Raw genomic sequence first — 71,604 nt, forward strand, 5'->3', positions numbered from 1 at the left:
CCGCTCTCATTCCAGGATTCCATAGGCATTCCAAGAGGATTAATATAATCCAGGGGACTGTCTTTTACTGGAATTATGGAGGCCTTGCATCTGTGTCCCGCTGCCGCCACAGACAGCACTGATGGAGTGTTCTGGGAAATATCAACATGGAGTGATGCTATTGGACAGGTGGAAAACATACATAATTACACTAGCGTATGTACACATTCTTATTGATTGTGTACACTGTACTTTGACCAGGTGTTGGTTCCCAGGTCACAAACCTGAATACACTACAGTTCCAGCACTCAAATAAACCCCTCAAAATCATGAGTACAGAATCCCCTTCTGCCTGCTGTGTGTGTGTGTGTGTGTGTGTGTGTGTGTGTGTGTGTGTGTGTGTGTGTGTGTGTGTGTGTGTGTGTGTGTGTGTGTGTGTGTGTGTGTGTGTTGGTTCGTCTATCCTTGTGGGGACCTCAAATCCCCAAAAGTTCCCACAAGGATAGTAAAAAATAAAATCAAAAATCTCACTATTGGGGACATTTCCAACATCCCCACTAGGACAAAGGCTATTTTAAGCTAAGGGTTTTAGGGTTAGGGTTAAAACTAGGTTTAGGGTAAGGGATTCGTGGTTAGGGTTACAGGTTAAGGTTAAATATAATTTATGGAAATACATTTTAGGTCCCCACGTGTGTGTGTGTGTGTGTGTGTGTGTGTGTGTGTGTGTGTGTGTGTGTGTGTGTGTGTGTGTGTGTGTGTGTGTGTGTTATAACAAAGCCCTTACCTGTCCTCACCCATCTCGCTAATTAGACAGACATGTCTGTGTCGGCCAGGGGGAGCCCTCTGTTATGGAAACAGTCTGGCCAACCAAACAACAGCTGGGTTATGTAACACTGTTTGTGTCCTACCAAATCAATCCAATTTAGTTCAGAGCTTTTACAAGTGTATCACAAATAACAGCATCCCAGACCTAATCCCTCAGAGAGCAAGTTGGGGCAACAGTAGCAATATAAAACCACACACACACTAAACTGGAGTTGTGACCTAATATTGTTTATACTTATGCACACTACACACCCATGACCCCTTCAGAATGCCTGGAATAGTGGTCGGGGCCTGCTGACATCCCCATGTCTCAACATGGAGTGGTGGTCGGGGCCTGTTGACATCCCATGTCTCAACATGGAGTGGTGGTCGGGGCCTGTTGACATCCCCATGTCTCAACATGGAATGGTGGTCGGGGCCTGCTGACATCCCCATGTCTCATCATGGAATGGTGGTTGGGGCCTGTTGACATCCCCATGTCTCAACATGGAGTGGTGGTCGGGGCCTGTTGACATCCCCATGTCTCAACATGGAGTGGTGGTCGGGGCCTGTCCATATCCTGCTCCCCATATTAACGGAACATTCCAGCTGGCACATAACATTTTGAGAACAATATGTTTATTACAATGATTTGTATAAACCCTAGATGACTGACGGGAGTGCTGTATTGAAGCACCGCGCAGCCATATTGGTACTCCTCAAGTGTAACATTTTGGGGGGGAGCTATAGAAATGCATGTATTAATGGCTATAGTTATTCTGCATGCAACCTTCCCACAACATTCTGGTGCAGGATAGTCGCTTGGCTTTGGAACATTCTCAGAACATTTAAGAAAAAAAAATGTATGTATATATTTGATTACTTTAACGGAAGGCATCCTAAAAGTTCAAACATGGTTACATTTAATTACATTTTGTTCTAGGAGCGTTTTCCAACTGGTTTGACATTGGGAATGTTCTCAAATAGTTCAGAGAATGTTAAGAAACAACGTCCTACTGTGGGAATTTCAGTACTTCAGTATAACGTTTCCTACAAGTTTCCAGACGGTTCTATTTAAAGTCATGTTCTCTAATTGTTCCGAGAACATTAAGAAAACATTCTATAAAAAGCCACAAGAAAACCTTAGTAAAGTTCAGAGAATGTTCCAAGAATATTATTTATATATTCTGTTCTCAGGATAAAGCAAACTCTCTCTAGCCGCTGTCTTGTTAAGTGAGTCCATGTGTGTTGGCCAGTGCCTACTAATTGGCCACACCTGATATTAATGAGTGATTGTTTTCTTTGAAATGGGGTCTGTTTGAATAGACTAAAATGAACATGCATAACAATTAGAGCAGGCTCTCTCTATCCTGGTGACAAAGTTGACTAGTTCCATAGATAGAGAACCAAAGGTCATAAATTCAAATCTCACTGATGCCATGTCACAGTAAAAAATAAATGTGTTTACATGATTAATGCCTAAGGAAATTAATTTCCATGTGTCCTATTGGTGTTCAAAAAAGAAAGCAGTGTTAAAGGTCTTGACATTCAGTGAAAGTTTTAATTAAAGAAGTTATACAAAAAAAATCTAAGTAACTTATAATTTCCATTCTCAGAACATTAATAAAATCTCCCGGGAAACTTTCAGGGACCATAGTAAAACGTTATCAGAACCTCCCTGCAACCTAAAGTTACGGCTAAATGTCCACTTCCTTTCTCAGGTCTTAGCGCTAGGCGTCCTTTCAGCGGGACACATGTCGACAACATCCAGTGAAATTGGAGGGTGCGCAATTCAAATAAATAATCGTAATATTAAACATTTATGAACATACAAGTATCTTATATCGGTTAAAAGCTTAAACTCCTGTTAATCTAACTGCATTGTCCGATTTACAATAGGCTTTACAGCGAAAGCATACCATGCGATTGTTTGAGGATGGCGCCCAACATCAACATATTTTTCAAGCAGCACAGGCTTCATAAAATCACAAATAGCCATTAAATAATCACTTTTTGAAAATCTTCCTCTGTTTGCAATGCCAAGGGTCCCAGCTACAATATGCATGGTCGTTTTGTTAGAAAAAAAACGTCTTTATTTCCCAAAAAGTCAGTTTAGTTGGCGCCAGCGATTTCAGTAATCCACTCGTTCGACATGCAGACAAATTCATCCAAAAAATTACCGCTAAACTTTGTTAACCTCTTGCTCCTACCTGACACGCAGGCGTCCCATCTAGACATCTGGAAATGCAAATGCGCTACGCTAAATGCTAATAGTACTAGTTAAAACTCAAACGTTCATTAAAATACACATGCAGGGTAGTGAATTAAAGCTACACTCGTTGTGAATCCAGGCAACAAGTCAGATTTTTAAAATGCTTTTCGGCGAAAGCATGAGAAGCTATTATCTGATAGCATGTAACACCCCAAAAGACCGGCAGGGGACGTAAACAAAATAATTAGCATAGTCGCTACACTAAACGCACCAATAAAATATAAAACATTCATTACCTTTGACCATCTTCTTTGTTGGCACTCCTAGATGTCCCATAAACATCACTATTGGGTCTTTTTTTCGTTTAAATCGGTCCATATATAGCCTAGATATCAATCTATGAAGACTGTAATCAAGGAAAAAAACATTGTTTTATAACGCGACGTCATTTTTTTTAATTAAAAAAGTTGACGATAAACTTTCCCAAAACACTTCGAAATACTTTTGTAATGCAACTTTAGGTATTAGTAAACGTTAATAAGTGATCAAATTAATCACGAGACGAAGTATATCCTATAGGGGTACGTCTGGAAATAATGTCCGGGTAAATCTCAACCAAAATATCCGGTCGGAGACCTGAAGTAAAAGGCTGTCTCTTGTTCGTTTGACCAAGAAACAAAGACTAGGCAAATGACAAGACTGTTCACATCGTGTGGAAGCTGTAGGTATTGCAACCTTGGCCGCATTTATTGTGGTTCACCTTTATCAATATATTTTTCCATTTTCAGTGATCAGATTTTCCTGCACTTTTCGATGAAACGCACGTTCTGTTATAGTCACAGCCGTGATTTAACCAGTTTTATAAACGTCTGAGTGTTTTCTATCCACACATACTAATCATATGCATATACTATATTCCTGGCATGAGTAGCAGGGCGCTGAAATGTTGCGCGATTTTTAACAGAATGTTCGAAAAAGTAAGCCCTAAGCTTAAGTGGTTTTAAAACAAGTCAAACTACATTTCTATTTAATCCTCAGGTACCCTAAAATGTAAATAAACTATAATATTTAATACAGAAAGAAGTATGTTATAGAAAAGTAGAAGAAAAATAAAATTAGCAAGTGCGCGTCCTCTTCGTCGCACCCCCACAGACTGATTTCAAACTGTGACTCCCTGTACCAAAACTCTAAATTCTTACTTGTTTTGGAAGAAACAAGCCTGAAACCTTGAACAAAGACTGTTGACATCTAGTGGAAGCCATAGGAATTGCAATCTGGGAGCTGGAATTGCATAGGTCCCATAGCTTTCCATTGAACAAGTATGGGATCTCAAAAAATAAAAATTCTGGTTGGTTTTTCTTTGGATTTTTTCTGACCATATCAATTGTGTTATAGTCTCATTCATTATTTTAAGTGTTGAAGAAATTAACCAACAAAAGGATCTCAAAACCATAATGTATCATGGGGAAATTGAGACAGAATGACTGATCTACAAATAATAACGAGTAAGTTATTTAATTAAGACGCAAGGATCGTTGAAGATCAGTCAATCGGCAGTCGCCTGCAAACCCAACATTAAGGCTTAGGTAAGACGGATTCACCATGCCCAGTTCACTATCCTTCACAAATCAAACACATGCAAGTAGCTGGAGTCCAATCTGAGTCAGTAGACCTGGTACCAATAATAACTTTAATGTAAGTGCATCAATTTAAATCAAACAAATAAATCATTGAAATAATGTGAAGGGAACACTGGCGTTATCATGCTCTTCCAGGTGAATGAATTGAGGAGCAAACTGAAGTGAAAATTCATCAACTCTTTGAGGACAGTGGAAGATGATAAAAGTAACACCAAAGCGTTTCAGCCCTTTTGCGTTCTTACAGATTAGAAAATGGAAGGTCTTTACATTTCAAAATCATCTCCTATGGGCTCAGGGACCAATCACGCTGGGAATAGAAAACAAAACCAATGGTTCCGTGTGACGTCATCCACTGGGCAGTTAGGCGTCATATTCCTATGATTGGTTCCCTTGCTCAGGCGTTGCATGCATCAACCAATGATTGTGTGCAATGTCATCAACTGTGCAGTCTAGCAACAGATTATACCCTGGTTGACAGGCTACCCACATGACTATACACAAATCAAGAATTTAGAGTGAGACTGGTGTTAGCAAGACTAGCACCAGCTCGCTGTAGCATGTGACGTGTTTACCTGATCCGCAAAATACCTATCCAGGGGTTGTATGATCTAGCATGCATTCGCAAAGTCTGATTAGGGGAACACGACTGTATGAGGCGCATTCCTCTTGCCTAGGTTTTGCTGACGCATTCCAGATATTACAACAACGCCTGGATATGTATTTTACGTAATTCCGGAAGCATTTCTCAGGTCTGTGTAGCAGTGGGGACTTATTTAGTAGTTACACCATGGAGTCCTGCTGTGAAAACGTGAAAGCTGTCAGGAGAAGTAAAGAGGAGAAGAAACTTCTCCGAAAACAAATCAAAGCCAGTCATACTTTACTGAAACATGAGGGTTTAAGCACAGTATCACAGCCCACCAAGGTAATACCGGCAGTCTTTGTTTTGCGGGGAGAGTAAGCTAGTTTACGTGTTAGCTACTGAAGCTAGCACCTGTAGCTAGCTGCTTGACAGCAAGAACACATCTGTACGTTTATAAAGTAGACTGAACACGAATACAATAGCTATATACTGTGCAATGTGACTAGGTAGCTATTTGAGAAAATAACAGACACGGTCTAGGACTTTAATGCAGCTACATTGATGTTTCTCTGCAGAGCCTGGTGGTGGCTAATGGTGGGCTAGGTAACGGTGTGAGCCGTGAGCAGCTCCAGGACGTGCTGGGAGAGGTCGGCGAGGTGGAAATCCTGGTTATGCCCCCACACAAACCCTACGCCCTAGTGACCTACAGGTCAGAGGTCAGCGCCCAGAGAGGACACGCCCTCAACGGACGACAGCTGCAGCGTGGGGACCAGATTGTCACACTGTACCTGAGCTATGTCAACACAGGTAAATAGGTGTGTGTGGGGGTCACCATAGTTGACTCAGTCAGATCTGAAGAAGAAAAAAAAATGGTGTGTGTGTGTTATGCTCCCTGTAGTAACTTGTGTTTGTGTCTGTCTCCTTGCAGTGGACAGTGAGTTGTGGGGGTGTGTGGACCTCCCCCCAGGGTTGGTGCTGGTTGAGGAGTTTGTGTCTCCAGAGGAAGAGGCTCTCCTGCTGGATGCTATAGACTGGACGTCCCACGATGAGGATGTCACTGGTGGGCAGTCGGATTTAAACCACTCCTTCACAGACACAACACATGGGCCCTGTTCAGATATTTTAAATATGTGTTATTCCTTCTGATCAATCAGTCAACCAATCGACTAGTGACAGAATGTGGCGACGACTACAAGTTATGTGGACAACGCACACACATTTATATAGAACGATCCTAAACGTCCCTTATCTGTCACTAATGTTGAAAAATATCATATTTAAACTTACTCTGCCATTTGTCTGTGGTGTTGGTCCCTCAGCTGGTTGAAATTTGAGACAAAATATCCACAGGAAAGTATTATTCAACCAACTTCAAAACACGGGTCTATGTGTGTGGCAATTAAAACAGATGTTTGCTCATGACTGGAGGCACGTGACACAGATGCAAACCATGCATACTAACCAAAGTCTTCCGGGTGTTTACATGGTTTTGCGCCTGTGCCAGGGAATAGAAACGTCAACTTCAGTACCGGTGCTCTAAAAAGGCAAACAATACTTTCCTGTAGATATTTTGTCTCAAATTTAGAGCAGCTGAAGGACTAATACCATGGCCAATTGGCATAGTAAGTTCAAATATACATTTTATTCAACATTCTGGCTTGTATAGGACTTGAGGACCATTTCCAGAATGAAGCACTGTCACACAGCAGGTAGCCTAGCAGTTAAGAGTGTTGGGCCTGTAACCAAAAGGTCGCTGGTTTGAGTCGACTAGGTGAAAAATCTGTCTGTGCCCTTGAGCAAGGCACTTAACCCTAATTGATCATATAAGTCTCTTTGGATAAGCTCATCTGCTAAATGACAACAAAAACATCCAGACTGGATGTTACATATTCACCATGTAGGTCCCCAAACAACCAATCAACCAACTGTCAGTGCCTGTGCAGGTTTCAGTCACTGGCTGATAATTGTTGTTTGTCTTCCAGTGCAGAAAGTCCTGAAGCACAGGAGAGTGAAGCATTTTGGTTACGAGTTTCGCTATGACAACAACAACGTGGACAAAGACAAACCGTTACCTGGAGGTATGTGTGTCTTGTCAGTCCCTATGACCATCATCATATTGTATGGTGTTTGTGTATGGAATATATTCAGTGGTTCCCTTGCTATAAATTGATGTTTGTGGTCTTGTTCCCAGGTCTTCCCCAGGTGTGTGTCCCTGTGCTGGAGAGGTGTGTGAGGGACAGACACACAGAAGTCATGCCAGACCAGCTGACTGTGAACCAGTACCAGTCTGGACAAGGTGAGTCTAATCTCATCCAGCAGCTGTAGTACCCTCCTTGACCACACAGGGGCAGCGTGCTCTGCAGTCAGAAGGCAGAGGACAATGAAGGTAGAATCAATGCTGCTGTAGAATCAGACTGTGAAGTGTGTGGAACTGGAAATGAACACAATCCTTGTGTCAGTTATTCAGAGGGAATTTATAGACCTTTGTACTGGTTGATGTTTGGATAACTCATGTTAATAGTGCTGGTGTTTAAAGGCATACCATTGAGCTTATGGTTTATTTGTGTTGCTGTTAGGTATTCCTCCTCATGTGGACACTCACTCTGCCTTTGAAGACCTCATCCTCTCCCTAAGCCTGGGGGCTAAGGTATATCTTCAATCTGTTTTAATGTCGTCACAGAACATTAAGTCTATACTCTGTCCCCCACCCTTTCTCTCCGTCTCTCTCTCAAGGCAGTGGAGAAAGCTTTTCAGAGTTTTTGTGAGCGTGTTACTGTGGCATCCTAATTAAAGGATGGAGGGTGGGGAAGTGTGAGTTTGCACGTGTGTGTGTGTGTGTGTTAAGGTTTTGCAGTCTAATGGAGGGTTAGTTATGTTTAAGACCTTTCTTCGCTGGAGAGGCCCTCACAATGCTACTTAGGATCCCGCAAGACACACACACACACACAAACTAGAGTGGAGAGTTCCGTCTCATAGACTGAGTTAATGATGCGTGTCTTTGAAGACTGCTTCTTTTTGGTGAATTAATGAAAGAAATGCAAAGACAGATGTTGGAAGGAGGAAGAGATTCCATATCTGTGTGAAGTTGTTCCCTGTCACAGCTACAAGGCAGACACTGTCAGTAAATGACTGGTTGACAGGAGGGGGCAGATGTTCCTGTGACAGGCTGACAGGGAGGCTGCTTTAGATACGACAGGGTTAGAGGATGCGACACTTCATCTTTTTGGGGAGGCATGTAGCCTAGTGGTTAGAGGGTTGGGCCAGTAACCGAAAGGTTGCTAGATCGAATCCCCGAGCTGAGAAGGTAAACATCTGTCATTCTGCCCATGAACAAGGCAGTTAACCCACTGTTCCTAGGCCTTAAATGAGAATTAGTTCTTAACTGACTTGCCTGGTTAAATAAATCAAAACCTCTGTTCCTCTGCTCCTTAGCAACGGCCTCTCTTACAACACAAGATCAATTACAGACAGAGTACCGTGCTGCGTGTCTGACAGAATGATAAGGAACTTCTCCATGTGAAGGGAAGTTTTATGCCCAGACTGATAGGAGAGAAGTTGACAGCCTTGACGGATAGTTAATTTGGTATATTATAAAACATATCCTTGTCTCTGAAGCTGTGGTAGGCAGTGTTGAGTGAGCGTTTGATACTGTAATATGTCTGTGATGGAGGGACGTCTCTGTTTTGTAAGTTGTAATGTACTAGTTGACAGTTTTGAGTGGTTGGCAACGTCTTTGTTCAGTAGAAATGAATAGGCCGCTGTAAGCGATAGTTAGGCTTCTACTCAAATCACATTTTATTAGTCATATTGGTGAAATGCTTACATACGAGCCCCTAACCAACAGTGCAGTTTCAAAAAATCTGGATAAAAGTAACAAGTAATTAAAGAGGAGCAGTGACAAAGAACAGTATAAACAGGGGGGTGCCGGTACAGAGGTAGTATGTACATGTAGGTATGTGTTAATATTTCTGACGTTGTAGTGCAGTAGGTTATCTGGATTGACAGGTTAGACCTACTGGATGATATCTTTGTTTCCTCTGCAGTAATCATTTAACAGGAAGTTGTCAGGAAAAGGTACTGAATCACTAAACATTGTGTGTGTTTGTGTGTGTGAATAATTGCTGGGGGTTGTAGCATAGAGAAGCTGTCTGGTTCTGGATTGATTTGGTCACAGCTGAGTGGTTTTGTTGATGGGGTGATACTCCCCAGATGATCTGAGAGGAGGAAGAGAGCCCAGATCGTGTGTGTATGAGCATGTAGATATCACTAAGGCCTGTGATTTCATGGAGGTGAATGTTGTGATCTGTTCCTGGTTTGTAACACACCGGTTCTGAAATTCCATTATATCCTGTCACTCTCTCTCCATCTCTCTGTCTCCCTCTCGTTCCATTTATCTCTCATTGCAGACGGTGATGGATTTTCGTCATCCTGAAGGCCGCTCGGTTGCCGTAGTGTTGCCACGGCGCAGTCTCCTGGTGATGAAGGGAGAGAGCAGATACCTATGGACACACGGGTAAGAGAGAGAGATGGGGAGGGAGAGAGAGCTGATACCTATGGACCCATGGGTAACAGAGAGATGGAGAGAGAGCAGATACCTATGGGCACACAGGTAAGAGAGAGATGGGGAGGGAGAGAGAGCTGATACCTGTGGACACACGGGTAAGAGAGAGAGATGGGGAGAGAGCTGATACCTATGGACACACGGGTAAGAGAGAGAGATGGGGAGGGAGAGAGAGCTGATACCTATGGACCCATGGGTAAGAGAGAGAGATGGGGAGGGAGAGAGAGCTGATACCTATGGACCCATGGGTAAGAGAGAGAGATGGGGAGGGAGAGAGAGCTGATACCTATGGACCCACGGGTAAGAGAGAGAGATGGGGAGGGAGAGAGAGCTGATACCTATGGACCCATGGGTAAGAGAGAGAGATGGGGAGGGAGAGAGAGCTGATACCTATGGACCCACGGGTAAGAGAGAGAGATGGGGAGGGAGAGAGAGCTGATACCTATGGACACACGGGTAAGAGAGAGAGATGGGGAGGGAGAGAGAGCTGATACCTATGGACACATGGGTAAGAGAGAGAGATGGGGAGGGAGAGAGAGCTGATACCTATGGACACACGGGTAAGAGAGAGAGATGGGGAGGGAGAGAGAGCTGATACCTATGGACCCATGGGTAAGAGAGAGAGATGGGGAGGGAGAGAGAGCTGATACCTATGGACCCATGGGTAACAGAGAGAGATGGAGAGAGAGCAGATACCTATGGACACACGGGTAAGAGAGAGAGATGGGGAGGGAGAGAGAGCTGATACCTATGGACCCATGGGTAACAGAGAGAGATGGAGAGAGAGCAGATACCTATGGACACACGGGTAAGAGAGAGAGATGGGGAGGGAGAGAGAGCTGATACCTATGGACCCATGGGTAACAGAGAGATGGAGAGAGAGCTGATACCTATGGACACACAGGTAAGAGAGAGATGGGGAGGGAGAGAGAGCTGATACCTATGGACACACGGGTAAGAGAGAGAGATGGGGAGGGAGAGAGAGCTGATACCTATGGACACACAGGTAAGAGAGAGATGGGGAGGGAGAGAGAGCTGATACCTATGGACCCATGGGTAAGAGAGAGAGATGGGGAGGGAGAGAGAGCTGATACCTATGGACCCATGGGTAACAGAGAGATGGAGAGAGAGCAGATACCTATGGGCACACAGGTAAGAGAGAGATGGGGAGGGAGAGAGAGCTGATACCTGTGGACACACAGGTAAGAGAGATGGGGAGAGAGCTGATACCTGTGGACACACAGGTAAGAGAGATGGGGAGGGAGAGAGAGCTGATACCTATGGACACACGGGTAAGAGAGAGATGGGGAGGGAGAGAGAGCTGATTCCTATGGACACACAGGTAAGAGAGAGATGGGGAGGGAGAGAGAGCTGATACCTGTGGACACACAGGTAAGAGAGAGATGGGGAGGGAGAGAGAGCTGATACCTATGGACACACGGGTAAGAGAGAGATGGGGAGGGAGAGAGAGCTGATACCTATGGACACACGGGTAAGAGAGAGATGGGGAGGGAGAGAGAGCTGATACCTATGGACACACGGGTAAGAGAGAGATGGGGAGGGAGAGAGAGCTGATACCTATGGACACACAGGTAAGAGAGAGATGGGGAGGGAGAGAGAGCTGATACCTATGGACACACAGGTAAGAGAGAGATGGGGAGGGAGAGAGAGCTGATACCTATGGACCCACTGGTAAGAGAGAGATGGGGAGGGAGAGAGAGCTGATACCTATGGACACACGGGTAAGAGAGAGATGGGGAGGGAGAGAGAGCTGATACCTATGGACACACAGGTAAGAGAGAGATGGGGAGGGAGAGAGAGCTGATACCTGTGGACACACAGGTAAGAGAGATGGGGAGGGAGAGAGAGCTGATACCTATGGACACACAGGTAAGAGAGAGATGGAGAGGGAGAGAGAGCTGATACCTATGGACACACGGGTAAGAGAGAGATGGGGAGGGAGAGAGAGCTGATACCTATGGACACACGGGTAAGAGAGAGATTGGGAGGGAGAGAGAGCTGATACCTATGGACCCACTGGTAAGAGAGAGATGGAGAGGGAGAGAGTGGGGGTAAAGGAAGAGGGTGAGACTAGTGGGTGTAGGGACAGTTCAACCAAATTACAAAATGACATTGGTTTCCTTACCTGTCCCTAGACTGTTAATGGTGTATGACAGCAATCCAGGCTTCGGGTTCAAAACATCCAGAGTATCTCAAATCTATTATGAAGCTCAACAGTCACTTATGGAGGATGTGAACATTATGTGTGAAAAATGCTAACAACGAACACATTTCTTGAGTAGGATTTGTGCCACAAATGCTAAAATGTTAGTATGTGTAAACAGTACCATGGACACTAAACCAAAAGCATGGATTGATGTCCTTACCTTGATTATTGACTGACAGAGTAAGGAAGCCAACATTTGGGGGAACTTTCCAGCTAAATGAGTGTTTTCTGTGGTTTTCCAGGATAACCCCCAGGAAGTTTGATGTGGTGCCAGCCTGTGACCCAAAATCCCCTGCTGCAGTGACCTCTGACCTCAGTAACCATAGTAACCTCACCCTAAGTAGGAGGGGCACCAGGACCTCTCTCACCTTCCGTAAGGTGCGCCGCACACCATGTGACTGTGGTGAGCTCTTTTATTTGTTCAAAGCAGATGGGATTGATGTGTCTCTGTTTGTACCTTTACCTGTGCTGACCTGTTTGTCCCGGTCTCTCTTCTGTGCAGGTTACCCCTCGGCCTGTGACAGCCAGCAGCCTCCTGCCCCTCCCTCGCCCCCCTTCCTCCCTCGCAGCCAGACTGACGCCTGCCGTCTGGAGGCGGAGTTTGTGCACCGCGTGTACGAGGAGATCGCTTGTCACTTCAGCAGCACTCGACACTCTCCCTGGCCACGCGTGTGTCACTTCCTGTCTTCCCTAGAACCAGGAAGCATTCTCGCCGATGTGGGCTGTGGGAATGGAAAGTACCTGGGCGTCAACCCGGATGTGATTGCGGTAAGGGGGGTCTGTGAGGGTCATTTATAAATACTTCCATCTTTAAACACTATCAATGGAAGAGAGTGTCCTGTTTATTGACTCTACTGTTCTGTTCTCGCTCTTCCATTAGCCTATCCTACATGTGTTCTGACTTTTACACGTCTCAGCTGTGTGAAGCCTGATGAAGAAAATAGACAGTTATAAACGCTACACTATTTTTGTAAACATTTATTATTTGTATAAAACACAACTTTTTCCTTTATCTTGGTACTCAGACTATGCTTTAGATATACCATATAGGCTTTCAAAGACTCCAAAACAGTCTCTACACGATGTTCCCGGCATAGCGAAGCCTTGTGAATGCTACTCTACTTTTGTGAAAATGGATTAGGATACCTGCAGAGACTCTACTCCCCCCTCAGCCATTCTAATAGTGATAACTTCACTACTTTGAATTGAATGCAAATGTTGACCTTTGTGTGTCTGTCTCTGTGTAAGAGTGAGTGTGTATTTCGTGGCGTGTGCGCGCAGGATAAAACAAAATATCTCATGAAGCTTAATTACATTTCTCCCCTGAACAAGAGTTTTATTCAAAAGATTATTACTGCTATCAATTTCCCTCGCTCTCTCCTCACCTACTCTGCTGTGACTTGTTGCGGATGGCTAGTCTGGCTATCATTTTCATTATGCGGTATAAGTTGGGTGACTTTGATGAGGATGTGAAAGTGAATGATTCTCTCGATAAGGCAGGCCAGTAATGGGGTTTGCTGGGGTCATATAGGAGGTTTATAATCAGTTGTGTTCATTCCTCTCACTATTTCATCAGAACACTGTGGAAAAGGAGTAATTACTAATCAGGAAGTTTAGATTAAAATGCAAGTGTTGCATGTGTGTTATTTTTTATTTGATTTAACTAGGCAAGTCAGTTAAGAACAAATTCTTATTTACAATGACGGCCTAGGAACAGTGGGTTAACTGCCTTGTTCAGGTGCAGAACGACAGATTTTTACCTTGTCAGCTCGGGGATTCGATCTAGCAACCTTTTGGTTACTAGCCCAACACTCTAAACAGTAGGCTAACTTCTGCGGCGTATGGGCTATATGGATTAATAAAGTTGTGTGTGTTTGTATGTTCTTCCTGTGTGTAGGTGGGCTGTGACCGTAGCAGTGCTCTGGTCCAGATCTGCTCTGAAAGAGGCTTCCAGGCCTTTGTGTCAGATGCCCTCAATGTACCTCTACGCAGTGACACCTGTGATGCCTGCATCTCTATTGCGGTCATACACCACCTCTCCACACAGGTCATACACCACCTCTCCACACAGGTCATACACCACCTCTCCACACAGGTCATACACCACCTCTCCACACAGGTCACACACCACCTCTCCACACAGGTCACACACCACCTCTCCACACAGGTCACACACCACCTCTCCACACAGGTCATACACCACCTCTCCACACAGGTCATACACCACCTCTCCACACAGGTCATACACCACCTCTCCACACAGGTCATACACCACCTCTCCACACAGGTCATACACCACCTCTCCACACAGGTCATACACCACCTCTCCACACAGGTCATACACCACCTCTCCACACAGGTCATACACCACCTCTCCACACAGGTCACACACACACCGACACAGATGCTTTCCTTTTAGTGATTTAATTCAACTTGATTTAATGATTTCTGTATTTCACATTGAGATTATTTCATTATCAAGCTGTCAGTGGTCATGAACTAAAACATATCTTATTTCATGTTTAATCGAGTGTAGTAGTTTGAGTTCTGTGTTTGTGTGTGTAGAAGCGGAGGCAGGCTGTGGTTGAGGAACTTGTTCGACTGCTGAGGCCTGGAGGACGGGCGCTGATCTATGTGTGGGCTGTGGAACAGGAATATAACAAGCAGAAGTCCAAATATCTCAAAGAGACCAGACAACAGGGTCCTACAGGCGACTCCACGGACCACAACAACCAGGAGTCAAAGAGTCTTACAGGCAATACCATAGACGCCCACAACACAGCACAGGACTTTTCAGGCAATACCACAGACGCCCACAACACAGCACAGGATTTTTCAGGCATAGCCACAGACTGCACCAAGGTCCACCGTGAGACAGAGAGTCCAGCAAAACTGAGCATTCACACCAACCGCACTGCCTTCAACTCCCAGGACCTCCTGGTGCCCTGGCACCTCAAGGGTGGAGTGAGAGGAGGGTGTAACCAGGGGAGGGGAGGGGATGAGCAGGGGGAACAAGGCTCCAAAAATACTTTAGACCCCCCCACTGAAGCCCAGGCCCCCGCTCCCAGCCCAGTGTTTCACCGCTACTACCATGTGTTCCAGAAGGGGGAGCTAGAGGAGCTGTGTGTCAGGGTTAGAGGGGTGGCCATACAGAGAAGCTACCACGACCAGGGGAACTGGTGTGTCATACTGAAGAAGACTGGAGACAGATAAACAACACTTCCACATTTAGGTAAATGTGCTCCTGAACTGATAAACATTGAATTCGGAAATAAATTAGCTTTTCGCTTCATCAGATAAAGATGGAGACAATTATACAAACCAATTAACTGTTTTATTATCTCTGATTTATTGTAAATAATAAAGATTGAAAAACAAAATGTCCTTCAAATTAATGAGGAAAATGCCTGCTTGATGTTCTTCACTCCAACTTCATGTACTTAGTTTTAAGCCCCAGGGTGTTGAATGGTAACCTTGAAAGATTTGTGTCGTAACATCTGAATGGTTCACTTTAAAATCTTCAGTTTTCATACCTCCGTTAGATTCAAGACCACTTTGGTGGCCTGGAGACTTTAGTTTTGGGTTAAACTCTTCCTAACTAGTCCCCTTCATTGCCAAGCTGAGTCACTGTAAGGTCTGGTATAGTTACTACAGTGTGTTGGTCTGATGCTGCCACCATTGCTTCCCAATGCCAGACTAATTCATCTCAATGAGGGGGGTAACAGACGATCAGAGAGAGGGGCCCAAAATGTCCAGCTCATAAACTGACTGCTCCTCTCTCTTTCCATCTGTCTCTCCATTCTGCTGTCAACTGGGATCATTGTGGTCACTACACTGCCTCTATCATTGTTCTCCCTCTTTGTCTCCTCCCTTTCCCATCCTGTCTTGCTGCTTCTCTCCCCCACCACCACTATCCCTCCCTATCTGCTGAATAGCAGCCGGAGTATCAGTATTCAGGACTACGCGCTATAAGGGAGTCTGGCTCTCTAGACCACACCTGAGATGGACACACACACACAAATGTTAAGGAGATAAGGTCCAACAGAGGAGTTAAATAGCTGAGTGGATCACTGGGTAATGGGCTCTTGTTCGTGGCAGTGGCGGTATCTCAAAGCAGCCGTGTGATAATTCAGAAATGGCTCCCGGTAAATTATCTCTGTAAATTATCTCCGCTGTCTTGAGTCCACCGGGACAGAACTGCCAGTTATGTAGTTAAAAGGAGGAGGCTGGAGTCTACTGTGCCTGGTGTTTTATCTGGCTATCGATTGTTGTGCTGCTGTTGTCTGGCTGCAGATAGACACTTGACATTTTCAGAAAATTAAAGGTGGCTAGATGTCTGCCTGCGCCCAGTGTATTGATCAGATGGATAGAAGGTCTAATGCATTTTAAATCTATTTACTGAGGAGGTAACATCAAGACAACATCATTGCAAAACATTCCTATTCATTATAGGCCATTTTTCATTCTCTGTTATGGTTATGGTCAACATCCTGGCCTTAGGCAGGCCTATCTCTTATCCTTCAGCCTACTCAGCAGAACACACTGGGGCTACCACAGAACTACACTGAACAAACATATAAATTCAACATGTTGGTTTCATGAGCTGAAATAAAAGATCCCAGAAATGTTCCATGTGCACCAAAATCATATTTCTCTAATATTTTAGGCACACATTTGATTACATTCTTGTTAGTGAGCATTTCTCCTTTGCCAAGATAATCCATCCACCTGACTGGTGTGGCATATCAAGAAGCTGATTAAACAGCATGACCATTACACAGGTGCACCTTGCGTTGGGGACAATAACAGGCCACTCTAAAATGTGCAGTTTTGTCACACAACACAATTCCATAGATGCCTTAAGTTTTGAGGCAGTGTGCAATTAGCATGCTGACTGCAGGAATGTCCACCTGAGCTGTTGCCAGATAATTTAATGTTAATTTCTCCAACATAAGCCAATGTCATTTTTGAGAATTTGGCAGTACGTCCAACCAGCCTCACAACCGCAGACCACGTGTAACCACGGCAGCCCAGGACCTACACATCCGGCTACTTAACCTGCGAGATCGTCTGAGACCAGCCACCCGGACAGCTGATGAAACTGTGGGTTTGCACAACTGAAGAATTTCTGCACAAACTGTCAGAAACCATCTCAGGGAAGCTCATCTGCATGGTTGTCCTCACCAGGGTCTTGACTTGACTGCAGTTGGCATATGCTCACCTTCGATGGCGACTGGCACACTGGAGAAGTGAGCTCTTCACGGATTAATCCCGGTTTCAACTTTACCGGCCAGATGGCAGACAGCGTGTATGGCGTTGTGTGGGCGAGCGGTTTGCTGATGTCAGCATTGTGAACGGTGTGCCCAATGGGGTGGTTACTATGGACACAGTTGTATTTTGTTGATGGCAATGCACAGAGATACCGTGACGAGATCCGCCTTCACCTCATGTTTCAGCATGATAATTCACAGCTCCATGTCGCAAGGATCTGTAAAGAATTCCTGGGAGCTGAAAATGTCCCTGTTCTTGCATGGCCTGCATACTCACCATACGTCACCCATTGAGCATGTTTTGGATGCTCTGGATCAATGTGTATGACAGCGTGTTCCAGTTCCCCCTAATATCCAGCAACTTCGCACATCCGTTGAGTGGCTCAACAGGCCACAATCAACCACCTGATCAACTCCAGCGAAGGAGTTGTGTCGGGCTGCATGAGGTAAATGGTGGTCACACCAGATACTGACTGGTTTTCTGATCCATGCCCCTACCTTTTTTTTTAAGGTCTCTGTGACAAAAAGATGCATATCTGTATTCCCAGTCATGTGAAATCCATAGATTAGGACCTAATGTGTATATTTCAATTGACTGAAATTGTTGCATGTTGTTTATATTTTTGTTCAGTGTAGGATGAGATTTTAGCTCTATGGGAGCTACACTATTTCCCTTCTCTCAAGTAGTGTCCTGCAGACATACAGTGAGATTGAGAAAGGATAACTTTAAATGAAGGCCTAAAGGAGGGGGGCTTGAACCTTGTGGTTGGATGGGATGAGTGCACTACCCTGATGGTTTCTGATAATGGGCCTCTGTACACCCATGTAGATATTCCATTAAAAAACGTCTGTTTCCAGCTACAATAGTCATTTACAACATTAACAATGCCTACACTGTATTTCTGATCAATTTGATGTTATTTTAATGGACCAAAAAAATAACTTTTCTTTCAAAAACAAGGACATTTCTAAGTGACCCCAAACTTTTGAACGGTAGTGTACATGTCTACCTCCATCGCTCCAGAATCCCTGCACATTGTAAATATGGTATTGGAACTGACCCTGTACATAGTATGCTTCCAAACTTGCTGTGTTCTTCACATTTCTATCAGTATGTCAAAAATAATCTCTGCTCAGAGTGCTTTAGGAATATTTTTAGCAGAGAGAGAAGCTAGTGTGGAAGGAGCATATTTTCCAAATATGAGGATCATGTGTCTATCAATTCAGAGTCTGACAGTGAGTTGGAAAAAGAGGATGAGATTGACCCTCAGCCAGCCCCAGGACCAGCCAGTCAGCAGCCAGCCCCAGGACCAGCCAGTCAGCAGCCAGGACCAGCCCGTCAGCAGCCAGCCCCAGGACCAGCCCGTCAGCAGCCAGCCCCAGGACCAGCCCGTCAGCAACCAGCTCATCAGCAGCCTGCAGGAGGATAAACATGGATATAAAAACAAATGAAATTGAATCGTCTTCTTGCCCAAGGAATGAGCCACCCTGCATGGCTGTCCAATGTGATAAGGATGTAACCAGGGCCAACACAGATGGTGGTTACTCTTTTTCAGGACATAAAGCCTTCTTTTGAACTGTTCATCATCCAGAAAATCATTCTGAACTGCACTCATTTGGAGGGAAGGTGTGATTTTTGGAGAGAGTTGGAAGGAGATGGACCAAACTCATTTACAGGCATACTTTGGGGTTCTTCTCCTTGCTTGTGTTTTCAGATCCAATGGGAATCCACAGAATCCCTGTGGGATGCAGACACTGGCAGAGAACTTTTCTGTGTAACAATGTCTCTGGAAAACTTCCACATTATTTCCAGGATTATCAATAACCGAGACACTAGACCAGCTCGGCGGCAGAGAGTCAAGCTAGCTGCAATCAGGTCAGTGCAGAGAGTCAAGCTAGCTGCAATCAGGTCAGTGCAGAGAGTCAAGCTAGCTGCAATCAGGTCAGTGCAGAGAGACAAGCTAGCTGCGATCAGGTCAGTGCAGAGAGACAAGCTAGCTGCGATCAGGTCAGTGCAGATAAACAAGCTAGCTGCGATCAGGTCAGTGTAGAGAGACAAGCTAGCTGCAATCAGGTCAGTGCAGAGAGACAAGCTAGCTGCGATCAGGTCAGTGCAGAGAAACAAGCTAGCTGCAATCAGGTCAGTGTAGAGAGACAAGCTAGCTGCAATCAGGTCAGTGTAGAGAGACAAGCTAGCTACGATCAGGTCAGTGCAGAGAGACAAGCTAGCTGCGATCAGGTCAGTGCAGAGAGACAAGCTAGCTGCGATCAGGTCAGTGCAGAGAGACAAGCTAGCTGCAATCAGGTCAGTGTAGAGAGACAAGCTAGCTGCGATCAGGTCAGTGTAGAGAGACAAGCTAGCTGCGATCAGGTCAGTGTAGAGAGACAATTTAGCTGCGATCAGGTTAGTGTGGAACAAGTGGGTGGACCGCCTTCTCCTGTTTTACAACCCTGGGCCCAACGTTACTGTAGATGAGCAGCTTATGCCATTTAGGGTCTTCTACCCCTTCAGGCAGTACATACCGTCCAAACCCGTAAAATATGGAATAAAGATCTGGGTTGCTGCTTCATCATATGCGTGGAACTTGAAAGTGTATACAGGGAGAAGAACCAACGATGCGGGTTGTCCTGAACATGACACAAGGACTAAGTGGCCACAACATCACATGCGATAACTTTTTGACTTTGCTTTGAACCCAGATTGGAACAGAGGGAAGCTCCAGAGGAGACGACTCTTTCTCTATGGAGCTGGGCAAGGCACTGGTAAGACCTCAAATCCAGAGGCAGCAACATACCCCAAGGACCCCAGCTACTGCTGCCATCGTGAGGAGTATTCAGGAGAAGGATGCTGGTGCCCCATCCGCCCGACCCACAGAACCAACAACTCCAATACCGGAGTGTAAGTGTGACTGAAATTGTTGCATGTGTGTGTGTCTGACTCTTCTATCCTGGCCAGCTGTAACTATATATGTGAGTGAGTGAGATGTTAGTAAAATGTGTGAACTAAGTGCTTTCATCATTCTAGACTGCAGCCGGTAGCAACAAGAAGAAGCGTTGCGATGTGTGTGGACCCAAGATGGACAGGAAGACACAGTACACATGGATCAAGTGCAAGAAATACATTTGCAACACACACTCAATAAAACCCTGTCCCTCATGTGGTGTGTAGACCGGTCTTCATTTTTGTTCAATGGGGCTCATTTATCCTTTCCATAAAATACTGTATGTAAAATGTGTCCTTCCAATTTGTTCATTTCAAAGCAGTTAACACCAATAGTGATGAAAACCACCTTCATTTATATTTGTTCAAGACTAGACTTGATTTTTTCCACCCATGTCTTGATTATAATAGATTTTTGTTTGTAAAAAAATCTAAATTTATCCCAAAAAACTAACAGCGCTTTTATTGATAAATGTGATCTAGCAGAGGTAAATGGCAAATATTAACCATGTATGCTGTCTATATTAACCATGTATGCTGTCTATATTAACCATGTATACTGTCTATATTAACCATGTATACTGTCTATATTAACCATGTATACTGTCTATATTAACCATGTATACTGTCTATATTACCCATGTATGCTGTCTATATTACCCATGTATACTGTCTATATTAACCATGTATACTGTCTATATTAACCATGTATACTGTCTATATTAACCATGTAAACTGTCTATATTAACCATGTATACTGTCTATATTAACCATGTATACTGTCTATATTAACCATGTATGCTGTCTATATTAACCATGTATACTGTCTATATTAACCTTGTATACTGTCTATATTAACCATGTATACTGTCTATATTAACCTTGTATACTGTCTATATTAACCATGTATGCTGTCTATAATGCTTGTAATTGATATGTCAACAACTAAGTATTAAGTATTTTAATGTAAATTGTTATAGCTGTATTGTGTCCCCGGTGATGCATTGGGCAGACCCCACCACCCATTGGATAGCCCTACGGTAGCGGGCAGTGCAGGTACCGTAACAGGCGGTGATACAGCCCAACAGGATGCTCTCAATTGGGCATCTGTAAAGATGGGGCCAAGCCAAATTTCTTCAGCCTCCGGAGGTTGAAGAGGCGCTGTTGCGCTTTCTTCACCACACTCTGTGCCATTTCAGATCGTCAGTGATGTGTACGCCGAGGAACTTGAAGCTTTCCACCTTCTCCACTGCTGTCCCGTCAATGTGGATAGGGGGGTGCTCCCTCTGCTTTTTCCTGAAGTCCATGATCAGCTCCTTGGTTTTGTTGACGTTGTGGGGAGAGGTTATTTTCCTGGCACCACTCTGCCAGGCCCCTCACCTCCTCTCTGTAAGCTGTCTCGTCATTGTTGCTAATCAGACCTACTATGGTTGTGTTTTCTGGCCACGCAGTCATGGGTGAACACAGGAGTACAGGAGGGGGCTGAGCACACACCCTTGTGGAGCCCCAGTGTTGAGGTGTTGTTTCCTACCTTCACCACCTGGGGGCGGCCCGTCAGGAAGTCCAGGACCCAGTTGCACAGGGCGGGGTACAGACCCAGGGCCCGAGCTTGATGATGAGTTTGGAGGGTACTGTGGTGTTGAAGGCTGAGCTATTGTCAATGAACAGCATTCTTACATAGGTATTCCTCTGGTCCAGATGGGATAGGGCAGTGTGCAGTGTGATGGTGATTGCATCGTCTGTGGATCTATTGGGGCGGTAATCAAATTCAAGTGTGTTTAGGGTGTCAGGTAAGGTGGAGGTGATATGATCCTTAACTTGCCTCTCAAAGCACTTTATGGTGACAGAAGTGAGCGCTATGGGAAGATAGTCATTCAGTTCAGTTATCTTTGTGACTTTCTGAATGCACTAAATCAAATTGAATGTTATGGGTCACCTTCACATATTCACATATAGCAGATATTATTGCGGTTTTAGCTAAATGCTACACCTGTCAGGCGGATGGTTTATCTTGGCAAAGGAGAAATGCTCACTAACAGGAATGTAAACTCATTTTGTGTGTATGGAACATTTCTGGGAACTTTGGGGACCAATGCTTTACATGTTGCATTTTATAGTTTTGTTCAGTCTCTTGCATTCCTTTTCAATTCCTTCCAAAGTACCCAAGTACATGAACCTGTTTACCTGTCCCCCCTCGTTGCTCCTGCTACAGGACTATGCTCTTCTTCTCTCTGGTTGTCAGTCAGTTGTGATATGGGTATGGTAGACACTAGGTGGCGGTGTTCTACACAGTGGAGGTGGTGCCTACCTCTAGTCCTCTGTGAATGCACTGTCTGCTGAATGTCTACCCACCTTGCCTCAGGTGATCAATATATTACCATGGAGAAATAAAGAGCAACAGATGCTGTGCCCTCTGAGGACTGGAAGGAAATGACAAGGCGGATAGACACTTGAATCAATGGAAGCAGATTGATGGTGTTTACAGTGGTGTGATTGATTAAGGCGCGTGTGTGTGTGTGTGTGTGTGTGTGTGTGTGTGTGTGTGTGTGTGTGTGTGTGTGTGTGTGTGTGTAAATATGAGGTGTCGTCAGGGAATGGCAGAACAAACACTGCTGCAGGGAGATAAGACCTGTGACGTAACCACTCTGGATAGAGTTTAACACAGTTTAAATTCCTGCCTGCAGAACACACATATACTCACTTACCTTACACCATACATATGCCTTGCACACAAAAAAATGAGTAGTGGGATCCACTCTCTAGTGGTTAGAGAGTTGGACTAGTAACCGGAAGGTTGCAAGTTCAAACCCCCGAGCTGACAAGGTACAAATCTGTCGTTCTGCCCCTGAACAGGCAGTTAACCCACTGTTCCTAGGCCGTCATTGAAAATAAGAATTTGTTCTTAACTGACTTGCCTAGTTAAATAAAGGTAAAATACAAAATAAAATAAATGTTATCTCCTGAGCAGCTGTGTTGACTTCATAAACATACAGTGTGAGTTGTGTGTAATGGTAACGGATAAGCTTCCTGGAGGAAATCATCTCAACTCTCTCTAAATATATGTATTTCTCTCTCATCTTCCCCTCCATGTCTGCTCTCACTCTGTCTCATCTCTGTTCTCCTCCCTCTCTCTCTCTCACCTCATCTCCCCCTCCATCACCGCTCTCCCTCCCTCTCTCTTACCTCATCTCCCCCTCATCACCGCTCTCCTTCCCTCCCTCTCTCTCACCTCATCTCCCCCTCATCACCGCTCTCCTTCCCTCCCTCTCACCTCATCTCCCCCTCATCACCGCTCTCCCTCCCTCTCTCTCACCTCCCCCTCATCACCGCTCTCCTCCCTCTCTCTCACCTCATCTCCCCCTCATCACCGCTCTCCTCCCTCTCTCTCACCTCATCTCCCCTGATCACCACTCTCCCTCCCTCCCTCTCTCTCACCTCATCTCCCCCTCTCTCACCGCTCTCCTTCCCTCCCTCTCTCTCACCTCATCTCCCCCTCATCACCGCTCTCCTCCCTCTCTCTCACGTCATCTCCCCCTCATCACCGCTCTCCTTCCCTCCCTCTCTCTCACCTCATCACCGCTCTCCTCCCTCTCTCTCACCTCATCTCCCCCTCATCACCGCTCTCCTTTCCTCCCTCTCTCTCACCTCATCTCCCCCTCATCACCGCTCTCCTTTCCTCTCTCTCACCTCATCTCCCACTCATCACCGCTCTCCTCCCTCTCTCACCTCATCTCCCCCTCATCACCACTCTCCCTCCCTCCGTTTTTCTCACCTCATCTCCCCCTCATCACCGCTCTCCTCCCTCTCTCTCACCTCATCACCACTCTCCCTCCCTCCCTCTCTCTCACCTCATCTCCCCATCTCTCACCGCTCTCCCCCTCCCTCATCTCCCCCTCATCACCGCTCTCCTTCCCTCCCTCTTTCTCACCTCATCACCGCTCTCCTCCCTCTCTCTCACCTCATCTCCCCCTCATCACCACTCTCCTTTCCTCCCTCTCTCTCACCTCATCTCCCCCTCATCACCGCTCTCCTTCCCTCCCTCTCTCACCTCATCTCCCCTCATCACCGCTCTCCTCCCTCTCTCTCACCTCATCTCCCCCTCATCACCACTCTCCTCCCTCTCTCTTTCTCACCTCATCTCCCCCTCATCACCGCTCTCCTCCCTCTCTCTCACCTCATCTCCCCCTCATCACCACTCTCCTTCCCTCCCTCTCTCTCACCTCATCTCCCCCTCTCTCACCGCTCTCCTTCCCTCCCTCTCTCTCACCTCATCTCCCCCTCATCACCGCTCTCCTCCCCTCTCTCTCACCTCATCTCCCCCTCATCACCGCTCTCCTTCCCTCCCTCTCTCTCACCTCATCTCCCCCTCATCACCACTCCTCCCTCCCTCCCTCTTTCTCACCTCATCTCCCCCTCATCACCGCTCTCCTCCCTCTCTCTCACCTCATCACCACTCCCCCTCCCTCCCTCTTTCTCACCTCATCTCCCCCTCATCACCACTCTCCCTCCCTCTCTCTCACCTCATCTCCCCCTCATCACCACTCCCCCTTCCTCCCTCTTTCTCACCTCATCTCCCCCTCATCACCGCTCTCCTTCCCTCCCTCCCTCTCTCTCACCTCATCTCCCCCATCACCGCTCTCCTCCCTCCCTCTCTCTCACCTCATCTCCCCCTCATCACCACTCTCCCTCCCTCCCTCTTTCTCACCTCATCTCCCCCTCATCACCGCTCTCCTCCCTCTCTCTCACCTCATCTCCCCCTCATCACCACTCTCCCTCCTCTTTCTCACCTCATCTCCCCCTCATCACCACTCTCCCTCCCTCCCTCCCTCCCTCCCTCCCCCTCTCTCACCTCATCTCCCCCTCATTACCACTCCCCCTCCCTCCCTCTTTCTCACCTCATCTCCCCCTCCATAACCGCTCTCCCTCCCTCTCTCTCACCTCATCTCCCCCTCCATCACCGCTCTCCCTCCCTCTCTCTTACCTCATCTCCCCCTCCATCACCGCTCTCCCTCCCTCTCTCTTACCTCATCTCCCCCTCCATCACCGCTCTCCCTCCCTCTCTCTTACCTCATCTCCCCCTCCATCACCGCTCTCCCTCCCTCCCTATCTCTTACCTCATCTCCCCCTCCATCACCACTCTCCCTCCCTCCCTCTTTCTCACCTCATCTCCCCCTCATCACCGCTCTCCTCCCTCTCTCTCACCTCATCTCCCCCTTATCACCACTCTCCCTCCCTCCCTCTCTCTCACCTCATCTCCCCCTCTCTCACCGCTCTCCTTCCCTCCCCTCTCTCTCACCTCATCTCCCCCTCATCACCGCTCTCCTCCCTCTCTCTCATCTCATCTCCCCCTCATCACCGCTCTCCTTCCTCCCTCTCTCTCACCTCATCACCGCTCTCCTCCCCTCTCTCTCACCTCATCTCCCCCTCATCACCGCTCTCCTTTCCTCCCTCTCTCTCACCTCATCTCCCCCTCATCACCACTCCCCCTCCCTCCCTCTTTCTCACCTCATCTCCCCCTCATCACCACTCTCCCTCCCTCTCTCTCACCTCATCTCCCCCTCATCACCACTCCCCCTTCCTCCCTCTTTTCTCACCTCATCTCCCCCTCATCACCGCTCTCCTTCCCTCCCTCCCTCTCTCTCACCTCATCTCCCCCTCATCACCGCTCTCCTCCCTCCCTCTCTCTCACCTCATCTCCCCCTCATCACCACTCTCCCTCCCTCCCTCTTTCTCACCTCATCTCCCCCTCATCACCGCTCTCCTCCCTCTCTCTCACCTCATCTCCCCCTCATCACCACTCTCCCTCCCTCTTTCTCACCTCATCTCCCCCTCATCACCACTCTCCCTCCCTCCCTCCCCTCTCTCTCACCTCATCTCCCCCTCATTACCACTCCCCCTCCCTCCCTCTTTCTCACCTCATCTCCCCCTCCATAACCGCTCTCCCTCCCTCTTTCTCACCTCATCTCCCCCTCCATAACAGCTCTCCCTCCCTCTCTCTCACCTCATCTCCCCCTCCATCACCGCTCCCTCCCTCTCTCTTACCTCATCTCCCCCTCCATAACCGCTCTCCTCCCTCTCTCTTACCTCATCTCCCCCTCCATAACCGCTCTCCCTCCCTCTCTCTTACCTCATCTCCCCCTCCATCACCGCTCTCCCTCCCTCTCTCTTACCTCATCTCCCCCTCATCACCGCTCTCCCTCCCTCTCTCTTACCTCATCTCCCCCTCCATAACCGCTCTCCCTCCTCTCTCTCACCTCATCTCCCCTCCATCACCGCTCTCCCTCCCTCTCTCTTACCTCATCTCCCCCTCCATAACCGCTCTCCCTCCCTCTCTCTTACCTCATCTCCCCCTCCATAACCGCTCTCCCTCCCTCTCTCTTACCTCATCTCCCCTCCATAACCGCTCTCCCTCCCTCTCTCTTACCTCATCTCCCCCTCCATAACCGCTCTCCCTCCCCTCTCTTACCTCATCTCCCCCTCATCACCACTCTCCCTCCCTCTCTCTCACCTCATCTCCCCCTCCATCACCGCTCTCCCTCCCTCTCTCTTACCTCATCTCCCCCTCCATAACCGCTCTCCCTCCCTCTCTCTTACCTCATCTCCCCCTCCATAACCGCTCTCCCTCCCTCTCTCTTACCTCATCTCCCCCTCCATAACCGCTCTCCCTCCCCTCTCTCTTACCTCATCTCCCCCTCCATAACCGCTCTCCCTCCCTCTCTCTTACCTCATCTCCCCCTCATCACCACTCTCCCTCCCTCTCTCTTACCTCATCTCCCCCTCCATCACCACTCTCCCTCCCTCTCTCTTACCTCATCTCCCCTCATCACCGCTCTCCCTCCCCTCTCTCTTACCTCATCTCCCCCTCCATCACCACTCTCCCTCCCTCTCTCTTACCTCATCTCCCCCTCCATCACCGCTCTCCCTCCCTCTCTCTTACCTCATCTCCCCCTCCATCACCGCTCTCCCTCCCTCCCTCTCTCTTACCTCATCTCCCCCTCCATCACCGCTCTCCCTCCCTCCCTCTCTCTTACCTCATCTCCCCTCCATCACCGCTCTCCTCTCTCTCTCTTACCTCATCTCCCCTCCCTCCCTCTCTCTTACCTCATCTCCCCCTCCATCACCGCTCTCCCTCCCTCCCTCTCTCTTACCTCATCTCCCCCTCCATCACCGCTCTCCCTCCCTCTCTCTTACCTCATCTCTCCATCACCGCTCTCTCTTACCTCATCTCCCCCTCCATCACCGCTCTCCCTCCCTCCCTCCCTCCCTCCCTCCCTCCCTCCCTCCCTCCCTCTCTCTCTCTCTCTTACCTCATCTCCCCCTCCCTCCCTCTCTTACCTCATCTCCCTCCATCACCGCTCTCCCTCCCCCTCTCTCTCTTACCTCATCTCCCCTCCATCACCGCTCTCCCTCCCCTCTCTTACCTCATCTCTCCATCACCGCTCTCTCTTACCTCATCTCCCCTCCATCACCACCCTCCCTCCCTCCCTCCCTCCCTCCCTCCCTCCCTCCCTCCCTCCCTCCCTCCCTCCCTCCCTCCCTCCCTCCCTCCCTCCCTCTCTCTTACCTCATCTCCCCTCCATCACCGCTCTCCCTCCCTCTCTCTTACCTCATCTCCCCTCCATCACCGCTCTCCCTCCCTCTCTCTTACCTCATCTCCCCCTCCATCACCGCTCTCCCTCCCTCTGTCTTACCTCATCTCCCCTCATCACCGCTCTCCCTCCCTCTCTCTTACCTCATCTCCCCCTCCATAACCGCTCTCCCTCCCTCTCTCTTACCTCATCTCCCCCTCCATCACCGCTCTCCCTCCCTCTCTCTTACCTCATCTCCCCCTCATCACCGCTCTCCCTCCCTCTCTCTTACCTCATCTCCCCCTCATCACCACTCTCCCTCCCTCTCTCTTACCTCATATCCCCCTCCATCACCACTCTCCCTCCCTCTCTCTTACCTCATCTCCCCCTCATCACCGCTCTCCCTCCCTCTCTCTTACCTCATCTCCCCCTCCATTACCGCTCTCCCTCCCTCTCTCTTACCTCATCTCCCCCTCCATCACCGCTCTCCCTCCCTCTCTCTTACCTCATCTCCCCCTCCATCACCGCTCTCCCTCCTCTCTCTTACCTCATCTCCCCTCCATCACCACTCTCCCTCCCTCCCTCTTTCTCACCTCATCTCCCCTCCATCACCGCTCTCCCTCCCTCTCTCTTACCTCATCTCCCCCTCCATCACCACTCTCCCTCCCTCTCTCTTACCTCATCTCCCCATCATCACCGCTCTCCCTCCCTCTCTCTTACCTCATCTCCCCCTCCATCACCGCTCTCCCTCCCTCTCTCTTACCTCATCTCCCCCTCCATCACTGCTCTCCCTCCCTCTCTCTTACCTCATCTCCCCCTCCATCACCGCTCTCCCTCCCTCTCTCTTACCTCATCTCCCCTCCATCACCGCTCTCCCTCCCTCTCTCTTACCTCATCTCTCCATCACCGCTCTCTCTTACCTCATCTCCCCCTCCATCACCGCTCTCCCTCCCTCCCTCCCTCCCTCCCTCCCTCCCTCCCTCCCTCCCTCTCTCTTACCTCATCTCCCCCTCCCTCCCTCTCTCTTACCTCATCTCCCCCTCCATCACCGCTCTCCCTCCCTCCCTCTCTCTTACCTCATCTCCCCCTCCATCACCGCTCTCCCTCCCTCTCTCTTACCTCATCTCTCCATCACCGCTCTCTCTTACCTCATCTCCCCCTCCATCACCGCTCTCCCTCCCTCCCTCCCTCCCTCCCTCCCTCCCTCCCTCTTACCTCATCTCATCCCTCCATCACCGCTCTCCCTCCCTCTCTCTTACCTCATCTCCCCCTCCATCACTGCTCTCCCTCCCTCTCTCTTACCTCATCTACCCCTCCATCACCGCTCTCCCTCCCTCTCTCTTACCTCATCTTCCCCTCCATGTCCACTGTCACTTTGTCTCATCTCCAATCTCCTCCATCTCTCACCTCATCTCCCCCTCCATCGCTGCTCTTCTTCCTCCCTCTCTCTCTCACCTCATCTTACCTAGTTTTGCATATTTTAATCAGGCCTACTAATTTCTGTCACCTTCAGGAGGTTTCAGGCAAGGGCAAGGACAAGACAGAGTGGGCTAAGTAGAAAGGTGCAGCAAGGTCATTGATGGCTACAAGAAGCATTTGTTATCTTGGAAATGGCTGTGCAATCAAATACTAGCGCGGTCTAAGGCACTGTATCTCTGTGCAAGAGGCATCACTACAGTCACTGGTTTGAATCCAGGCTGTATCACATCCGGCTATGATTGGGAGTCCCATAGGGCGGTGCACAATTGGCCCAACGCCGTCTAAGTTTGGCCGGGGTAGGCCGGGGTAGACCATCCTTGTAAACAAGAATTTGTACTTAACTGAGGTTAAATAAAGTTCTGTAGTTAAATAAAGGTTAAAAACATTTTCAGACCCCTTGACTTTTTGCACATTTGGTTACGTTACAAACTTATTCAAAAATTGATTAAATACAATACCACATAATGACAAAGTGAAAACCATTTTTTTATTTTTTATTTTACCAAATAAAAAATAAATATACACAAATGCCTAACTTACAGTGGCTTGCGAAAGTATTCACCCCCCTTGGCATTTTTCCTATTTTGTTGCCTTACAACCAGGAATTAAAATATATATTTTTTGGGGGGGGTTTGTATCATTCGATTTACACAACATGCCATCACTTTGAGATGCAAAATATTTTTTGTGGTGAAACAAACAAGAAATAAGACAAAAAAAACTTGCCTAACTAGCGTGCATAACTATTCACCCCCCCAAAGTCAATACTTTGTAGAGCCACTTTTTGCAGTAATTACAGCTGCAAGTCTCTTGGGGTATGTCTCTTTATGCTTGGCACATCTAGCCACTTTGATTTTTGCCCATTCTTCAAGGCAAAACTGCTCCAGCTCCTTCAAGAAGTATGGGTTCCGCTGGTGTACAGCAATCTTTAAGTCATACCACAGATTCTCAATTGGATTGAGGTCTGGGCTTTGACTAGGCCATTCCAAGACATTTAAATGTTTCCCCTTAAACCACTGAAGTGTCCCTTTGGCAGTATGCTTAGGGTCATTATTCTGCTGGAAGGTGAACCTCCGTCCCAGTCTCAAATCTCTGGAAGACTGCAACAGGTTTCCCTCAAGAATTCCCTGTATTTAGCTCCATCCATCATTCCTTCAGTTCTGACCAGTTTTCCAGTCCCTGCCAATGAAAAACATCCCCACAGCATGATGCTGCCACCACCATGCTTCACTGTGGGGATGGTATTCTCGGGGTGATGGGAGATGTTGGGTTTGCACCAGACATAGCGTTTTCCTTGATGGCCAAATAGCTCAATTTTAGATTCATCTGACCAGAGTACCTTCTCCCATATGTTTGGGGAGCCTCCCACATGATGCCTCTCTGATTAATGCCCTTATTGCCTGGTCTGTGAGTATTGGTGGGTGGCCCTCTCTCGGCAGGTTTGTTGTGGTGGCATATTCTTTCCATTTTTTATAATGGTTTTAATGGGGCTCCGTGGGATGTTCAAAGTTTCTGATATTGTTTTATAACTAAAATCTGTACTTCTCCACAACTTTGTCCCTGAACTGTTTGGAGAGCTCCTTTGTTCTTCATGCTGCCGCTTGCTTGGTGGTGCCCCTTGCTTAGTGGTGTTGCAGACTCTGGGGCCTTTCAGAACAGGTGTATATATACTGAGATTATGTGACACTTAGATTGCACACAGGTATACTTTATTATTTAACTAATTATGTAACATCTCAAGGTAATTGGTTGCACCAGATCTTATTTAGGGGCTCCACAGCAAAGGGGATGAATACATAATCACGCACCACTTTTCAGTTGTTTAAAAAAAAAAAAAAATTAAACAAGTTATTTTTTGTTAATTTCACTTCACCAATTTGGAATATTTTGTGTATGTCGATTACATGAAATCCAAATAAAAATCAATTTAAAGTACAGTTTGTAATGCAACAAAATAGGAAAAACACTAAGGGGGATGAATACTTTTGCAAGGCACTGTACATAAGTAGTCTCCAAATTCAGCTGAGGTGCATACTGTTTCCATCGATCATCCCGGAGATGTTTCTACAACTTGATTGGAGTCCTGTTGTAGATTCTATTGATTGGACATGATTTGGAAAGGCACACACGTGGCTATATAAGGTCCCCCAGTTGGCAATGCATGTCAGAGCAAAAACCAAGCCATGAAGTTGAAGGACTTTTCCATAGAGCTTCGAGACAGGATTGTGTCGAGACACAGACCTAAGGAAGGGTACCAAACTGCAGCATTGAAGGTCCCCAAGTACATAGTGACCTCCATCATTCGTAAATGGAAGATGTTTGGAATCATAAAGATTCTTCCTAGAGCTGGCTGCCTGGCAAAACTGAGCAATCAGGGGAGAAGGGCCTTGGTCAGGGAGGTGACCAAGAACCCGATGGTCGCTCTGACAGAGCTCTAGAGTTCCTCTGTGGAGATGGGAGACCCTTCCAGAAGGACAACCATCTCTGCAGCACTCCAACAATCAGGCCTGAATGGTAAACTGGCTAGAGGAAGCCACTCCTCAGTAAAATGCACATGGCAGCCCGCTTGGAGTTTGCCACAAGGCACCTAAAGACTCAGACATGAAAAACAAGATTCTCTGGTCTGATTAAACCAAGATTGAAAGTCTTGGGAAAAGCTGGCACCATCCTTATTGTCACGATCGTCGTATTGAGGAGACCAAGGCAGAGCGTGATATGAATACATGTTCTATATTTAATGAAGAAAGACCACTGAAACAAACTTACAAAACAACGTGACGCTATATAATCTAAATGTGCAGACACAGGCAACTAGACATAGATAATAACCCACAAAATACCCAAAGAAGATGGCTTCCTAAATATGGTTCCCAATCAGAGACAACGATAAACAGCTGCTTCTAATTGAGAACCAATCTAGGCAACCATAGACTTACATAAACACCTAGATGGTAAACAACCCCATAACCCTACAAAACCCCTAGACAGTACAAAAACACATACATCACCCATGTCACACCCTGACCTAACCAAAAGATATAAAGAAAACAAAGAATACTCAGGTCAGGGCGTGACACTTATGGTGAAACATGGCGGTGGCAGCATCATGCTTTGGGGATGTTTTTCAGCGGCAGAGACTGGGAGACTAGTCAGGATCGAGGGAAAGATGAACGGCGCAAAGGACAGAGAGATCCTTGATGAAAACCTGCTCCAGAGCGCTCATTCACCTTCCAACATGACAATGACCCTAAGCACAAAGCCAAGACAACGCAGGAGTGGCTTGGGGACTGAATGTCCTTGAGTGGCCCAGCCAGAGCCCGGACTTGAACCCGATCGAACATATCTGGAGAAACCTGAAAGAGACCTTTGCAGCGACGCTCCCCATGCTTCAAGTGCTTTAACAAAGTACTGATAAAGGGTCTGAATACTTATGTAAATGTGATATTTCAGGGGGGGTGTGGTTCACCTGCAGACGATCCTGCAAGTGAAGAAGCCGCATGTGGAGGTTCTGCGCTGGCTTGGTTACGTGTGGTCTGCGGTTTAGAGGCCGGTTTGACGTATAGCCAAATTCTCTAAAACAATGTTGGAGGCGGCTTATGGTAGAAAAATTAACATTAAGTTATCTCGCAACAGCTCTGTTGGACACTCCTGCAGTCAGCATGCCAATTGCATGCTCCTTCAAAACTTTAGACATCTGTGGCATTGTGTTGTGTGACATTTTAGAGTGGCCTTTTATTGTCCCTAGCACAAGGTGTACCTGTGTAATGATAATGCTGTTTAATCAGCTTCTTGATATGCCACACCTGCCAGGTGGATGGATTATCTTGGCAAAGGAAAAATGTTCACTAACAGGGATTTAATCATATTTGTGCACTACATTTGAGATAAATAAGCTTTTTGTGCATATAGAAAAATTCTGGGATACTTTATTTCAGCTCATGAAACATGGGACCAACACTTTATATGTTGCGTTTATATTTTTTCTTGTTTGAGAGAGCGAGATAAATAAATGTTAAGAACATAATTCCTAATATTGAGTTGCACCCTCCTTTTGCCCGTAGAACAGCCTTTATGTGTCACGGCATGGATTCTACAAGGTGTGGAAAGCTTTCCACAGGGTATATACTGTGTTGTTCGGGGGACAAAATCACCTGCAGGCCAAATGCCCTAAGAGAACAAGCAGCGTTGCAATTTAGTCAAGATGGGTTTGGCGCTTGGTTTATAAAGTGGTGTGTGGTGTTCTTATTGAGCTGTCTCGTCTATGAAAGGTACATTTTTTTCTCTCCAAATCAAATTGTATTAATCAGGTAGACATTTTCCAGTGGGTATAAAAGGTGACATTATTGTAGTGACGGTGTGTTTCTAGGACATTGGATCAATAGAGCCCCACTCTTAATTAGGTCTGAACGTCGCACAGCCTGTGTCAACATCGCCAAACACGGATCAATAACCAGGCTTTTCAGGTTTCTGTCCAGGATGGGGGTGGTGATGTGTAAGGCAGGGGGGGCCCTGAGGGGTGCTCTGCCCTCCTTTGGATTTTGGCATTGAACAACCTACCTGCAATCTAGAGACAAATAAAAATGTTACATAGTGGCACAGTGCCCGTCTTACATTCTCGTGCTGTCACACACCTTCCCTTATTAGATGTAGCCCCCCTGTGTGTGTTTGTGTCTGTCTGTGTGTAGAGAGAGAGAGAAAGTGTTTGTATTTGAAATTGGAGTGACTGTTAGAATGCTAGACTCTGGCTTGATAGTCATATTAGCATTGATAGTCAATTAGCATTTTTTGTGTTGTACCATTTACATTAGCATACATGTACGTTATGATTTGATGTTCCCTATTGATATCTTTATTGATTGGTTTGATGTTATTGTCAGCCAACATGTGTTTTGTCCATCGCTCTCTCTCTATCCCTGTCTCCTTCCATCCATCCGCTAGAGAGATGAGACCATGACGTTTGACTTCTTGACAGTGAGAACAACGTCAACACAAGTGAAGAGGGCTGAGAAAGAAAGTTTGAAAGAGGGGGAGAAAGAGAAGGCCCGGGTCATCCAGCAGGTGTGTGTGTGTGCTGGCTATGTCTAAATAGAAGGGTGCTGGCTGTGTCTAAACAGAAGGGTGCTACTATGTCTAAACAGAAGGGTGCTGGCTATGTCTAAATAGAAGGGTGCTGGCTATGTCTAAACAGAAGGGTGCTGGCTATGTCTAAATAGAAGGGTGCTGGCTATGTCTAAATAGAAGGGTGTTGGCTAAGTCTAAACAGAAGGGTGCTGGCTATGTCTAAACAGAAGGGTGCTGGCTATGTCTAAATAGAAGGGTGTTGGCTAAGTCTAAATAGAAGGGTGCTGGCTATGTCTAAATAGAAGTGTGCTGGCTATGTCTAAATAGAAGGGTGCTGGCTATGTCTAAACAGAAGGGTGCTGGCTATGTCTAAATAGAAGGTGCTGGCTATGTCTAAACAGAAGGGTGCTGGCTATGTCTAAACAGAAGGGTGCTGGCTATGTCTAAATAGAAGGGTGCTGGCTATGTCTAAATAGAAGGGTGCTGGCTATGTCTAAATAGAAGGGTGCTGGCTATGTCTAAACAGAAGGGTGCTGGCTATGTCTAAGTAGAAGGTGCTGGCTATGTCTAAATAGAAGGTGCTGGCTATGTCTAAATAGAAGGGTGCTGGCTATGTCTAAATAGAAGGGTGCTGGCTATGTCTAAATAGAAGGGTGCTGGCTATGTCTAAATAGAAGGGTGCTGGCTATGTCTAAATAGAAGGTGCTGGCTATGTCTCTAAATAGAAGGTGCTGGCTATGTCTAAATAGAAGGTGCTGGCTATGTCTCTAAATAGAAGGTGCTGGCTATGTCTAAATAGAAGGTGCTGGCTATGTCTAAATAGAAGGTGCTGGCTATGTCTAAACAGAAGGGTGCTGGCTATGTCTAAATAGAAGGGTGCTGGCTATGTCTAAATAGAAGGGTGCTGGCTCTGTCTAAACAGAAGGGTGCTGGCTATGTCTAAATAGAAGGGTGTTGGCTATGTCTCTAAATAGAAGGTGCTGGCTATGTCTAAATAGAAGGTGCTGGCTATGTCTAAATAGAAGGTGCTGGCTATGTCTAAATAGAAGGTGCTGGCTATGTCTAAATAGAAGGGTGCTGCCTATGTCTAAATAGAAGGTGCTGGCTATGTCTAAATAGAAGGGTGCTGGCTATGTCTAAATAAAAGGTGCTGGCTATATCTAAATAGAAGGGTGTTGGCTATGTCTAAATAGAAGAGTGCTGGCTATGTCTAAATAGAAGGTGCTGGCTATGTCTAAATAGAAGGGTGCTGGCTATGTCTAAACAGAAGGGTGCTGGCTATGTCTAAACAGAAGGGTGCTGGCTATGTCTAAACAGAAGGGTGCTGGCTATGTCTCTAAATAGAAGGGTGCTGGCTATGTCTAAATAGAATGGTGCTGGCTATGTCTAAATAGAAGAGTGCTGGCTATGTCTAAATAGAAGGTGCTGGCTATGTCTAAATAGAAGGGTGCTGGCTATGTCTAAACAGAAGGGTGCTGGCTATGTCTAAATAGAAGGGTGCTGGCTATGTCTAAATAGAAGGGTGCTGGCTATGTCTAAATAGAAGGGTGCTGGCTCTGTCTAAACAGAAGGGTGCTGGCTATGTCTAAATAGAAGGGTGTTGGCTATGTCTCTAAATAGAAGGTGCTGGCTATGTCTAAATAGAAGGTGCTGGCTATGTCTAAATAGAAGGTGCTGGCTATGTCTAAATAGAAGGTGCTGGCTATGTCTAAATAGAAGGGTGCTGCCTATGTCTAAATAGAAGGTGCTGGCTATGTCTAAATAGAAGGGTGCTGGCTATGTCTAAATAAAAGGTGCTGGCTATATCTAAATAGAAGGGTGTTGGCTATGTCTAAATAGAAGAGTGCTGGCTATGTCTAAATAGAAGGTGCTGGCTATGTCTAAATAGAAGGGTGCTGGCTATGTCTAAACAGAAGGGTGCTGGCTATGTCTAAACAGAAGGGTGCTGGCTATGTCTAAACAGAAGGGTGCTGGCTATGTCTCTAAATAGAAGGGTGCTGGCTATGTCTAAATAGAATGGTGCTGGCTATGTCTAAATAGAAGGGTGCTGGCTATGTCTAAATAGAAGGGTGCTGGCTATGTCTCTAAATAGAAGGTGCTGGCTATGTCTAAATATAACGGTGCTGGCTATGTCTAAACAGAAGGGTGCTGGCTATGTCTAAATAGAAGGTGCTGGCTATATCTAAATAGAAGGGTGCTGGCTATGTCTAAACAGAAGGGTGCTGGCTATGTCTAAATAGAAGGGTGCTGGCTATGTCTAAACAGAAGGGTGCTGGCTATGTCTAAATAGAAGGGTGCTGGCTATGTCTCTAAATAGAAGGGTGCTGGTTATGTCTCTAAATAGAAGGGTGCTGGTTATGTCTAAACAGAAGGGTGCTGGCTATGTCTAAATAGAAGGGTGTTGGCTAAGTCTAAATAGAAGGGTGCTGGCTATGTCTAAATAGAAGTGTGCTGGCTATGTCTAAATAGAAGGGTGCTGGCTATGTCTAAACAGAAGGGTGCTGGCTATGTCTAAATAGAAGGTGCTGGCTATGTCTAAACAGAAGGGTGCTGGCTATGTCTAAACAGAAGGGTGCTGGCTATGTCTAAATAGAAGGGTGCTGGCTATGTCTAAATAGAAGGGTGCTGGCTATGTCTAAATAGAAGGGTGCTGGCTATGTCTAAACAGAAGGGTGCTGGCTATGTCTAAGTAGAAGGTGCTGGCTATGTCTAAATAGAAGGTGCTGGCTATGTCTAAATAGAAGGGTGCTGGCTATGTCTAAATAGAAGGGTATTGGCTATGTCTAAATAGAAGGTGCTGGCTATGTCTAAATAGAAGGGTGCTGGCTATGTCTAAATAGAAGGGTGCTGGCTATGTCTAAATAGAAGGTGCTGGCTATGTCTCTAAATAGAAGGTGCTGGCTATGTCTAAATAGAAGGTGCTGGCTATGTCTCTAAATAGAAGGTGCTGGCTATGTCTAAATAGAAGGTGCTGGCTATGTCTAAATAGAAGGTGCTGGCTATGTCTAAACAGAAGGGTGCTGGCTATGTCTAAATAGAAGGGTGCTGGCTATGTCTAAATAGAAGGGTGCTGGCTATGTCTAAATAGAAGGGTGCTGGCTCTGTCTAAACAGAAGGGTGCTGGCTATGTCTAAATAGAAGGGTGTTGGCTATGTCTCTAAATAGAAGGTGCTGGCTATGTCTAAATAGAAGGTGCTGGCTATGTCTAAATAGAAGGTGCTGGCTATGTCTAAATAGAAGGTGCTGGCTATGTCTAAATAGAAGGGTGCTGCCTATGTCTAAATAGAAGGTGCTGGCTATGTCTAAATAGAAGGGTGCTGGCTATGTCTAAATAAAAGGTGCTGGCTATATCTAAATAGAAGGGTGTTGGCTATGTCTAAATAGAAGAGTGCTGGCTATGTCTAAATAGAAGGTGCTGGCTATGTCTAAATAGAAGGGTGCTGGCTATGTCTAAACAGAAGGGTGCTGGCTATGTCTAAACAGAAGGGTGCTGGCTATGTCTCTAAATAGAATGGTGCTGGCTATGTCTAAATAGAATGGTGCTGGCTATGTCTAAATAGAAGGGTGCTGGCTATGTCTAAATAGAAGGGTGCTGGCTATGTCTCTAAATAGAAGGTGCTGGCTATGTCTAAATATAACGGTGCTGGCTATGTCTAAACAGAAGGGTGCTGGCTATGTCTAAATAGAAGGTGCTGGCTATATCTAAATAGAAGGGTGCTGGCTATGTCTAAACAGAAGGGTGCTGGCTATGTCTAAATAGAAGGGTGCTGGCTATGTCTAAACAGAAGGGTGCTGGCTATGTCTAAATAGAAGGGTGCTGGCTATGTCTCTAAATAGAAGGGTGCTGGTTATGTCTCTAAATAGAAGGGTGCTGGTTATGTCTAAATAGAAGGGTGCTGGCTATGTCTAAATAGAAGGTGCTGGCTATGTCTAAATAGAAGGGTGCTGGCTATGTCTAAATAGAAGGGTGCTGGTTATGTCTAAAGAGAAGGGTGCTGGCTACGTCTAAATAGAAGGTGCTGGCTATGTCTAAATAGAAGGGTGCTGGCTATGTCTAAATAGAAGTGTGCTGGCTATGTCTAAACAGAAGGATGCTGGCTATGTCTAAATAGAAGGGTGCTGGCTATGTCTAAATAGAAGGGTGCTGGCTATGTCTAAATAGAAGTGTGCTGGCTATGTCTAAATAGAAGGTGCTGGCTATGTCTAAATAGAAGGGTGCTGGCTATGTCTAAACATAAGGGTGCTGGCTATGTCTAAATAGAAGGTGCTGGCTATGTCTAAACAGAAGGGTGCTGGAAGGACAAGGGACTTGACAAAGCTTTGTGTACGTGTGTTTATGAGTGTGTGTGTCTGTGTGTCTGTGTGTGAGTTAGTGTGTGAGTGATTGAGTGAGTGAGTGATTAAGTGAGTGATTAAGTGAGTGAGTGAGTGAGTGATTAGTGAGTGAGTGAGTGAGTGAGTGAGTGAGTGAGTGAGTGAGTGAGTGAGTGATTGAGTGAGTGAGTGATTAAGTGAGTGAGTGAGTGAGTGATTGAGTGAGTGAGTGATTGAGTGAGTGATTGAGTGAGTGAGTGTGTGTGTGTGTGTGTGGAACTCTAGGCTGATCTGCACAAGCTGGAGTTGAACCTGTTCTGGAAGGGCGGGGGGAGTGACCTGCCCTCAGAATAGAAGGCCAGTAATTTTATTTAAAAAGGTCAATCCAACCACCTGCTCAACTTCATACTACATCATCAACCTTCTCTGCTCTCACACTTATACCTGAAGTTTAATCATCAAACCCATGTACACAACTCTCTATATCATCCCAGTCGTCGGTCAACACTCCACCCTCCCCCGGTCTCTCTGTCTGTGCTAGGACTCCCCCTCCCCTCTATCTGTGATAGGACTCCCCCTCTATCTGTGATAGGACTCCCCCTCCCCTCTATCTGTGCTAGGACTCCCCCTCCCCTCTATCTGTGCTAGGAATGCTACACCTTCTCTATGAGAGGGGAGGGATGGGTTAAGAGTTCAGTGTTTATAGGCAGGAGGAGGCAGAGAGAAGGAGAGGAGGCAGAGAGAAGGAGAGGAGGCAGAGGGAAAGAGAGGCAGAGAGAATGAGAGGAGGGAGAGAGAAGGAGAGGAGGCAGAGAGATGGAGAGGAGGCAGAGGGAAGGAGAGGCAGAGAGAATGAGAGGAGGGAGAGAGAATGAGAGGAGGGAGAGAGAAGGAAAGGAGGCAGAGAGGATGAGAGGAGGGAGAGAGAAGGAGAGGAGGCAGAGAGAACGAGAGGAGGCAGAGAGGAAAGGGGCAGAGAGAAGGAGAGAGGGAGGCAGGAAGTATTGAGATATGCTGTCTGAGAGAGGAACATTTTTAAAGTTAGAGCTGCAGAGAGAAGAGCTTGGTTCTGTTAAGCTGACAGTTTGTCAGGGGGGCATGTTTACGTTGTATTATCTCAATGCCATAACTGTGTTGGATCTTGCCTAGCCATCTTGTCTCAAGAGGACCACAATGGAAATAAGTCCCAGACTTTGTTACATTTACATTTAAGTCATTTAGCAGACGCTCTTATCCAGAGCGACTTACAAATTGGTGCATTCACCTTATGACATCCAGTGGAGCAGCCACTTTACAATAGTGCATCTAAATCTTTTAAGGGGGGTGAGAAGGATTACTTTATCCTATCCTAGGTATTCCTTAAAGAGGTGGGGTTTCAGGTGTCTCCGGAAGGTGGTGATTGACTCCGCTGTCCTGGCGTCGTGAGGGAGTTTGTTCCACCATTGGGGGACCAGAGCAGCGAACAGTTTTGACTGGGCTGAGCGGGAACTGTACTTCCTCAGTGGTAGGGAGGCGAGCAGGCCAGAGGTGGATGAACGCAGTGCCCTTGTTTGGGTGTAGGGCCTGATCAGAGCCTGGAGGTACTGAGGTGCCGTTCCCCTCACAGCTCCGTAGGCAAGCACCATGGTCTTGTAGCGGATGCGAGCTTCAACTGGAAGCCAGTGGAGAGAGCGGAGGAGCGGGGTGACGTGAGAGAACTTGGGAAGGTTGAACACCAGACGGGCTGCGGCGTTCTGGATGAGTTGTAGGGGTTTAATGGCACAGGCAGGGAGCCCAGCCAACAGCGAGTTGCAGTAATCCAGACGAGAGATGACAAGTGCCTGGATTAGGACCTGCGCCGCTTCCTGTGTGAGGCAGGGTCGTACTCTGCGGATGTTGTAGAGCATGAACCTACAGGAACGGGCCACCGCCTTGATGTTTTTTTCGAGTTGCTGTGCGTTTTGTTGCCAACCTATTTTGCTACCTGACAACTTTACGGTTTTCACTTTTTAATTACCGTTCATATATTTATTTATTTTTTCCTCAACTTTTTCACTCCGGACGCTTTATCTGGACACGATTCGTCAGGACCTCCAACAGCCGAAGCTAAGTAGTAACATTAACATGATGCCTTCTAATTGCAGCCGCTGTGCTCGCCTTACGGCGAGGATAGCTGTACTGCAAGCCCAGCTTCAGACGCAATCGTTAGGCAAGGGTAATTTTAGTGTAGGAAAGGATGAAACAGCGTCTGTGCCACCAGTAAGTACAGATAGTAGTATAAATCCCCTGGCACAGTCCCCGCAGCCGGACAATTTTCTCACGGTTTCTGGAAGGAAATGCTGTAGGAACGCTCAACCGGTGTCGCTCATTCAGCCGACAGAAACTTTCAACCGGTTTTCCCCATTAAGCAGCGGGTCGGTGTCAGAGGCCGAGTCTTCTCTGGTCTCTACTCCTCCCGTTACGGGGTCTGAGACGCCGAAGCTTCCCACCATTAGCTCTGACAAATTGAAAACTCTAGTCATTGGCGACTCCATTACCCGCAGTATTAGACTTAAAGCGAATCATCCAGCGATCATACACTGTTTACCCGGGGGCAGGGCTACCGACGTTAAGGCTAATCTGAAGATGGTGCTGGCTAAAGCTAAAACTGGCGAGTGTAGAGAGTATAGAGATATTGTTATCCACGTCGGCACCAACGATGTTAGGATGAAACAGTCAGAGATCACCAAGCGCAACATAGCTTCTGCGTGCATATCAGCTAGAAAGATGTGTCGGCATCGAGTAATTGTCTCTGGCCCCCTCCCAGTTAGGGGGAGTGATGAGCTCTACAGCAGAGTCTCACAACTCAATCGCTGGTTGAAAACTGTTTTCTGCCCCTCCCAAAAGATAGAATTTGTAGATAATTGGCCCTCTTTCTGGGACTCACCCACAAACAGGACCAAGCCTGACCTGCTGAGGAGTGACGGACTCCATCCTAGCTGGAGGGGTGCTCTCATCTTATCTACCAACATAGACAGGGCTCTAACTCCTCTAGCTCCACAATGAAATAGGGTGCAGGCCAGGCAGCAGGCTATTAGCCAGCCTGCCAGCATAGTGGAGTCTGCCACTAGCATAGTCAGTGTAGTCAGCTCAGCTATCACCATTGAGACCGTGTCTGTGCCTCGACCTAGGTTGGGCAAAACTAAACATGGCGGTGTTCGCCTTAGCAATCTCACTAGGATAAAGACCACCTCCATTCCTGTCATTACTGAAAGAGATCATGATACCTCACTTCTCAAAATAGGGCTACTTAATGTTAGATCCCTTACTTCAAAGGCAATTATAGTCAATGAACTAATCACTGATCATAATCTTGATGTGATTGGCCTGACTGAAACATGGCTTAAGCCTGATGAATTTACTGTGTTAAATGAGGCCTCACCTCCTGGCTACACTAGTGACCATATCCCCGTGCATCCCGCAAAGGCGGAGGTGTTGCTAACATTTACGATAGCAAATTTCAATTTACAAAAAAAAAAAATGACGTTTTCGTCTTTTGAGCTTCTAGTCATGAAATCTATGCAGCCTACTCAATCACTTTTTATAGCTACTGTTTACAGGCCTCCTGGGCCATATACAGCGTTTCTCACTGAGTTCCCTGAATTCCTATCGGACCTTGTAGTCATTGCAGATAATATTCTAATCTTTGGTGACTTTAATATTCACATGGAAAAGTCCACAGACCCACTCCAAAAGGCTTTCGGAGCCATCATCGACTCAGTGGGTTTTGTCCAACATGTCTCTGGACCCACTCACTGTCACAGTCATACGCTGGACCTAGTTTTGTCCCATGGAATAAATGTTGTGGATCTTAATGTTTTTCCTCATAATCCTGGACTATCGGACCACCATTTTATTACGTTTGCAATTGCAACAAATAATCTGCTCAGACCCCAACCAAGGAACATCAAAAGTCGTGCTATAAATTCACAGACAACACAAAGATTCCTTGATGCCCTTCCAGACTCCCTCTGCCTACCCAAGGACGCCAGAGGACAAAAATCCGTTAACCACCTAACTGAGTATCTCAATTTAACCTTGCGCAATACCCTAGATGCAGTTGCACCCCTGAAAACTAAAAAAATGTCTCATAAGAAACTAGCTCCCTGGTACACAGAAAATACCCGAGCTCTGAAGCAAGCTTCAGAAAATTGGAACGGAAATGGCGCCACACCAAACTGGAAGTCTTCCGACTAGCTTGGAAGGACGGTACGTGCAGTACCGAAGAGCCCTTACTGCTGCTCGATCATCCTATTTTTCTAACTTAATTGAGGAAAATAAGAACAATCCGAAATTCCTTTTGATACTGTCGCAAAGCTAACTAAAAGCAGCATTCCCAAAGAGAGGATGACTTTCACTTTAGCAGTGATAAATTCATGAACTTCTTTGAGGAAAAGATTATGATTATTAGAAAGCAAATTACGGACTCCTCTTTAAACCTGCGTATTCCTCCAAACCTCAGTTGTCCTGAGTCTGCACAACTCTGCCAGGACCTAGGATCAAGAGAGACGCTCAAGTCTTTTAGTACTATATCTCTTGACACAATGATGAAAATAATCATGGCCTCTAAACCTTCAAGCTGCATACTGGACCCTATTCCAACTAAACTACTGAAAGAGCTGCTTCCTGTGCTTGGCCCTCCTATGTTGAACATAATAAACGGCTCTCTATCCACTGGATGTGTACCAAACTCACTAAAAGTGGCAGTAATAAAGCCTCTCTTGAAAAAGCCAAACCTTGACCCAGAAAATATAAAAACTATCGGCCTATATCGAATCTTCCATTCCTCTCAAAAATTTTAGAAGGCTGTTGCGCAGCAACTCACTGCCTTCCTGAAGACAAACAATGTATACGAAATGCTTCAGTCTGGTTTTAGACCCCATCATAGCACTGAGACGGCACTTGTGAAGGTGGTAAATGACATTTTAATGGCAACGGACCGAGGCTCTGCATCTGTCCTCGTGCTCCTAGACCTTAGTGCTGCTTTTGATACCATCGATCACCACATTCTTTTGGAGAGACTGGAAACCCAAATTGGTCTACACGGACATGTTCTGGCCTGGTTTAGATCTTATCTGTCGGAAAGATATCAGTTTGTCTCTGTGAATGGTTTGTCCTCTGACAAATCAACTGTAAATTTCGGTGTTCCTCAAGGTTCTGTTTTAGGACCACTATTGTTTTCACTATATATTTTACCTCTTGGGGATGTTATTCGAAAACATAATGTAAACTTTCACTGCTATGCGGATGACACACAGCTGTACATTTCAATGAAACATGGTGAAGCCCCAAAATTGCCCTCGCTAGAAGCATGTGTTTCAGACATAAGGAAGTGGATGGCTGCAAACTTTCTACTATTAAACTCGGACAAAACAGAGATGCTTGTTCTAGGTCCCAAGAAACAAAGAGATCTTCTGTTGAATCTGACAATTAATCTTAATGGTTGTACAGTCGTCTCAAATAAAACTGTGAAGGACCTCGGCGTTACTCTGGACCCTGATCTCTCTTTTGAAGAACATATCAAGACCATTTCGAGGACAGCTTTTTTCCATCTTCGTAACATTGCAAAAATCAGAAACTTTCTGTCCAAAAATGATGCAGAAAAATTTATCCATGCTTTTGTCACTTCTAGGTTAGACTACTGCAATGCTCTATTTTCCGGCTACCCGGATAAAGCACTAAATAAACTTCAGTTAGTGCTGAATACGGCTGCTAGAATCCTGACTAGAACCAAAAAATTTGATCATATTACTCCAGTGCTAGCCTCTCTACACTGGCTTCCTGTCAAAGCAAGGGCTGATTTCAAGGTTTTACTGCTAACCTACAAAGCATTACATGGGCTTGCTCCTACCTATCTCTCTGATTTGGTCCTGCCGTACATACCTACACGTATGCTACGGTCACAAGACGCAGGCCTCCTAATTGTCCCTAGAATTTCTAAGCAAACAGCTGGAGGCAGGGCTTTCTCCTATAGAGCTCCATTTTTATGGAACGGTCTGCCTACCCATGTCAGAGACGCAAACTCGGTCTCAACCTTTAAGTCTTTACTGAAGACTCATCTCTTCAGTGGGTCATATGATTGAGTGTAGTCTGGCCCAGGAGTGGGAAGGTGAACGGAAAGGCTCTGGAGCAACGAACCGCCCTTGCTGTCTCTGCCTGGCCGATTCCCCTCTTTCCACTGGGATTCTCTGCCTCTACCCTGTTACGGGGCTGAGTCACTGGCTTACTGGGGCTCTCTCATGCCGTCCCTGGGGGGGTGCGTCACCTGGGTGGGTTGATTCACTGTTGTGGTCGGCCTGTCTGGGTTGGCGCCCCCCTTGGGTTGTGCCGTGGCGGAGATCTTTGTGGGCTATACTCGGCCTTGTCTCAGGATGGTAAGTTGGTGGTTGAAGATATCCCTCTAGTGGTGTGGGGGCTGTGCTTTGGCAAAGTGGGTGGGGTTATATCCTTCCTGTTTGGCCCTGTCCGGGGGTTTCCTCGGATGGGGCCACAGTGTCTCCTGACCCCTCCTGTCTCAGCCTCCAGTATTTATGCTGCATTAGTTTATGTGTCGGGGGGCTAGGGTCAGTTTGTTATATCTGGAGTACTTCTCCTGTCCTATTCGGTGTCCTGTGTGAATCTAAGTGTGTTCTCTAATTCTCTCCTTCTCTCTTTCTTTCTCTCTCGGAGGACCTGAGCCCTAGGACCATGTCCCAGGACTACCTGACATGATGACTCCTTGCTGTCCCCAGTCCACCTGGCCATGCTGCTGCTCCAGTTTCAACTGTTCTGCCTTACTATTATTCAACCATGCTGGTCATTTATGAACATTTGAACATCTTGGCCACGTTCTGTTATAATCTCCACCCGGCACAGCCAGAAGAGGACTGGCCACCCCACATATGCTCTCTAATTCTCTCTTTCTTTCTCTCTCTCTCGGAGGACCTGAGCCCTAGGACCGTGCCCCAGGACTACCTGACATGATGACTCCTTGCTGTCCCCAGTCCACCTGACTGTGCTGCTGCTCCAGTTTCAACTGTTCTGCCTTATTATTATTCGACCATGCTGGTCATTTATGAACATTTGAACATCTTGGTCATGTTCTGTTATAATCTCTACCCGGCACAGCCAGAAGGGGACTGGCCACCCCACATAGCCTGGTTCCTCTCTAGGTTTCTTCCTAGGTTTTGGCCTTTCTAGGGAGTTTTTCCTAGCCACCGTGCTTTTACACCTGCATTGTTTGCTGTTTGGGGTTTTAGGCTGGGTTTCTGTACAGCACTTTGAGATATCAGCTGATGTACGAAGGGCTATATAAATAAATTTGATTTGATTTGATTGATTTGATTTGATGTTAGTTGAGAACGACAGGGTGTTGTCCAGGATCACGCCAAGGTTCTTAGCGCTCTGGGAGGAGGACACAGTGGAGTTGTCAACCGTGATGGCGAGATCATGGAACGGGCAGTCCTTCCCCGGGAGGAAGAGCAGCTCCGTCTTGCCGAGGTTCAGCTTGAGGTGGTGATCCGTCATCCACACTGATATGTCTGCCAGACATGCAGAGATGCGATTCGCCACCTGGTCATCAGAAGGGGGAAAGGAGAAGATTAATTGTGTGTCGTCTGCATAGCAATGATAGGAGAGACCATGTGAGGTTATGACAGAGCCAAGTGACTTGGTGTATAGCGAGAATAGGAGAGGGCCTAGAACAGAGCCCTGGGGGACACCAGTGGTGAGAGCACGTGGTGAGGAGACGGATTCTCGCCACGCCACCTGGTAGGAGCGACCGGTCAGGTAGGACGCAATCCAAGCGTGGGCCGCGCGGAGATGCCCAACTCGGAGAGGGTGGAGAGGAGGATCTGATGGTTCACAGTATCGAAGGCAGCCGATAGGTCTAGAAGGATGAGAGCAGAGGAGAGAGAGTTAGCTTTAGCAGTGCGGAGCGCCTCCGTGATACAGAGAAGAGCAGTCTCAGTTGAATGACTAGTCTTGAAACCTGACTGATTTGGATCAAGAAGGTCATTCTGAGAGAGATAGCGGGAGAGCTGGCCAAGGACGGCACGTTCAAGAGTTTTGGAGAGAAAAGAAAGAAGGGATACTGGTCTGTAGTTGTTGACATCGGAGGGATCGAGTGTAGGTTTTTTCAGAAGGGTGCAACTCTCGCTCTCTTGAAGACGGAAGGGACGTAGCCAGCGGTCAGGGATGAGTTGATGAGCGAGGTGAGGTAAGGGAGAAGGTCTCCGGAAATGGTCTGGAGAAGAGAGGAGGGGATAGGGTCAAGCGGGCAGGTTGTTGGGCGGCCGGCCGTCACAAGACGCGAGATTTCATCTGGAGAGAGAGGGGAGAAAGAGGTCAGAGCACAGGGTAGGGCAGTGTGAGCAGAACCAGCGGTGTCGTTTGACTTAGCAAACGAGGATCGGATGTCGTCGACCTTCTTTTCAAAATGGTTGACGAAGTCATCTGCAGAGAGGGAGGAGGGGGAGGGGGAGGAGGATTCAGGAGGGAGGAGAAGGTGGCAAAGAGCTTCCTAGGGTTAGAGGCAGATGCTTGGAATTTAGAGTGGTAGAAAGTGGCTTTAGCAGCAGTGACAGAAGAGGAAAATGTAGAGAGGAGGGAGTGAAAGGATGCCAGGTCCGCAGGGAGGCGAGTTTTCCTCCATTTCCGCTCGGCTGCCCGGAGCCCTGTTCTGTGAGCTCGCAATGAGTCGTCGAGCCACGGAGCGGGAGGGGAGGACCGAGCCGGCCTGGAGGATAGGGGACATAGAGAGTCAAAGGATGCAGAAAGGGAGGAGAGGAGCGTTGAGGAGGCAGAATCAGGAGATAGGTTGGAGAAGGTTTGAGCAGAGGGAAGAGATGATAGGATGGAAGAGGAGAGAGTAGCGGGGGAGAGAGAGCGAAGGTTGGGACGGCGCGATACCATCCGAGTAGGGGCAGTGTGGGAAGTGTTGGATGAGAGTGTTGTGTGTTATCCTCCATGATTTTATTCATGTGCATGTATGGCTTTTTTAACGTTTATGTGTGCTTGTTTTTTTAAATGGTCGAATTCATAAACTAAACCAAACTAAACTGAGGGCCCAGACACCACGTAAATCACTGATGGATGGACAGACAGACAGACAGACAGACAGACAGACAGACAGACAGACGGACAGACGGACGGACGGACGGACGGACGGACGGACGGATGGATGGACGGATGGACGGACAAAACAAGAGAGGGGGAAAGTAGGAGTGAGAGAGGGGGAAAGTATGAGTGAGAGATGGAGTGAGAGGGGGAATCTAGGAGTGAGAGAGGGGGAAAGTATGAGTGAGAGACGGAGTGAGAGGGGGGAATCTAGGAGTGAGAGAGGGGGAAAGGAGTAGGAAAGGGAGACACTGTCAGGGAAAATTGGAGGGGCAGAGAGAAGGAGAGGGGGTAGAGAGAAGGAGAGGAGAAAGTGAGAAGAGAGGAGGCAGAAAGAAGGAGATAAGGACAGGGCAGAGAGAAGGAGAGGGGAAAGAGAGAAGGAGAGGGGGCAGAGAGAAGGAGAGAAGGACAGGGAAGAGAGAAGGAGAGGATAAAGAGAGAGGAGAGGGCAGATAGAAGGAGAAGGGAAGAGAGAAGGAAAGGAGGCAGTGAGAAGGAGAAGAGGCAAAGAGAAGAAGAGGATGCAAAGAGAAGGTGAGGGGCAGAGAGAAGGAGAGGAATCAGAGGGAAGGAGATGAAGCAGAGAGAATGAGAGGAGGCAGAGAGAAGGAGAGTGGCAGAAAGAAGGAGGAGGCAGAGGGAAGGAGAGGCAGAGAGAATGAGAGGAGGGAGAGAGAAGGAGAGGCAGAGAGAACGAGAGGAGGCAGAGAGGGAAGGGGCAGAGAGAAGGAGAGGAGGCAGAGAGAACGAGAGGAGGCAGAGAGGAAAGGGGCAGAGAGAAGGAGAGGAGGCAGAGAGAACGAGAGGAGGCAGAGAGGAAAGGGGCAGAGAGAAGGAGAGAGGGAGGCAGGAAGTATTGAGATATGCTGTCTGAGAGAGGAACAGTTTTAAAGTTAGAGCTGCAGAGAGAAGAGCTTGGTTCTGTTAAGCTGACAGTTTGTCTCATCTTCACTCAGTAGGTACTCTAACATCTCCTGAGTAAGCTTCACTTTAAAAGCATGGCAGAATAAGCAGACTTAAGACACAGACACACTCACACAGACAGTGACGCACACTGTCACTTACGTATGCAAACCAAACTCTGCTAGATACAGACATGGACAGTACACACATGCACGCATGCACGCACATGCGCACACACACACACATGTGCGCACACACACACACACACACACACACACACACACACACACACACACTTTTTTCTCTAAGCTCTGTGTGTCAGAAGGGAATGCTGTTTTCTTCATCCCTGGTTTGACTGAGAGGTTCATGAAGAGGTGTGTCTGAATGAGGGGGGAAGAGAGGGGGGTTTAAACCTTGCTTTTAACTTGGGCTTTTGACAGACACCCACATGCATGAACACACACTGTGTGAGATAAAAGAGATTGAGAAGTAGAGAGTAGAAACGGATGAGGGGATGACATACAGTGGGGCAAAAAAGTATTTAGTCAGCCACCAGTTGTGCAAGTTCTCCCACTTAAAAAGATGAGAGAGGCCTGTAATTTTCATCATAGGTACACTTCAACTATGACAGACAAAATGACAAAAAAAATCCAGAAAATCACATTGTAGGATCTTTAATGAATTTATTTGCAAATTATGGTGGGAAATAAGTATTTGGTCACCTACAAACAAGCAAGATTTCTGGCTCTCACATACCTGTAACTTCTTCTTTAAGAGGCTCCTCTGTCCTCCACTTGTTACCTGTATTAATGGCAACTGTTTGAACTTGTTATCAGTATAAAAGACACCTGTCCAAAACCTCAAACAGTCACACTCCAAACTCCACTATGGCCAAGACCAAAGAGATGTCAAAGGACACCAGAAACAAAATTGTAGACCTGCACCAGGCTGGGAAGACTGAATCTGCAATAGGTAAGCAGCTTGGTTTGAAGAAATCAACTGTGGGATCAATTATTAGGAAATGGAAGACATACAAGACCACTGATAATCTCCCTCGATCTGGGGCTCCACGCAAGATCTCACCCCGTGGAGTCAAAATGATCACAAGAACGGTGAGCAAAAATCCCAGAACCACACGGGGGGACCTAGTGAATGACCTGCAGAGAGCTGGGACCAAAGTAACAAAGCCTACCATCAGTAACACACTACGCCGCCAGGGACTCAAATCCTCCAGTGCCAGACGTGTCCCCCTGCTTAAGCCAGTACATGTCCAGGCCCGTCTGAAGTTTGCTAGAGAGCATTTGGATGATCCAGAAGAAGATTGGGAGAATGTCATATGGTCAGATGAAACCAAAATAGAACTTTTTGGTAAAAACTCAACTCGTCGTGTTTGGAGGACAAAGAATGCTGAGTTGCATCCAAAGAACACCATACCTACTGTGAAGCATGGGGGTGGAAACATCATGCTTTGGGGCTGTTTTTCTGCAAAAGGACCAGGACGACTGATCCGTGTAAAGGAAAGAATGAATGGGGCCATGTATCGTGAGATTTTGAGTGAAAACCTCCTTCCATCAGCAAGGGCATTGAAGATGAAACGTGGCTGGGTCTTTCAGCATGACAATGATCCCAAACACACCGCCCGGGCAACGAAGGAGTGGCTTCGTAAGAAGCATTTCAAGGTCCTGGAGTGGCCTAGCCAGTCTCCAGATCTAAACCCCATAAAACATCTTTGGAGGGAGTTGAAAGTCCGTGTTGCCCAGCAACAGCCCCAAAACATCACTGCTCTAGAGGAGATCTGCATGGTGGAATGGGCCAAAATACCAGCAACAGTGTGTGAAAACTTTGTGAAGACTTACAGAAAACGTTTGACCTCTGTCATTAGCAACAAAGGGTATATAACAAAGTATTGAGATAAACTTTTGTTATTGACCAAATACTTACTTTCCACCATAATTTGCAAATAAATTCATAAAAAATCCTACAATATGATTTTCTGGATTTTTTTTCTCATTTTGTCTGTCATAGTTGAAGTGTACCTATGATGAAAATTACAGGCCTCTCTCATCTTTTTTAAGTGGGAGAACTTGCACAATTGGTGGCTGACTAAATACTTTTTTGCCCCACTGTATCTGGGGAAGGCAGATGTTTAACTGTTTAGGAGAAGAGGGATGAGGGGTTAACTTCTCTGGGGAAGGCAGATGTTTAACTGTTTAGGAGAGGAGGGATGAGGGGTTAACTTCTCTGGGAAGGCAGATGTCAAACTGTTTAGGAGAGGAGGGATGAGGGGTTAACTTCTCTAGAGAAGGCAGATGTCAAACTGTTTAGGAGAGGAGGGATGAGGGGTTAACTTCTCTAGAGAAGGCAGATGTCAAACTGTTTAGGAGAGGAGGGATGAGGGGTTAACTTCTCTGGGGAAGGCAGATGTCAAACTGTTTAGGAGAGGAGGGATGAGGGGTTAACTTCTCTAGAGAAGGCAGATGTCAAACTGTTTAGGAGAGGAGGGATGAGGGGTTAACTTCTCTAGAGAAGGCAGATGTCAAACTGTTTAGGAGAGGAGGGATGAGAGGAGAGGGAGCTAAAGGCGCAGCTGTTATCTTTGGAAGTTGGATATGTTATTCTGTTCTCTGTGAAAGATAAAAGTTTAACTGTAATTATTTCCCCTGGTCTCTCTCACTCTCTCTCTCTCTCTTCCCTCTCTCCCCCTTCCCTCCTCTGTCTGTATCTGCAACTGTAGATGATACAGGACTAGGTTGGCTCAGGAAGTCTTACCAGAGGATGAGAATTAATTTCCCCCTGGTGAGATAATAACGTTGATCTGAATCTGAGAGAGAAGGCACAGAGAAAGCAGTGCATTATGGAGGTCCAAGTGGCAGAACCATATGGGGTGAGAGTACACACACACAAACACACACACACACACACACACACACACACACACACACACACACACACACACACACACACACACACACACACACACACACACACACACACACACACACACACACACACACACACAGTCACTCTCAACCATCACTCAACTCAACTCTCAAGCACACGCAGGTTTACAGACACATAGTCCATACAAAAAACACCTGTAAACATCATAAACAGCTAATTACAGTGCCTACGGAAAGTATTCAGACCCCTTCACACTTTCCACACTTTGTTACATTACAGCCTTATTCTGAAATAGATTTTTTTTTAAATCTACATACAATACAACATAGTGACAAAGTGAAAATAGGTTGTTAGAAATTGTTAGAAAAACTGAAATACCGTATTTACATAAGTATTCAGACCTTTTGCCATGAGACTCGAAACAGGTGCATCCTGTTTCCATTGATCATTCTTGAGATGTTTCTACAACTTGATTGGAGTTCTTTTGTGGTAAATTCAATTGATTGGATATGATTTGGAAAGGCACACATCTATATAAGGTCCCACAGTTGACAGTGCATGTTAAAGCAAAAACCAAGCCATGAGGTCGAAGGAATTGTCTGTAGAGCTCCGAGACAGGATTGTGTCGAGGCACAGATCTGGTGAAGAGTACCAAAACATTTCTGCAGCATTGAAGGTCCCCAAGAGCACAGGGCCTCCATCATTCTTAAATGGAAGAAGTTTGGAAACACCAAGACTCTTCCCAGAGCTGGCCGCCTGCCAAACTGAGCAATCAGGGGGAGAAGGGCCTTGGTCAGGGAGGTGACCAAGAACCTGATGGTCACTCTGACAGAGATCTAAAGTTCCTCTGTAGAGATGGCAGAACCTTCAAGAAAGACAACCATCTCTGCAGCACTCCACCAATCAGACCTTTATGGTGGAGTGGCCAGACAGAAGCCACTCCTCAGTAAAAGGTTCACCTTCCAACAGGACAACAACTCTAAGCACAAAGCCAAGACAACGCAGGAGTGGCTTCGGGACAAGTCTGAATATCCTTGAGAGACCCAGCCAGAGCACGGACTTAAACCCGATCGATCGAACATCTCTGGAGAGACCTGAAAATAGCTGTGCAGCAACGCTCCCCATCCAATCTGACTGAGCTTGAGAGGATCTGCAAAGAAGAATGGGAGAAACTCCCCAAATACAGGTGTAGCGTCATACCCAAGAAGAATCAAGGCTGTAATCACTGCCAAAGGTGCTTCAATATAGGACAGAATAAATGGTCTGAATACTTATGTAAATGTGCTATTTCAGTTTTTATTTATTTTTTATTTGCTAAAATATCAAATAAACTGTATTTGCTTTGTCATTACGGGGTATTGTGTTTAGATTGATGTTGGAAAAAAATATTTAATACATTTTAGAATAAGGCTGTAACATTATAAAATGTGTCAAAAGTCAAGGTGTCTGAATTCTTTCCGAAGGCGCACTGTATGTTAACATTCTCTCATGCACAGAAATCCTACAACATGCATCCTTCCATACACAGTCCTACTGACAGAAGCACTCCCACTTACCTATCTCTCTGGTTAATTCCCTCTCTGCAGTGTTGACGCTTGTCTGAAAGGCTATCTGTCTGTCAAACGTTAGAAGGTTTCTAACTAAGTGCAACTTAGGTACACTGCAACGCACCGTTGCAACATCATGTCACTCAACTCACCTGTGTATGTATTATATGGTCAGTTGTGTTTGTTTGTTTCTCACCTGCAGTTCATGGAGAAGTTTCTGAAGAGGATGGATGAGGATGAGATGGATACAAGAGAGGAGAGGAAGGGAAGGGTTGGGCAGAGGGAGAGGAAAAGGGTGGAGAGAAGAGGAAGATGGGAGAGATGGAGAAAGATGGAGGAGAGGACAGTAAGAGGGAATAGGCAGAGAGAGGTGGTGGAGGGGATGGATAGCGAGAGGTGGAGGAGACCAGACAAGGGTATGGACTCCTTATCTGGAGAGAAAGAGAGTGACAAAGGAAAGTGAAAGAGAGAGAGATGGAGAGGGGGTTCGAGAGAGGAATAGAGATTGTCAATGGGACAGACATCAGGATGGGGGTAGTAGCAGAGATAAAGATGGTGATAGAGATGGAGGAAGAGACCGATAAAGGGGTGGAGAGAGGGCTGGGGGTACATCTAGTGACTGGGATAGAGAGAGGGCTGGAGGTACATCTAGTGACTGGGATAGAGAGAGGGATGGAGGTAGACCTAGTGACTGGGATAGAGAGAGGGATGGAGGTAGACCTAGTGACTGGGATAGAGAGAGGGATGGAGGTAGATCTAGTGACTGGGATAGAGAGAGGGATGGAGGTAGACCTAGTGACTGGGATAGGGAGAGGGATGGAGGTAGACCTAGTGACTGGGATAGAGCGAGGGCTGGGGGTACATCTAGTGACTGGGATAGAGAGAGGGCTGGAGGTACATCTAGTGACTGGGAGAGAGAGAGGTATGGAGGTAGACCTAGTGACTGAGATAGAGAGAGGGCTGGAGGTACATCTAGTGACTGGGATAGAGAGAGGGCTGGAGGTACATCTAGTGACTGGGATAGAGAGAGGGCTGGAGGTACATCTAGTGACTGGGATAGAGAGAGGGATGGAGGTAGACCTAGTGACTGGGATAGAGCGAGGGCTGGGGGTACATCTAGTGACTGGGATAGAGAGACGGCTGAAGGTACATCTAGTGACTGGGATAGAGAGAGGGCTGGAGATACATCTAGTGACTGGGATAGAGAGAGGGCTGGAGGTACATCTAGTGACTGGGATAGAGAGAGGTATGGAGGTAGACCTAGTGACTGAGATAGAGAGAGGGCTGGGGGTACATCTAGTGACTGGGATAGAGAGAGGGCTGGAGGTACATCTAGTGACTGGGATAGAGAGAGGTATGGAGGTAGACCTAGTGACTGAGATAGAGAGAGGGCTGGGGGTACATCTAGTGACTGGGATAGAGAGAGGGATGGAGGTAGACCTAGTGACTGGGATAGAGAGAGGGATGGAGGTAGACCTAGTGACTGAGATAGAGAGAGGGCTGGGGGTACATCTAGTGACTGGGATAGAGAGAGGTATGGAGGTACATCTAGTGACTGGGATAGAGAGAGGGCTGGAGGTACATCTAGTGACTGGGATAGAGAGTGACTGGGTATGGAGGTAGACCTAGTGACTGAGATAGTGACTGGGATAGAGAGGGCTGGAGGTACATCTAGTGACTGGGATAGAGAGAGTATGGAGGTAGACCTAGTGGGATAGAGAGAGGGCTGGAGGTACATCTAGTGACTGGGATAGAGAGAGGGATGGAGGTAGACCTAGTGACTGGGATAGAGAGAGGATGGAGGGACTGGGATAGACCTAGTGACTGAGATAGTGAGAGAGAGGCTGGGGGTACATCTAGTGACTGGGATAGAGAGAGGGATGGAGGTAGACCTAGTGACTGGGATAGAGAGAGGGGTGGAGGTAGACCTAGTGACTGGGATAGAGAGAGGGATGGAGGTAGACCTAGTGACTGAGATAGAGAGAGGGCTGGAGGTACATCTAGTGACTGGGATAGAGAGAGAGACCTAGTGAGGATAGAGAGAGGGATGGAGGCAGACCTAGTGACTGGGATAGAGAGAGGGATGGATAGACCTAGTGACTGGGATAGAGAGAGGGATGGAGGTAGATCTAGTGACTGGGATAGAGAGAGGGCTGGAGGTAGACCATCTGGAGGTACATCTAGTGTGACTGGGATGGAGGTAGACCTAGTGACTGGGAGAGAGGATGATGGAGGTAGACCTAGTGACTGGGTGACTGAGATAGAGAGAGAGGCTGGGGGTACAGCTAGTGACTGGGATAGAGAGAGGTCTGGAGGTACATCTAGTGACTGGGATAGAGAGAGGTATGGAGGTAGACCTAGTGACTGGGATAGAGAGAGGGCTGGAGGTAGACCTAGTGACTGGGATAGAGAGAGGGCTGGAGGTACATCTAGTGACTGGAATAGAGAGAGGGCTGGAGGTACATCTAGTGACTGGGATAGAGGGATGGAGGGATGGAGGATGGAGGACCTAGTGACTGAGATAGTGACCTGGGATAGATAGAGAGAGGGATGGAGGTAGACCTAGTGACTGGGATAGAGAGAGGGATGGAGGTAGACCTAGTGACTGAGTGACTGAGATAGAGAGAGTGCTGGGGGTACATCTAGTGACTGGGATAGAGAGAGGGATGGAGGTAGACCTAGTGACTGGGATAGAGAGAGGGGATGGAGGTAGACCTAGTGACTGGGATAGAGAGAGGGATGGAGAGACCTAGTGACTGGATAGAGAGAGGTACATCTGTGAGGATAGAGAGAGGGATGGACTAGTGACTAGACCTAGTGACTGGGATAGAGAGAGGGATGGAGGTAGACCTAGTGACTGGGATAGAGAGAGGGATGGAGGTAGACCTAGTGACTGGGATAGAGAGAGGGATGGAGGTAGACCTAGTGACTGAGATAGAAAGAGGGCTGGAGGTACATCTAGTGACTGGGATAGAGAGAGGGCTGGAGGTACATCTAGTGACTGGGATAGAGAGAGGGATGGAGGTAGACCTAGTGACTGGGATAGAGAGAGGGATGGAGGTATATCTAGTGACTGGGATAGAGAGAGGTATGGAGGTAGACCTAGTGACTGAGATAGAGAGAGTGCTGGGGGTACAGCTAGTGAGTGGGATAGAGAGAGGGCTGGAGGTACATCTAGTGACTGGGATAGAGAGAGGGATGGAGGTAGACCTAGTGACTGGGATAGAGAGAGGGATGGAGGTAGACCTAGTGACTGGGATAGAGAGAGGGCTGGAGGTACATCTAGTGACTGGAATAGAGAGAGGGCTGGAGGTACATCTAGTGACTGGGATAGAGAGAGGGATGGAGGTAGACCTAGTGACTGGGATAGAGAGAGGGATGGAGGTAGACCTAGTGACTGAGATAGAGAGAGGGATGGAGGTAGACCTAGTGACTGAGATAGAGAGAGGGCTGGAGGAGACCTAGTGACTGAGATAGAGAGAGGGATGGAGGTAGACCTAGTGACTGAGATAGAGAGAGGGATTTAGGTAGACCTAGTGACTGGGATAGAGAGAGGGATGGAGGTACACCTAGTGACTGGGATAGAGAGAGGGATGGAGGTAGACCTAGTGACTGGGATAGAGAGAGGGATGGAGGTAGACCTAGTGACTGAGATAGAGAGAGGGATGGAGGTAGACCTAGTGACTGAGATAGAGAGAGGGATGGAGGAGACCTAGTGACTGAGATAGAGAGAGGGATGGAGGTAGACCTAGTGACTGAGATAGAGAGAGGGCTGGAGGTAGACCTAGTGACTGAGATAGAGAGAGGGCTGGAGGGACCTAGTGACTGGGATAGAGAGGGATGGAGGTAGACCTAGTGACTGGGATAGAGAGAGGGATGGAGGTACACCTAGTGACTGAGATAGAGAGAGGGATGGAGGTAGACCTAGTGACTGAGATAGAGAGACTGAGGATGGATGGAGGTAGACCTAGTGACTAGATTGAGATAGAGAGTGACTGGGATGGAGGGATGGGTAGACCTAGTGACTGAGATAGAGAGTGACTGGGATAGATTGAGGGATGGAGGTAGACCTAGTGACTGATAGGAGAGGGATGGAGAGAGACTGGATGGAGGTAGACCTAGTGACTGAGATAGAGAGAGGGATGGAGGTAGACCTAGTGACTAGATAGAGAGGGATGGATGTACACCTAGTGACTGAGATAGAGAGAGGGATGGAGGTAGACCTAGTGACTGAGATAGAGAGAGGATGGAGGTAGACCTAGTGACTGAGATAGAGAGTGGGATGGAGGTAGACCTAGTGACTGGGATAGATTGAGGGATGGAGGTAAACCTAGTGACTGGGATAGAGAGAGGGATGGAGGTAGACCTAGTGACTGAGATAGAGAGAGGGATGGAGGTAGACCTAGTGACTGAGATAGAGAGAGGGATGGAGGTAGACCTAGTGACTGAGATAGAGATGTAGAGTGACTGGGGATGGAGGTACACCTAGTGACTGGGATAGAGAGAGGGATGGAGGTAGACCTAGTGACTGGGATAGAGAGAGGGATGGAGGTAGACCTAGTGACTGAGATAGAGAGAGGGATGGAGGTAGACCTAGTGACTGAGATAGAGAGAGGGATGGAGGTAGACCTAGTGACTGAGATAGAGAGAGGGATGGAGGTAGACCTAGTGACTGAGATAGAGAGAGGGATGGAGGTAGACCTAGTGACTGGGATAGAGACAGGTATGGAGGTAGACCTAGTGACTGAGATATGGAGGTAGAGTGGGATGGAGGCTGGAGTACATCTAGTGACTGGGATAGAGAGAGGGATGGAGGTAGACCTAGTGACTGGGATAGAGAGAGGGATGGAGGTAGACCTAGTGACTGAGATAGAGAGAGGGCTGGAGGTACATCTAGTGACTGGGATAGAGAGAGGGATGGAGGTAGACCTAGTGACTGGGATAGAGAGAGGGATGGAGGTAGACCTAGTGACTGGGATAGAGAGAGGGATGGAGGTAGACCTAGTGACTGGGATAGAGAGAGGGATGGAGGTAGACCTAGTGACTGAGGTACATCTAGTGACTGGGATAGAGAGAGGGATGGAGGTAGACCTAGTGACTGGGATAGAGAGAGGGATGGAGGTAGACCTAGTGACTGGGATAGAGAGAGGGATGGAGGTAGACCTAGTGACTGGGATAGAGAGAGGTATGGAGGTAGACCTAGTGACTGAGATGACTGGGAGAGAGGGATGGAGGTAGACCTAGTGACTGGGATAGAGAGAGGGATGGAGGTAGACCTAGTGACTGAGATAGAGAGAGGGATGGAGGTAGACCTAGTGACTGGGATAGAGAGAGGGATGGAGGTAGACCTAGTGACTGGGATAGAGAGAGGGATGGAGGTAGACCTAGTGACTGAGATAGAGAGAGGGATGGAGGTAGACCTAGTGACTGAGATAGAGAGAGGGATGGAGGTAGACCTAGTGACTGAGATAGAGAGAGGGATGGAGGTAGACCTAGTGACTGAGATAGAGAGAGGGATGGAGGTAGACCTAGTGACTGGGATAGTGACTGGGATAGAGAGAGGATGGAGGTAGACCTAGTGACTGGGATAGAGAGAGGGATGGAGGTAGACCTAGTGACTGGGATAGAGAGAGGGATGGAGGTAGACCTAGTGACTGAGATAGTAGACCTAGTGACTGAGATAGAGAGAGGGATGGAGGTAGACCTAGTGACTGAGATAGAGAGAGGGATGGAGGTAGACCTAGTGACTGAGATAGAGAGAGGGATGGAGGTACACCTAGTGACTGAGATAGAGAGAGGGATGGAGGTAGACCTAGTGACTGGGATAGAGAGAGGGATGGAGGTAGACCTAGTGACTGGGATAGAGAGAGGGATGGAGGTAGACCTAGTGACTGAGATAGAGAGAGGGATGGAGGTAGACCTAGTGACTGAGATAGAGAGAGGGATGGAGGAGACCTAGTGACTGAGATAGAGAGAGGGATGGAGGTAGACCTAGTGACTGAGATAGAGAGAGGGATTTAGGTAGACCTAGTGACTGGGATAGAGAGAGGGATGGAGGTACACCTAGTGACTGGGATAGAGAGAGGGATGGAGGTAGACCTAGTGACTGGGATAGAGAGAGGGATGGAGGTAGACCTAGTGACTGAGATAGAGAGAGGGATGGAGGTAGACCTAGTGACTGAGATAGAGAGAGGGATGGAGGTAGACCTAGTGACTGAGATAGAGAGAGGGATGGAGGTAGACCTAGTGACTGAGATAGAGAGAGGGCTGGAGGTAGACCTAGTGACTGGGATAGAGAGAGGGATGGAGGTAGACCTAGTGACTGGGATAGAGAGAGGGATGGAGGTACACCTAGTGACTGAGATAGAGAGAGGGATGGAGGTAGACCTAGTGACTGAGATAGAGAGAAGGATGGAGGTAGACCTAGTGACTGAGATAGAGAGTGGGATGGAGGTAGACCTAGTGACTGGGATAGATTGAGGGATGGAGGTAGACCTAGTGACTGGGATAGAGAGAGGGATGGAGGTAGACCTAGTGACTGAGATAGAGAGAGGGATGGAGGAGACCTAGTGACTGAGATAGAGAGAGGGATGGAGGTAGACCTAGTGACTGAGATAGAGAGAGGGATTTAGGTAGACCTAGTGACTGGGATAGAGAGAGGGATGGAGGTACACCTAGTGACTGGGATAGAGAGAGGGATGGAGGTAGACCTAGTGACTGGGATAGAGAGAGGGATGGAGGTAGACCTAGTGACTGAGATAGAGAGAGGGATGGAGGTAGACCTAGTGACTGAGATAGAGAGAGGGATGGAGGTAGACCTAGTGACTGAGATAGAGAGAGGGATGGAGGTACACCTAGTGACTGAGATAGAGAGAGGGATGGAGGTAGACCTAGTGACTGAGATAGAGAGAGGGATGGAGGTAGACCTAGTGACTGGGATAGAGAGAGGGATGGAGGTAGACCTAGTGACTGGGATAGAGAGAGGGATGGAGGTAGACCTAGTGACTGAGATAGAGAGAGGGATGGAGGTAGACCTAGTGACTGAGATAGAGAGAGGGATGGAGGTAGACCTAGTGACTGGGATAGAGAGAGGGATCGAGGTAGACCTAGTGACTGGGATAGAGAGAGGGCTGGAGGTACACCTAGTGACTGAGATAGAGAGAGGGATGGAGGTAGACCTAGTGACTGGGATAGAGCTTCCATGGGTTTCCTGAAACCTGGCTCTGACAATGAGTCTGAACGGAAGAGCAGTGGACCGGCCTGGAGGAATAGCAGATCCGGACAGAAATCTGCTTCAGGAAAAACGATGCAGGATAAAGAGAGGGAATCTGGGAAAACTCCTGTAATGTCCACTCCTGACCAGGGTCATAGCAGCAACAGGCCTCAGTGACATAATTCAGGTCAGATGTCACAGTCGCCATAGCACTGTTCCAACTGTCCTGCAAATAATTTTGGCTTCCTCTCTCCCCTGTACTAATCACTCATCTAACCTGATTGGATATGTAAACAAGAGTTCCAATAAGATCCATAGATATGCATGTTGGTGACAAGGGCAGGTTATCATGCTGGAATAACAAGTGCAGGTTAATATGCTTGGATGACCAGGGCAGGTTAATATACTTGGATGACCAGGGCAGGTTAATATGCTTGAATGACCAGGGCAGGTTAATATACTTGGATGACCAGGGCAGGTTAATATACTTGGATGACCAGGGCAGGTTAATATGCTTGAATGACCAGGGCAGGTTAATATACTTGGATGACCAGGGCAGGTTAATATGCTTGGATGACCAGGGCAGGTTAATATGCTTGGATGCACAACATTTCAACTGAATAGGTTGTAAAAGAAGAAGCATTCTTCCAATCCCCAGAATATTCTCTGAATATCTGAACTCTGAACCTGAAGTAATTTATTCTCTGTAAGACTAAGATAGAAGTTTTCTACGCACACACTGTCCTTGACCCTGGCCCTGTCTACTGATTGGGAAAACGTTCTCATTACTTCATCCAAACTTTAAAATGACCCCTCAGGTGATTCTTTCCTCCATTTGACCTCCTCCCCCTTTTTTACTCTCAATCATTACCTCTGCTCATCACAGTCTTCACAGCGATCGTTCCAAAGGGGCAGTAGCTGTTCCAAAGGGTCAGTAGCTGTTCCAAAGGGGCAGTACCTGTTCCAAAGGGGCAGTAGCTGTTCCAAAGGGCAGTAGCTGTTCCAAAGGGGTAGTAGCTGTTCCAAAGGGGCAGTAGCTGTTCCAAAGGGGCAGTAGCTGTTCCAAAAAGGCAGTAGCTGTTCCGAAGGGACAGTAGCTGTTCCAAAGGGGCAGTAGCTGTTCCAAAGGGGCAGTAGCTGTTCCAAAAAGAAGTAGCTCTTCCAAAGGGGCAGTAGCTGTTCCAAAGGGGCAGTAGCTTTTCCAAAGGGGAAGTAGCTGTTCCAAGGGGGAAGTAGCTGTTCCCAAGGGTCAGTAGCTGTTCCAAGGGGCAGTAGCTGTTCCAAATGGGCAGTAGCTTTTCTAAAAGGGCAGTAGCTGTTCCAAAAGGGAAGTAGCTATTCCAAAGGGTCAGTAGCTGTTCCAAAGGGGCAGTAGCTGTTCCAAAGTGGCAGTAGCTGTTCCAAAGGGTCAGTAGCTGTTCCAAAGGGGCAGTAGCTTTTCAAAAGGGGAAGTAGCTGTTCCAAGGGGGAAGTAGCTGTTCCCAAGGGGAAGTAGCTGTTCCAAGGGGGCAGTAGCTGTTCCAAAGGGGCAGTAGCTTTTCTAAAAGGGCAGTAGCTGTTCCAAAAGGAATGTAGCTGTTCCAAAAGGAATGTTGCTGTTCCAAAGGGGCAGTAGCTGTTCCAAAGGGTCAGTAGCTGTTCCAAGGGGGAAGTACCTGTTCCAAAGGGGCAGTAGCTGTTCCAAAAGGAATGTAGCTGTTCCAAAAGGAATGTTGCTGTTCCAAAGGGGCAGTAGCTTTGGAACAGAGCTGTTCCAAAAAGGGCAGCAGGTGTTCAGTAGCTGTTCCAAAAGGGCAGTAGCTGTTCCAAAGGGGCAGTAGCTGTTCCAAAAGTAGCTTCCAAAAGGGCAGTAGCTGTTCCAAAGGGCAGTAGCTGTTCCAAGGGGGAAGTAGCTGTTCCAAAGGGCAGTATCTGTTCCAAAGGGCTGTTCCAAAAGAATAGCTGTTCCAAAGGGGAAGTAGCTCTTCCAAAGGGCAGTAGCTGTTCCAAAGGGGCAGTAGCTGTTCCAAAAGGGCAGTAGCTGTTCCAAAGGGGGAAGCAGCTGTTCCCAAGGGTCAGTAGCTGTTCCAAGGGGGCAGTAGCTGTTCCAAATGGGCAGTAGCTTTTAGCTGTTAAAAGGGCAGTAGCTGTTCCAAGGGGGAAGTAGCTGTTCCAGAAGGGCTGTAGCTGTTCCAAGGGGGAAGTAGCTGTTGCAAAAGGGCAGTAGCTGTTCCAAAGTGGCAGCAGCTGTTCCAAAGGGTCAGTATCTGTTCCAAAGGGGCAGTAGCTGTTCCAAAAGGGCTGTAGCTGTTTCAAGGCAGATGTAGCTGTTGCAAAGGGCAGTAGCTGTTCAAGGGGGAAGTAGCTGTTCCAGAAGGGCTGTAGCTGTTCCAAGGGGGAAGTAGCTGTTGCAAAAGGGCAGTAGCTGTTCCAAGGGAAAACTGTTCCAGAAGGGCAGTAGCTGTTACAAAAGGAATGTAGCTGTTCCAAAAGGAATGTTGCTGTTCCAAAGGGGCAGTAGCTGTTCCAAAAGGGCAGTAGCTGTTCCAAGGGGGAAGTAGCTGTTCCAAAGGGGCAGTAGCTGTTCCAAAAGGAATGTAGCTGTTCCAAAAGGAATGTTGCTGTTCCAAAGGGGCAGTAGCTTTGGAACAGAGCTGTTCCAAAAGGGCAGCAGCTGTTCCAAAAGGGCAGTAGCTGTTCCAAAAGGGCAGTAGCTGTTCCAAGGGGGCAGTAGCTGTTCCAAAGGGGAAGTAGCTGTTCCAAAAGGGCAGCAGCTGTTCCAAAAGGGCAGTAGCTGTTCCAAGGGGGAAGTAGCTGTTCCAAAAGGGCAGTATCTGTTCCAAAAGGAATGTAGCTGTTCCAAAAGGAATGTTGCTGTTCCAAAGGGGCAGTAGCTGTTCCAAAGGGTCAGTAGCTGTTCCAAAGGGGCAGTAGCTGTTCCAAAAGGGCAGTAGCTGTTCCAAACAGGCAGCAGCTGTTCCAAAAGGGCAGTAGCTGTTCCAAGGGGGCAGTAGCTGTTCCAAAAGGGCTGTAGCTGTTCCAAGGGGGAAGTAGCTGTTGCAAAAGGGCAGTAGCTGTTCCAAGGGGGAAGTAGCTGTTCCAGAAGGGCTGTAGCTGTTCCAAGGGGGAAGTAGCTGTTGCAAAAGGGCAGTAGCTGTTCCAAACGGGCAGCAGCTGTTCCAAAAGGGCAGTATCTGTTCCAAGGGGGCAGTAGCTGTTCCAAAAGGGCTGTAGCTGTTCCAAGGCAGATGTAGCTGTTGCAAAGGGCAGTAGCTGTTCCAAGGGGGAAGTAGCTGTTCCAGAAGGGCTGTAGCTGTTCCAAGGGGGAAGTAGCTGTTGCAAAAGGGCAGTAGCTGTTCCAAGGGGAAGTAACTGTTCCAGAAGGGCAGTAGCTGTTACAAAAGGGCAGCAGCTGTTCCAAAAGGGCAGTAGCTGTTCCAAAAGGAATGTAGCTGTTCCAAAGGGGCAGTAGCTGTTCCAAAAGGAATGTATCTGTTCCAAAGGGGCAGTAGCTGTTCCAAATGGCCAGTAGCTGTTCCAAAAGGAATGTAGCTGTTCCAAAGGGGCAGTAGCTGTTCCAAAGGGGAAGTAGCTGTTCCAAAAGGGCAGTAGCTGTTCCAAAAGGAATGTAGCTGTTCCAAAGGGGCAGTAGCTGTTCCAAATGGGCAGTAGCTGTTCCAAAGGGGCAGTAGCTGTTCCAAAGGGGCAGTAGCTGTTCCAAAAGGAATGTAGCTATTCCAAAGGGGAAGTAGCTGTTCCAAAGGCGTAGTAGCTGTTCCAAAAGGGCAGTAGCTGTTCCAAGGGGGCAGTAGCTGTTCCAAAGGAGCAGTAGGTTTTCCAAAAGGGCAGTAGCTGTTCCAAAAGGGCAGCAGCTGTTCCAAAAGGGCAGTAGCTGTTCCAAAAGGAATGTAGCTGTTCCAAAGGGGCAGTAGCTGTTCCAAAAGGAATGTAGCTGTTCCAAAGGGGCAGTAGCTGTTCCAAATGGCCAGTAGCTGTTCCAAAAGGAATGTAGCTGTTCCAAAGGGGCAGTAGCTGTTCCAAAGGGGAAGTAGCTGTTCCAAAAGGGCAGTAGCTGTTCCAAAAGGAATGTAGCTGTTCCAAAGGGGCAGTAGCTGTTCCAAATGGGCAGTAGCTGTTCCAAAGGGGCAGTAGCTGTTCCAAAGGGGCAGTAGCTGTTCCAAAAGGAATGTAGCTATTCCAAAGGGGAAGTAGCTGTTCCAAAGGCGTAGTAGCTGTTCCAAAAGGGCAGTAGCTGTTCCAAGGGGGCAGTAGCTGTTCCAAAGGGGCAGTAGGTTTTCCAAAAGGGCAGTAGCTGTTCCAAAAGGGCAGTAGCTGTTCCAAAGGAGAAGTAGCTGTTCCAAAAGGGCAGTAGCTGTTCCCAATCTCAGTTAACACTTCACTCACCTTAGAACACTCACTCAATTAACTGGATTTTCTCTCGTTCATATTAACTCTGTCTCTCTCTTTTTCTCTCCCTCTCACTCTATCTATTCCCATATCTCTCTCCCATCTCTCCCCATGCCTCTCTTCCTCTCTCTTTCTATCACCTTTCTCTCACCTCTCTCTGTCCTTATTGCTCCACTGCTCCCCCTTCTCTCTCTATCATTAGCTACTCTAAGTCATTAAGTTAAACCTGCACCCAGAAGCCCTTTAAACCTTGGCAGCGTGAAATGAAGGTGCCATTTTAGAAGAAATTGAAAACTGTGAGAAGACAGAAGAAGACTGTTTCTGACACAAGATGACCATCAGAAAGTAAATGGAAGAAACAGGGAGAGGGGTAGAAAGAGATAGAGAGCAGGTAAATGGGCAGGAAAGTATGGGTACACACACACACACACACACACACACACACACACACACACACACACACACACACACACACACACACACACACACACCACACACGCGCGCAGGTCTCTGAGGTGTCCAATTTGTACATCATTGTCTTTGCTTAATTGAACTTCTCCCCTGTGTCTCCCCTGTGTCTTCAGGAGGAAGAGGTACCAATCCTCACAGATGAAGAGAGGAACAAACTGGGGGCCAGGCTGGTGAAGGCAGAGATCATGGCTAACACGGTGAGGTCATCCACATGGGCGCTGTGTTTCCTCTCCTCACCCTAGACACGCTTTCCATACACCCTGTGCCCATAGGCCCTTCCTCTAGCGTATCAGGTCCCACAGCTCTCTCTCATTGTCCTTATCTCAGTAACAGACACATTTTATAGCATTCACTCTGTCCACTCAACCCCCATCCATCTCAGTATATCCATACAGGTTTTACTGGCCTCAGAGTACTATATAACACACATTTATACCAGACAATTTTACTGGGCCTTGACTACTCTATAGCAGACTACTAAGTGCCCCTGGTTTGATAGACTGCATTGGTGTGTGTGTTTTTGGTAATTGCCTTTTAACTATGTGCTTTCATACCCTATAGAATAACAGCATTGGAATCTGTCACTAAAGACAGGCTTCAGAGGACTGAGTGTGGATGTGGCCACTACTCTCCTTCTATATCCCCTTCAGAGGACTGTGTGGGAATGGCCATTGTTTTTCTATATCCCTGTCTTCTCTGAAAGTGTCCAGTCACAGCCAGCTCCTCTTAGCTGACAGGAGCCTGGTAGAGATGAGCCAAGCACGAACAAACACACACTCTGCTACTGGCTTCCTCTGCTACTTTTCCACATTGTCCACATTCCTCTCATATGTGACATAGGGTTAGAAGGTGGTGGTGGTGGTGGTGGTGGTGGTGGTAGGAGTCATATGAGACAGAGGGTTACAAGGTGGTGGTGGTGGTAGAAGTCATATGAGACAGAGAGTTACAAGGTGGTGGTGGTAGGAGTCATATGAGACAGAGAGTTAGAAGGTGGTGGTGGTGGTGGTGGTGGTGGTGGTGGTGGTGGTAGGAGTCATATGAGACAGAGAGTTAGAAGGTGGTGGTGGTAGGAGTCATATGAGACAGAGAGTTAGAAGGTGGTGGTGGTGGTAGAAGTCATATGAGACAGAGGGTTAGAAGGTGGTGGTGGTGGTGATGGTAGGAGTCATATGAGACAGAGAGTTAGAAGGTGGTGGTGGTGGTAGGAGTCATATGAGACAGAGGGTTAGAAGGTGGTGGTGGTAGAAGTCATATGAGACAGAGGGTTACAAGGTGGTGGTGGTGGTGGTAGAAGTCATATGAGACAGAGAGTTACAAGGTGGTGGTGGTAGGAGTCATATGAGACAGAGAGTTACAAGGTGGTGGTGGTAGGAGTCATATGAGACAGAGTTAGAAGGTGGTGGTGGTAGGAGTCATATGAGACAGAGAGTTACAAGGTGGTGGTGGTGGTGGTGGTGGTGGTAGGAGTCATATGAGACAGAGAGTTACAAGGTGGTGGTGGTGGTAGGAGTCATATGAGACAGAGAGTTAGAAGGTGGTGGTGGTGGGAGTCATATGAGACAGAGAGTTACAAGGTGGTGGTGGTGGTGGTGGTGGTAGGAGTCATATGAGACAGAGAGTTAGAAGGTGGTGGTGGTAGGAGTCATATGAGACAGAGAGTTACAAGGTGGTGGTGGTAGGAGTCATATGAGACAGAGAGTTACAAGGTGGTGGTGGTGGTGGTGGTGGTAGGAGTCATATGAGACAGAGAGTTAGAATGTGGTGGTGGTAGGAGTCATATGAGACAGAGAGTTAGAAGGTGGTGGTGGTAGGAGTCATATGAGACAGAGAGTTAGAAGGTGGTGGTGGTAGGAGTCATATGAGACAGAGGGTTAGAAGGTGGTGGTGGTGGTAGGAGTCATATGAGACAGAGAGTTAGAAGGTGGTGGTGCTAGGAGTCATATGAGACAGAGGGTTAGAAGGTGGTGGTGGTAGGAGTCATATGAGACAGAGAGTTAGAAGGTGGTGGTGGTAGGAGTCATATGAGACAGAGGGTTAGAAGGTGGTGGTGGTGGTAGGAGTCATATGAGACAGAGAGTTAGAAGGTGGTGGTGGTGGTGATGGTAGGAGTCATATGAGACAGAGGGTTACAAGGTGGTGGTGGTAGAAGTCATATGAGACAGAGAGTTAGAAGGTGGTGGTGGTAGGAGTCATATGAGACAGAGAGTTACAAGGTGGTGGTGGTAGGAGTCATATGAGACAGAGAGTTAGAAGGTGGTGATGGTGGTAGAAGTCATATGAGACAGAGAGTTACAAGGTGGTGGTGGTAGGAGTCATATGAGACAGAGGGTTAGAAGGTGGTGATGGTAGGAGTCATATGAGACAGAGAGTTAGAAGGTGGTGGTGGTGGTAGGAGTCATATGAGACAGAGGGTTAGAAGGTGGTGATGGTGGTGGTGGTAGGAGTCATCTGAGACAGAGACTTAGAATGTGGTGGTGGTGGTAGGAGTCATATGAGACAGAGAGTTAGAAGGTGGTGGTGGTGCTAGGAGTCATATGAGACAGAGAGTTAGAAGGTGGTGGTGGTAGGAGTCATATAAGACAGAAAGTTAGAAGGTGGTGGTGGTGGTGGACATTCCTGCAGTCAGCTTTCCAATTGCATGCTCCCTCAAAACTCCCACACAATCTGTGGCATTGTGTTGTGTGACAAAACTGCACATTTTAGTGTGGCCTGTAATGGTTCCGAGCACAAGGTTCACCTGTGTAATGATCATGCTGTTTAATCAGCTTCTTGCCATGCCACACCTGTGAGGTGGATGGATTATCTTGGCAAAGGAGAAATGCTCACTAACAGGGAGGTAAACTAATTTGTGCTAAATAATTTAGAGAAATAAACCTTTTGTGAATATGGGAAATTTGTCGGATCTTTTATTTCAGCTCATGAAACATCAGACCAACGCATGCATTATGTGTTTAATATTTTTGTTCAATATATGTTTAGTAGAATCACTGATTGAACAATCAGCCTTTTACAGTGCATTCGGAATGTATTTAGACCACTGACTTTTTCCACATTTTGTTACGGTACTTATTCTAAAATTGATTAAATAAAACAATTTAATCAGCAGAATACCACCCTGCATCCCACTGCTGTCTTGCTTCTGAAGCTAAGCAGGGTTGGTCCTGGTTGTTCCCTGGATGGGAGACCAGATGCTGTTGGTGTTGGAGGGCCAGTAGGAGGCACCCTTTCCTCTGGTGTAATAAATAAATATCCCAATTCCCTGTGTAGGGTGCAGTCTTCTGAATGGGATGTTAAATGGGTGTCCTGACTCTCTGTTGTCATTACAGATCCCATGGCACTTATTGTAGGGGTGTTAACCCTGGTGTCCTGGCTAAATTCCCAATCTGGCCTTCAGTGGCCACCCCAGCTTACAACTGGATCATTCATCCCCCTCCTCTCAGCTGTAACTGTTTCCCTGGTTGTTGCTGTAATTGAGAATGTGTTTTCAATCAACTTACCCGGTGAAATATGAGTTAAAATAAAACATCTACTCAAAATACCCCATAATGACAAAGCAAAAACAGGTTTTTAGAATTTTTTGCAAATTTATACAAAGTAAAAAACATATACCTTATTTACATAAGAATTTAGACCCTTTGCCGTGAGACTTGACAGGTGCATCCGGTTTCCATTTGTCATCCTTGGGATGTTTCTACAACTTGATTGGAGTCCACCTGAGGTGAATTCAAATGATTTGGAAAGGTACGCACCTATCTATATAAGGTCCCACAGATGACAATGCATGTCAGAGCAAAAACCAAGCCATGAGGTCAAAGGAATTTTCCATAGAGCTCTGAGACAGGATTGTGTCGAGGCACAGATCTGGGGAAGGGTACCAAATAAATTCTGCAATGGTCCCGAAGAACATTGGCCTCCATCATTCTTAAATGGAAGAAGTTTGGGACTACCAAGACTCTTCCTACAACTGGCCTCCTGGCCAAACTGAGCAATCGGGGGAGAAGGGCCTTGGTCTGTGAGGTGATCAAGAACCAGATGGTCACTCTGACAGGGCTCCAGAGTTCCTCTGTGGAGATGGGAGAACCTTCCAGAAGGACAACTGTCTCTGCAGCACTCCACCAGTCATACATTTATGGTAGAGTGGCCAGATGGAAGCCACTCCATTAAAATGCACTTGACAGCCCGCTTGGAGTTTGCCACATGGCACCTAAAGGGCTCACAGATCATGAGAAGGGAGACTAGTCAGGATCTGGGAGACTAGTCAGGATCGAGGGAAAGATGAACAGAGTACAGAGAGATCCTTGATGAAAACCTCCAGGGCGCTCAGGACCTCAGACTGGGGCGAAGGTTCACCTTCCAACAGGACAACAAACCTAAGCACACGGCCAAGACAACACAGGACCCAGCCCAAGGCCGGACTTGAACCCGATCGAACATCTCTGGAAAGACCTAAAAATGGCTGTGCAGCTTAAGGAAATGTGATATTTCAGTTTTTTACAAAATTGCTAAAATATCAAAACCTGTTTTCGCTTTGTCATTATGGGGTATTGTGTGTACGATGAGGATTTTTAAAGAAAATCCATTTTAGAATAAGGCTGTAACGTAACAAAATGTGTAAAATGTAAAGGGGTCTGAATTCTTTGCGAATTCAGTGGTCAAATACAGTCAGGAGAGGTTGTCATGACGTTGCCCTGTTGGGTGAGGTTTATAACCCCCCTATAAATACCTTTTCTTTCCACTCTACAGAATGGACTCTTGGAAAGCCCTGTGTTACCACAGAGAAAGTATGGTAATATCAAAAGGTTGGGGATGGAACAATATTTCCCTTTCTCAACCAGTTGAAAGTGTCCGTTGGTACTTAAAGAATATGATGTCATATCAGTTTTCTTATTATATTATTATATTATATCTGACATTATATTTGATGATAGGACAACATAAATTGTAAAGTCTACACATTCTAGTTCAGATTCAGATTCACATGGAATTGTTGTGCAATTTAAATGTTTTAATATGAAACTATTTGTGAGTAGATGAAATGTGATTATAGCTTCTAAATGAGAGAATTGTTTTCATAAGTAAACTGATGCTCACTCAGTGGCCACGCCCACGTGAACAGACATTGGTTGAGAACTATGAATCACGCCCTTCTCTCCCCCAGTATCAAAGCCCGTTAACGGAAGTCAACCTCAGTTCGTGATGACTGGTGTCTGTACGTTTAAAAGGGTTCATTTCAACTACAACCTAACGAAATTAACATTTAGTTCCAAAAATGTTAGGACTGCTGTCCTAACTTTTAAAAGGGCGAATTTCAACGTGGAGGTGATGATCACCACGCTGGAATGGTGAATTTCGACTAGACCAGCTAGAATACAGCACAGGCTGATTATGGCAACTTGTTATGAATTTTGAACTATTATTCACTAAAGAAGAAGTGATACATCCTAGACGTTGAGTTATCAGCTGCAGCTGTAAACGTTCGTGGCCTAGGAAAGGACAGACAGTCTCCTAATAAGAGCAACAGGGTACTTTAACATATCCGCTCTACAACACTACAACCAGAAAGATTATTCAAAGGACAATGGTGATCTCTGCTGGGTAAACCAGTTTTCCATCTTCGGCCCATCAATCGAAGCGCAGCTCAGAGTAAATATATATCTTGCATTTTCTTTTTCCCAAATGGGTGGTTATTAGAATGCATAAGATTCTGTATTTACGGTTGCATCGCTTCTCAAGGTCCAATAGAGACCCAATCCCTTTGTCCCTCTGTCTTCCCGCTCTTTCATTCAAATCCAACCCCCTTCCTTTGTGTAACTAGCCATCATATTGGGTTAGCCCACTAAGGGCTTGTCATGACATGATTAGTAATTGATGTACAATCTATCCTGTGTATATATATATGTAATTCTGTGTGATTATTTAGGTATTTAGTAAATATATAATTAAACCAATTTTGTGTATTGCTAATTAAACTTGTTAGCTAAGGTTTGTGCAGATAATCAAGTACTTTATGACCATCAGAATGAGACTGAATGAGGTGACGATTAATAATTGACTGCTATTGATATAGAGTGGATTCGGGAGATAACCGTTCTATTTAAATTAATGCTTCCGTGGTGCCCCAGGTTATTAATGGTTTATTTGTTGCATGGTTTAATTCACTCACGTAGTCAGAGACACGACAAGGTTGTTCAATGTAATTCTGTGTGTTATGGAGGGATGGCTGGAGAAACGACACTGTGTTCGAGAAATCCAGGCAGACAACATCTGTAATCATTAGTGTGCAGTGAGTTGGTGGGGTGCAATCAAGGAACGAGAAGTTTTAAAATGTGTGTCTCGTTTAGTCTCTGATGGAGAAACTGAAGACCCATCTGGAATCGGCCCGTAAAGCCGAGGAGAACCACGCTGCACATGCCGCACAACAACCTGGGAA

General features: G+C 47.0%; 1 protein-coding gene and 1 pseudogene across 2 annotated transcripts; both read left to right on the plus strand.

The window, feature by feature from the left end:
- Positions 1-5,136: 5,136 nt before the first annotated feature.
- On the plus strand, positions 5,137-15,398 carry alkbh8 (alkB homolog 8, tRNA methyltransferase). 2 transcript variants are annotated; one of them, XM_065000510.1, is made up of 11 exons: positions 5,137-5,557; positions 5,791-6,022; positions 6,144-6,275; positions 7,198-7,293; positions 7,407-7,511; positions 7,792-7,862; positions 9,622-9,728; positions 12,246-12,406; positions 12,506-12,771; positions 13,901-14,386; positions 14,569-15,398. In XM_065000510.1, exons 1-11 carry the CDS (start codon positions 5,423-5,425, stop codon positions 15,214-15,216), a joined length of 2,439 nt encoding a protein of 812 aa, XP_064856582.1. In that variant the 5' UTR covers positions 5,137-5,422; the 3' UTR covers positions 15,217-15,398. The 2 variants fall into 2 exon arrangements, with proteins under 2 accessions (XP_064856582.1, XP_029510239.2); XM_029654379.2 differs by having other exon boundaries at positions 5,141-5,557; positions 13,901-14,050.
- Positions 15,399-20,118: 4,720 nt separating this feature from the next.
- On the plus strand, positions 20,119-53,567 carry LOC135575069 (CWF19-like protein 2; annotated as a pseudogene).
- The last annotated feature ends 18,037 nt before the right edge of the window (positions 53,568-71,604 follow it).

The sequence above is a fragment of the Oncorhynchus nerka genome, linkage group LG14 (genome assembly GCF_034236695.1).
Source record: "Oncorhynchus nerka isolate Pitt River linkage group LG14, Oner_Uvic_2.0, whole genome shotgun sequence".
Taxonomy (NCBI): domain Eukaryota; kingdom Metazoa; phylum Chordata; class Actinopteri; order Salmoniformes; family Salmonidae; genus Oncorhynchus; species Oncorhynchus nerka.

What these genes read in the sequence shown, in the direction of transcription:
- alkbh8 (XM_065000510.1), top strand. Translation starts at nt 5,423, where the DNA reads ATGGAGTCCTGCTGTGAAAACGTGAAAGCTGTCAGGAGAAGTAAAGAG. An exon ending in CCCTAAGCCTGGGGGCTAAG is followed by an intron (nt 7,863 to 9,621) that starts GTATATCTTCAA and finishes CTCTCATTGCAG; the next exon opens with ACGGTGATGGATTTTCGTCA. An exon ending in TCAACCCGGATGTGATTGCG is followed by an intron (nt 12,772 to 13,900) that starts GTAAGGGGGGTC and finishes TCCTGTGTGTAG; the next exon opens with GTGGGCTGTGACCGTAGCAG.